We start from the raw sequence: 72,089 nt of genomic DNA on the forward strand, positions 1-72,089 counted from the left end.
GATGATGATGATGATGATGATGATGATGATGAGAGGTGCTGGAGGAGAAATGATGATGATGATGATGATTTTACCCGTGCGGCCCACATTTTTTTTCCTTGGAGCAGTTCGGCCCTTCTTGCTTTACGAGTTGTGCAGGCCTGGTGTATGTGTTCATAAAATAAAAATAGTGAGAAAAAAATTAAAAATGAGCTAATTTCTCTGAAAACATATTGCTTGACATTACACTTTTATACATTTCAAAATGAGTAATACGCCCCTTAAGGGGGCTGGATTAGAGATAAAAAAAAATGTTGACTTCTACAAAAACCTTATTCTTGAAAAAATATTCTTCGCATGCTAACCTTTATCCTATATATTAACCCTTGATTTGGGCCCCATAACCTGCAGACATGAGTAACCACTCAGCCCTCTGTGTGTAGCTGCAAGATAAGAGAAGCGGAGTTCAGCAAGAATAAGTTTGCGGAAAAAAGTGTGATAACTGCAATTAATTCAATTTCATTGCTAGTTAGGAATTATACAAGGGTTAGTCTTTGGCAGGAGCGATGCTCTGCAGCATAACTTTCATACACAAACAGATACACATACATACAAGCAGACACTCAAAATGGCTGCTGCGCCAAAATGGTGGCGATGATAGTCTGTCTTCATATAGCTTAAGCCGCACCCCTTATCTCAAATCTTCACACTTGCTATAGTCTGTATTGCTTGTGAGGTGCCTGTGGCGATTAGGTCGACAAAACCACCGGACTAACAAACTTAAACTTCTAAGGCCGAGTTCAGAGTGGGAAAGTCAAGAGGTGGAGAGCGTGCGTCCGCGTGAGCGCGTGTCTGTTTTGTTGGGCGATGTGTGCTTATCATCCCCAGCAGATGTTTGCTAGCGTTGAGGAGGCTGGTCTTTCCGACCTGAGTTTAAGGATGGGTCTTTCTCTGTTAACTTTCAAGAATGATTTGATTGGCTGCCGAAAAACGTGATGTAGCTGCAGCTTGAAAAAACAACAAGACTTGTTTATCCAAACTGTAGCAAGCGTTAACTACGTACTTCGGCGATAGGGTATCTTCTACCCTGACAAAAGATATTTACTTTAAAAACACGTCGCAAAACAAGCACCCTGAACTCGGCCTTAGAGCAGTGTTTGTCTAAACGATCACAAATAAAGTTTATCAAAAACATTATTGTTAGATTGAGAATGCACACGTACATGTAAATATACTTAATATTAACTGCCTTCTAACAATTTACCTAGTGCAAACTGCATGTACCGGAACCGAGCAGCTGACAGCAGCAGGTGCAAGAGTTGCAACACCAGTAATTAAAGGTGCGGCCCTCTAATACAAAATGTTTCTAATTTTTGAAGGCACAACTACATATTCAGATGAACATACTGTAGGACAGTAGCAGATATGAGTTATATCTGCACAGTTAGAAAAGAAAAGTAAAAAAATGTTATGTTTCATTACCATACAAATCATCTTTTACTAGGTTAATATAATGTTTTTTGTGCGTTGCTATCACGGTATTCAGAAAGGATCGAATACCTGTGATAGCAGAATGCCCAAACCTGCTCTGAGAGAGCCGCCTCTCCCAGCGGAAATGTCGCCCGAAATGTATTAATTTAAATTTCCATTTCTTTAATAGTGTAGAGGTGCAGGGGGTTTCCGGAGCTGAACCATTTTGGTTTTGTGTCCGGGGACCCCCTGGTTCCCGAGATACAGGCCTCTTTATGGGGTGCCAGTATCTCCTATGCAAGGAAATTCCCGGTCACGTGACGCGGGACATTTCAATGCAGAGGGATACCGGCACCCCATAAAGAGGCCTGTATCTCGGGAAGCAGGGGGTCCCCAGACATAAAACCAACGTGGTTCAGCTCCGGAGACCCCCTGCACCTCTACACTATTAAAGAAATGGATATTTAAATTAATATGTAAAAACACATCAATACACGCCCCCCCCCCCCCCCCTGCCCAAATCCATACAGTACAGTAATGGGCAAATTAACTATTATCCAGATATGGATAATATATTATTTGCCCATTATTAAACACTGCAGTCGCATACATAAATAAAATAAATAAATACAGTTATACTTACCACAACAGTAGGTCCCTCTGTCCTCCGTTACCAGAAAGCATATATTGAAAAAAAATACATTCTAATGGTCCCTAACCCCTTAATCACCTACCCACCCTGACCCGTGAGGCCTAAGCACCCACCCCAGAATGACTATACCCATCCTATACCCATTGAGTAGTATAGTGGTACATCATACCCATATAATAATAATATGGGCATGATAGGCCTCTATAGCACTCAATGAGCACCCTAATAAAAATACAGTAATACACAAGACACACAGTAATAAAACCTAACTATACTCCCAAAAAACACACTTCACTAAATAAAATCAGTAGCCAGCTAATCCAATCAATAGAAGCAATTACAACATCAACAATGAATTAATTAAACCATTACCCAATCAAACCAATTAATCCCTAAAGCAACTCAAAACGAATAGTAACACTAACCAATGTAAACAATGAATTAATCCTACATTAATTAATGTAACCATTAAAAGACAAATAAATGCATTAAAACTATCTCTGAAGTATCCACAAAACACATTAGCTAACATAATATAACTTGAAGTACAAGCAAACACCAATCGCAAACCTTTTAATACATTAACCATAAACAAACAATCACTTCCTGCATGTCTTAGGCAGGTCTGCAACCCCGCCTTTCCCCATTATCACCCAGCATACAGCTTCCACTGCAGCAAGGGATTCTGGGAAATGACATGCAAATGAGCACACAGTGTCACTTTTTGCCTCAAAAACCATTTTTAACATGGTTCCCTATAGGCTTAAGCTTGCTGCATGGTCACAGCTTTGAGCACAGCCAGGGTTAAGGTGCATACCCAGAAAACCACCCACGGACAGCTGTTTCGACCTTAATGGGTCTCATCAGTGTGGGGTTGATTTTAACTGGGTATGCAAAGAGGCTATGGGATAGGCTATACCATAATACTGAGTTAAGTTATGGTGAGTAAAAAAAGTGACAAAAACCCTCCACAGGAAAGCAAATATGCAAATACAACTGTATGCTCATCTGCATGTCTTAGGCAGGTCTGCAACCCAGCCTTTCCATTATCACCCAGCATACAGCACTTCCACTGCAGCAAGGGATTCTGGGAAATGACATGCAAATGAGCACACAGTGTCACTTTTTGCCTCAAAAACCATTTTTAACATAGTTCCCTATAGGCTTAAGCTTGCTGCATGGTCACAGCTTTGAGCACAGCCAGGGTTAAGGTGCATACCCAGAAAACCACCCACAGACAGCTTTTTGTTTTGAAAATTCTTTTATTATGCAGCGAATCTTTACAACAAGATTATAACAGTACATAAATCATTTTCCAAACGAAAAAAAAACCACGATGTTAAAAACGGCGCAGTGCATATCCCACACAACTCACATACATTTTTATTGATGGTTTCCCCAAAAGTAAAAAAACTGTGACGAACACGGCGGTGCAGTGCATTTATACGTATGCACCGCACCACAGACATGACATATCATACACACATTATCTCTAACTTTATTGCACAGAAAAACTTTTGGGGCGGGGGAGTAAGGGGGGGTGGGGAGGGGGGTGTTTAGTCCTCCTCCTCAGGGCCGTAAAAGATGGAATAGTCCTTGAGCAGGCTGTGGAGCAGCCTGCGACATTCCTGTACCGACATCCTCTTCTTCCCCTTGATCAAACGTTCCCTGGCGAATAGTAAAACGTCCTTGAAACAGCACATTAGACGCCAACCGGCTTCGATTGCGTCCTCTGTGTGTGTTCCTGTGAAAAGTCCGTGGAACACCGAGTAGTACGTGACGCACTTCCTCGGTATACAGTCCTTTAAGTCAGTGTCCAGCACGCGCAGCAAGGCCTGCGCAAAGGGTCAGTACCAGAAGAGGTGTATGATGCTTTCCTCCACTGGGTTGCACCTGGGGCAGTTCCTCACGAGGCTGAATTTACTCTGGTACTTGTCCGCATTCACAGGGAGTCCCCCGTGTATGGCCTGCCAAGCAATGTCTTTGTGTTTGTTCATTAGTCTTTTCGATGCCACATTCCTCCACACCGTTCCAAAGGTGTTGGGGTGGAGACCTGGGACCGATTCCATGATGTCTTTAGCCCTGATCATTTTGTAGATGACCTTGGGCTTCCACAGGTCTGGTTTTACTCAATCCAGATTGTTCTGCCTCACAAACTTCTTCACGTCCTTGTAGAACCAGGGCGTGCGCCAGCTGTAAGGGATGGAGCTGTCCCACTTGTCCCACCCCAGTGCTCTCCAGAGCGGCAGGAGTAGGAGGCGGGACATGGAGTAGCCAGAGGAGTCTTTGTCGCAGTCTCTCAGGGTGATCCGCACGCAGTTGCTTACAAAGAAGGCGCGCAGCATAGTGGGGATGTCGGGGATTCCTCTACCCCCCTTGTGCGGCTCTTTGTACATCAGCTCGTGCTTTCCCCTCTCAAACTTGGCCCCCCATACAAAGCGGAACACTGCCATGGAGATCTCCTGGCAGGTTCTGGTCGAAGGCGGGTATGCCTGGGCCACGTACTGCAGGACAGGGAGGATCTCGTTCAGCAGTACCAGCTTTTTCACCTCAATGGTGAGGGGTCTGAGGCGCCACAATCCGATCTTCTGCTTCACCCTGTTCAGCCTCTCGTTCCAGCTCTTCAGGGCAGCGGCCTCGCTCCCCACACCAAACCAGACTCCAAGGATTTGAATGAGGCCTGCTCTGATGGGGAAGGGGAGGGGGTCGGCAGTCAGGTTCCAAAGCCCAAATAGCTTGGTCTCTGACTTCCCGCAGTTGACTTTTGCTCCTGAAGCTTTCCCGAAATCCTCGCACGTCTGGACAAGCATCTACACCGACCGGCTATCTGCGCAGAAGATGGTGACGTCATCCATGTAGAGCGAGCACTTCACTTCAAGTCTCTGGGGTCCTGGCACGACGATCCCTCTGATCTCTGCGTCTTGTCTGATGCACTGGGCGAAGAGCTCTATACAACAGACAAAAAGGAGAGGTGAAAGAGGGCAGCCCTGCCTAACCCCTGAGAGGACAGGGAAGGGGTTAGTCTTCCATCCGTTCACGATCGCCACACTGCAAATGTCAAGGTACATCAGGTTAACATAAGAACAGAACATCTCCCCCATCCCATACTCACGCAGCACCCTGCCCATGAAATCATGGGAGACACGGTCGAAGGCCTTCTCCTGATCAAGGGTGACCAGGGCCGCGTGTACACGGCGGTCTTTGATGTAGTGGACTGCGTCTCTGATTAGGGCGAGGCTATCTGCGATCCTGCGTCCGGGGATGCCGCACGTCTGGTCTGGGTGGATGATCTGGCTGATGACCTTCTTCAGTCTGTTCGCTAGGACTTTTGCTAGGATCTTGTAGTCCGCGTTCAGGAGCGAGATGGGACGCCAGTTCTTGAGGTCGCACCTCTCCCCCTTCCGTTTGTACAAGAGCGTCAGCATTCCTTCCCTCAGCGTTGGGGGCATCCTACCTTCTGCTTCCAGTTCCCTGTAAAGCTCGAGCAGGTCCGGGCCGATCAGGTCCCACAGCTTCGTGTATAACTCAGCTGGGATACCATCTCCGCCCGGCGTCCTACCCGTCTTAAAGGATTTGGTTGCAGCGTGGAGCTCCTCCAGCGTCAGGGGGCGTTCATGGCTGCTTTTCCTGCCGGGTCGATGGTGTTTGTAATCCCTGACAGGAATTTGTCAGCCTGGTCTCGGTCTGATGCTTTTGGGGAGTAGAGGTCTTCATAGAAATCTTTCACGACTCCCATGACTTCCTCCTTCCCCTGCTGCACGTTGCCATCTTTGTCTCGCAGCTCCCTCAGGGGCATGTGGGCAGAGTGGAGTTTCTTGAAGAAGAAGAAGACATCTTCGGCATTGATGCTTCCCCGTGTCTGTATTTTGATACTGATGTTCTGAGTTCTGAATTACCACCAAATGAACCTGCAATCGCACATCTGATCCTGCTTCCAGAGATAATTTGGCTGCAATCGAGCTAGCTGAATATCGGTTACTGCAAAGCCAAGTGACACGGCATCAAGAAATGATTGGTGTTCAGGAAAGGATTATATCTGAAATAAGCAGTATCAAAGATATATTATTGCAAAATACTGTGGAGTTGCAACATCTTAACCAAACTATGCAATCAATAGCTGCAAGTTTCATAGAACATAATCGGTTTCGGGCCTCTACAAGACTTTGTGATGCAGGAATGCGTACTTCACAAGTGGAAACCTTTATTCTCCTGTATTTTCAACACAGACATCTGTTGAGCCGTCACCCAGAACCCCTCTTCAGGTGTCATCTCCAAATATCACTGCACCATTGTTTGCCATTATTGAAGGCTCTACAGACACACCTGCCTAAAGTCTTCCAAAATGAAAATGTGTTCCAACATCTGCTGTTACATCTAGGCAAAGTAAGAAAGCTTGTGTTCCACAGTCTATTATACCCACACCACCCTTGTCACAACTAGGCCAAAATGCTGAATACACACAACCAAAGCCACAGGCAGAAAGACTTGAAGCCTTTCTACAGCATCCACACCTCAAAAATGTTGAAGCTTACCCACAGCAGCCACTGCTCCCCCCCCCAATGTCCAATCTTACCAACAGCAGCCACCACCCCCCCCCCCAATTTTTTCAAGCTTATCGACAGCAGCCGCCCATCCATTTTTTTAAACTTATCCACAGCAGCCACACCCTCAATTGTTTTTAACCTTATAGACAGCAGGCACCCCATCAATTTGTTGAAGTTTATAGACAGCAGCCACCACAGCAATTATGGAAGATTATCGACAGCAGCCATCCACCACAGCAATATTTTGCAGATTATCCACAGCAGCCACAGCCAACCCCCAATGTAGTTGTAGCTCAACAGCAGCCACAGGCAACCCCCAATGTAGTTGAAGCTCAAAAGAAGCCACAGGCAACCCCCAATGTAGTTGAAGTTCAACAGCAGCCACACAGGCAACCCCAAATGTAGTTGAAGCTCAACAGCTGCCACAGGCAACCCCCAATGTAGTTGAAGCTCAACAGCAGCCACAGGCAACCCCCAATGTAGTTGAAGCTCAACAGCAGCCACAGGCAACCCCCAATTTAGTTGAAGCTCAACATCAGCCACAGGCAACCCCCAGTTTAGTTGAAGCTCAAGACCAGCCACAGGCAACCCCCAATTTAGTTGAAGCTGAATAGCAGCCACACTGCCAAAATATTTTAAGCCAACAATCTCAAACATTGTCAGGCAGATCAGAGAGAAATGTACGTGGCCGAGGATCAATATCCAGAGAGCCAAATACATGTGGGCCATTAATCCGATCCCAAAAAGCAAAAAAAAATGAATACAATTATCGACTTGAACATCTTTGTTGTTGTTGTTCTTTATAACAGTCTTACACAATCTTCAAATGTTTATGAAATTCTTTTTACATTGAATTATACACTTAAAGCAGAATGAAATGTTTGGATGAAAAGAAAGAAGAAAGAAGAAAAGAGCTTACTGGAGTACCAGCGTCTTCGATCAAGAGGTTGCTGCTGGAGTCGGATTAGGAAGGTGAAGACAGCAAAGGTAAGAATAACATTGATTGTATTTTATTTAATTATATATATTTTTTAGGTTGCCTATTGACTGCTATACAGGCATACCCCGGTTTAAGGTGTAAGGAATCGGGGAGCATGTCCCCCGCAGCGTGCTTCCTCCTTACCTGATGCTTTGCATACTCCAGCACAGCTTACAGAGCACACGCGCCCACGGAAGTCTTTCAATGCTTCCATAGAGATTGACTTTGCCCCCCGCTTGTGATGCGCGGCCGTCCTTTGTGGCGCGCACACGTGACACACGTGCACCACTCCCCCATCTGCGTGTCAAAACTCCTAATCTGTCCCATCTGTCTCCTGCACCTCACAGCCTATCCCTGTCTCCGCAGAAGACGCTCCTCCGCTCCACCTCCCTGTCTCATTGGCTGCCTATTCTCATATATGCTCAGCTCTTACTCCTTCTTTGGCTAAGCATAGTTCATTGTAGCCTTGCTGTTCCCACATCCCTGTTCCTGCTGTATTGCCTTGCTTTGCCTGTCTCTGTGTTTGATCTCCTGTGTACCGACCCGGCTAGACTTTGGACCCTTTTCTAGATATCGACCCCGGCTAGCCTCTGACCTTCCGTATCTCTCCATCCCTGACCACGGCACATGAACAACAACTATCTTACTGGCTCCTACCACTTGACCATAGCATCCGGCTACGACAACTCTCCCGGCTCCAACCTCTGACCTCGACAAGTATCAAGACAATTCTACTCTCTCCAACCCTGACCCGGCAAACTTTGACTATCGACTCTCCAGACGTGCCTCCGCTGCTGTGGGTGGCGTGTTCTATACTCTCCCACCTCAGTACCGGGGTCCCGCCTTGTTCATGGCCTTGTTCATGGTGAGCGCAAGCATTACATAAGGACACTCACTTTATGTACATTCGTGTGAAAGGACATATTTTCAATAGCACCATAACCCAACCCTATGTCCGTAAGTTCGCTTCGCGAGCACGGACACTTTTTCAGCCCTACTAACCGCTGTAGTAGTTACGCGCTGATTCTCCTCATCCAATAGGCAAATGGCAGCTTGCGCATGCGCCTGTCAATACATCCTGAACAGCAATACTGGCTCCCTACCCGTACCGAAGCATCGATAAGTGGAAAAAAGGTAGTGCTTCACTTTAAGTACATTTTCGCTGTACATACATGCTCTGGACCAGTTGTGTACGTTAATGCGGGGTTTGCCTTTAGTGGAAAACCATGCTCATATTATGGGCATGTGTGCCACTGTGCCAATCAATTGGTTTATGGGCATTTAAAAAAAAAATTGAAACGTAATGTATTTTATTTGCTGCTTTTTTTATTTGCAGCTTGCCCTTTGACTGCCATAGTGGCAAACCATGCCCGTAGGGCATTGTGTACCACTGTTTATATCAATTGGTTTATTGAGAGTGGGGGTAGTTTACCCGGGGAGGATGGTTAGGCTTAATTACCATAGTGGTTAATTACAGCTAAGGTAATTAAGGGGGTAGTGGACAGTAGTTAGTTTTTTTTATTTTACTGTTGATGCCCACTGAAGAAGAGGAAGATGAGGGGGACGATGATGTCCTTCATCCTGTAAGGTCAACTTATGTTTGTATGTTTTATTTTTTAATGGGCAAATGAGCTATTACTGTATCCAGATATGGATAATAGGAATTTTTCCCCCATTACAGTACTGAATGTGGGAGGGGGGGGAGAGTTGGGGTTGTTCAAAGTATTGTATTGATGTTTGTATTGTAACGTTTATTCGGAGCAGAGGAGGTGGGTGAAGGGAAGTTGCCCCAGGGTGGGTGGTTAGGCCTCTCAGGTGGGTAGTGGGAGGAGTTAACCCTTTCATTACCATAGCAGTTACTACTGCTAAGGTAATTAAGGGTTTAACCCCTTCCACAACCTTCCCGGTAGGCCTAAACCCCCACCCTAGGGCAAATACCCCCTTCACTCACCCCCTCTACCACCTCTACCCCCTATAAAACAGGTAGTCTTGCTTAACCCCTTCAATACCTTAGCTGTTAGCTGCTAAGGTAATTAAACTGTGTTTATTTAATTTGATAGCACAGTATTGTAGCAGGGGTCTCCGGTGCTGAATCACATTTATTTAAGGTCCAGGAACCCCATGCTTACTTAGTTACAGGCCCCATTATGGGGTGCCGGTATCGCTCGACTTTGTTTATATCTCCCGATTACGTGGGCCGTGACACAGGAGAATTTAAACATGGGTGCTTTGATACTGACACCCCATAACAGGGCCTGTAACTCCGGAAGCAGGGGGTCCCCAGATATGAAATCAATGTGATTCAGCTCTGGAGACCCCCTGTTACAATAATATATTATTAAAATAAAAGCCCTGCGATTCCCTGTTAGAGGTGGAGTGATTCATTCTATCTTTTTCTGCGTGTTTCTTACAGACAGGTGCAGCCCGGTAGGATTCACACTGCACGGGTCCCATTTAAACGCCGGAACCCCTGCTTGGTTAATCCAATAGGCCATTACAGCCTGCTATGGACTTACTGGCGGAGTGTCCGTAAGATGCTCAGAGATGTTCCTCAAACATTGGGCCACAACCGGCAGTTTTAACTGTATCATACTGCTCCCTTGTTGCTACTGTATTAATTCAAGCTCCCCATTTTATCTGTCAGGCTTCTTGCATTAGCAAGCATGCATTTAAGATTTGTTTTCAGTCTGTAGTATTATCTTATCTTTTGCTGCATTTCTACACCAATTGGGTTTAGTCTTTAGAAGTTTTATAATATTATCTGTATTTACAATGGGTGTCTCGCTGCTTGCCATCTTCGCACTTGCCCCTATTCTACCTCCATGACCCCTTGCTATTTCCCCATCCCCATCTATTCTATTTTGTTTGTTACCTGTTTATTGTTCCTCCCCCCTCCATCCTAGTTTAAAATCTCCTCCAACCTTTTTAACATTCTCCCCCGTAGCACAGAAGATCCATCTTCATTGAGTTGCAATCCATCCCTACCATAAAGATTACCTCTCAGGAAAGGAGTCCCAGTGCTCTAAATACCCAAAACCCTCCTTCCTACACCACTTTCTAAACCATGCATTAACATACCTGGGGCCTCATCCAGTAAGGCTCGATAAAATCTTTTCACCAAGTGTGGCGGATAGGTGGGGGATTGGCCTTTTTTTTGGCGATTTGCCCTCGCAGTATTCAGTAAGGGCCGAATACTTCCGATCCCTGCTGAAACACTGCGAAAGCGAAGCTGCCGATGAGCCTGTGCCGATACAGGCTGGCTCCCGATAAGCCTTCCGATAGGCCTTGTCTGCCGATAGATGTTTGCAGCAGAGAGAGACAAGCTGCTCTCTCAGCGCAAACATCGGCAACAAATAAAGTATTTTTAAACAACTTTTATTCATAGTGTACATGTTCAGGGGGTCTCCGGAGTTGAACCGCATTGGTTTCAGGTCGGGGGACCCCTGCTCCCCGAGATACAGGCCCCTTTATGAGGTGCCGGTATCCCTCTGCATTTAAAGGTCCCGATCACGTGACCGCGGCATGTACACAAAGCAGAGGGATACCGGCACCCCCTAAAGGGGCCTGTATCTTGGGAAGCAGGGGGTCCCCGGACCTAAAACAAAAACGCTTCAGCTCCGGAGACCCTCTGCACATCTACACTATGAGTAAAACACACACATCAATAAAGACTCATTCCTTACCTTACAGGGTATCTGCTACGGTAGCGAAGCAGCATTAATATTTATTTAATAATACTGTACAGTGAGCAGGGGGTCTCCCGAGCTGAACCGCATCACTTTGTGGACCAGGGACCCCCTGCTTCCCGAGTTACAGGCCCCGGAATGTGTTATCGGGTGGCAGTGTCGCCGCCGTCTTTAAAGCGTCCCATTCGCGACGTGCCCGCTATAAATATGGCGGCGACACTGTAACCGATGCCCCAAACCGGGGCCTGTAATTCGGGAAGCAGGGGGTCTCTGAGACACAAATTAATGCGGTTCAGCTCAGGGGGCCCCCTGCTTCCGCACAATATTATTAAAAATACATAAATGCTGCTTCATTACCATAGCGGATAGCCGCTAAGGCAATGAAGGGGTTAAGGCAGAATAGCATGTTTATTGGGGACATTTGCCCCCAATAAACATTGCAATACAAAACATACACCACCTGTGTATGTAAAATACATAAACAACAATAAATAAATTAAATACATATAGTACTCACCACCCATGTCCGGCTGCCACGATGAAGGCCGTCCTCATCTTCATCCTGCCCATGCCCCATCCGCTTCTGCAAAACAGACACAATAATTAAAACATCCAATGTAATGTCCCCTAAACCCTTAATCACCATAGCGGTTATTAACCGCTACAGTCATTAAGGGGTTAACCCACCATCACCCACATACCCTCACCCACTAACCCCCCCAACCATCCTCACCCACTACCCACAGGGGAGTCCTACCAAATACCCTTGGGGCCAATACCCCCTCCCCCAGCACATACAGTACAATAATGTGCCAAATAACTATTATCCACATAGGGATAATACATTATTTGGCCATTATTAAACACATTAAATACCTTAATAAAATAAAGAAAATTCAACTAACCTCATCAATAAGAAGGCTCCGTCGCCAGCATCATCCTTGTGGTCCGTTGCCAAAATAATAAATAGGCAATACATCTCAATTACATTAACATACCAATGAACCCTTAATCACCTTATCGGGTACTAACCTCAAAGGTAATTAAGGGGTGAAGCCATCCTGCAATGGCAACACCACTTATGCATAACATCCTCAATGAATTAAAAAGCAATTTCCTAACCAAATCTCATTTAATCATTCAATCTGAAGGCTCAAATGCCACTTAAAACATTGCTTTTACAGTGTATACATGTAGCATAACATGTAAACTACATGTAGACGTTGCAAATCAATGTTAACAATACAGTAAGCCAACTCAAATAGCCTGACATCACAAGAACTATATTACGTAAGCAAATAAAGTCAACATCAATGAATAAACACACATGAATTACATCCCTAAACAATTAAAATACCATCCATACCAATTACACAATTAACTATAGCTATCATAACAGAGAACAAGTTCAAAACATACTAAAAAGGACACCAACATTTACAATATACTAAAGCAAGCCTCTCCATAACCTACAGTACAGCATACAGCCCAAAACTTACATCTCTCTAATAATAAAATACATTTACTGCTGCGGCCAAGTTTATTCGAGCATTTGCCCGTTCTTGGCCGCAGCAGTAGCCTGGCGCGCGCCCGAGGGTGACAGGCGCGCGCCGAAGCAGCGGAAGAGCGCCCTCCGATCGGGGCGCTCTCCCTACCGCTGCCGGGTCCGCCGGGTCCCCCGGAACCCCCTGCCGCCGTCCCCCACATCGCGGGACACCAGGGCTCCCTCGGGGAGCCCTGGACGCGCGTGCAGGGGGCGCAGGCTCCCGAAGACGCGTGACCGCGCGTCTATGACGCGCGGCACGCCGAGGGGCGGCCACTAGCAAGCCGGGAAATCTCCCGGCTTGCGGATCTGGCCGATGCGCAATAAAGCGTGTCGGTAGTGTATCACACATCTATGCATAGCAGCATAGCCACAATCATTTACAAAACAGGAAATCAAGCTTTAAAAACACTATCATTTCTTACCCTGTATGTATATAACTCTCTAGACATACATACATACATACATACAGTGGCAAGAAATGATATGCATAAAAAAAATCAAGACATGAAAAAGCAAAAAAAAACACAGTTACATTAAATACATTTCTTTATTTAACTTACCATTACTTGCCCCCACCGACTCCCGTTGATCAGCTTACTCACGAACCAATCCACGAACAGGAACCCATAAAATAAAAAACCATAAAATAATAAACATTAAAATAATAAAACACGACAATCCAGGGGTGTTCTAGTTGTAATCCATCTTCATCTGTATTCTTCTACCTTCTTCCGGGGTCTTCTTGCCGTCCGGTGCCACGCCCTGGTCTTCTTTCTTCAGAGGAGGTCCTTCCTCCTCGGCGTCTGGCTTCAAAATGAGACGACATAGGCATTTAAAGGCCTATGACGTCACATTTTCGTCATATGGTTCCCACGGCCCACAGCCAATCAGAATGGCTTTGCTGCAATTGCCTTTAAGATGACGTCATGAAAAGACACATGGCCGGACTCACATGGTACGGCAGCCAATCAGAGCGTGGGAAGTGTTGGGGTCATTCATATATATATATATATATTTAGTTATTTAATTAGTGTGGGGCTGGTGTGTGTATTTTTTATTATTGTGGGTAGTGGGGGTGGGTGAAGGGGGTATTAGCCCCATCGGTGGTTGTTTAGGGCTTGCGGGTGGGTAGCGGGAGGCCTTAACCCCTTCATGACCGTAGCGGTATTAACCGCTACGGTCGTGAAGGGGTTAAGTGCCCCCGCAACCCCCCCGCAAGTCCTAAACTCACACCCAGGGCCAAATACCCCCTTCACCCACCCCCGCTACCCACAATAAAGATGGCACGGTGGGTTAACCCCTTCATTGCCTTAGCGGTTTGCCGCTAAGGTAATGAAGTGGCCTTTAAATGCCTTTTTCCTGCCTCGGATGCATGCTGGGGGTCTCCGGTGCGGGTATCAGCTCCGGAGACCCCCGGCATCAATCACAGGCAGGAAAAAGGGCTGATTTTTTCTAAGTGTCGCCCCGGCCGATGCTTCTCCTCCAGCAAGTTGCCAACTTTATTTGGCGGGCTGGATTGGCCATAAACTCTCCAATCTGGGGTGCCGATCAGCATCGAAAAGCTGATCGGGGCTTCCTGAATTCAGCCGGGTTTAAAAAGTGCCGATAAGTGGCTTATCGGCAGCCGTCTCCCGATAAGTTCTTATCGAGAGGAAAAGTTGCCGATAATTCCCACTTATCGGCACTTACTGAATCAGGAAGGAAAAAAATGGCTATAAAATGCCGAAAAAGCCTTATCGGGGCTTACTGCATGAGGCCCCTAATCTCTGACTGTCTCCCTGGGGTAGCGCATGGCACTGTTAGTATTTCAGAAAATACTACCTTGGAGGTACTTGTCTTAAGCTTTTGGCCTAGAGCCCTGAAATCATTCTTTAGGACCCTCCATCTATTTCTAACTTTGTCATTCGTGCCAACATGTACCAACACCGCCAGGTCAGTCCCAGCCCCTACCAACAATCTGTCTACCTCTACAGCATCATGTGAACCCTGTTTGTCTTGTTCCTTAATAAAGAAGCTTATTTTTATTGCATCTGATCCAGCCACCGTCGCATCTTTTTTCTATATGCACCTCAAAGTAGTGCACTGCCTGCATGTTCCCTCCAGGGATACACCCTTCAGTATCTATCTTGCAGCTGCAGGCTAACACAGGATTTCTGGCAACATTGCCAAGTGTGAGTGTGCTTTATTATTTTTCTTCCATGGATGTTATCTAGTCTAGCTCCATTGGGAGTGTTATCATGCTTGGGATTACTAGTTGGGGTCCCACTGTTGATTTATTTTGAGCAGTGTGGCCAACCTATGTTGTATTTCCCTATACCTCCCCATTATAGAAGTATTATTTGACTACATCTGCTAGCAAGTCATTATTGGAATATTGCCTGTGTTGATGAGGAAAGCGATATGATTTATTGGATTTATTATTGGACTAAGTGATACATGCATTTTCTCTGAACACAGATACAGAGCTTGTCTCTAATATTGCCTGTCTACCCCATCAACAATGTGCCGAACCCGAGTACCCGGGAGAACACAAACTGTTCTGTGCATGCAGACACGACAACAGAATGCCCTATCTATCTAACTAATAATGGAGACCCCTATCATCACAATCTTTCTTGGTCTCTGAGTATATTGAGTTCCCTCTATGCTGGAGAAACTATTCCCCTGGCTACTAGAGGAATCAGTCTCTCACAGCCTTGCCATTCCTACCCTGACACTCCCAATATCTTCACTCAATATGGCAAATCTATTGGGATGGGTCAGCTCAGAACTGGCCTGCCTCTTCCTCTTCCCCTTCTAACTGTTACCCAGCTACCTACCTGCTCCTCACTCACAGTTCTACCATCTGCACCACTAGTCCCAGCCAGGGCCTGCTCAATGAGCACTACACTCCTTTAAAGATTATCAATGTCTCTCAATATTGCAAGTTTCCTCTGCAGATAAGCAATCTCTGACTCTAAAGAGACCACTTGTTCACACTTCTCACAGCGGTATGCTCCCTGGAACAGGTGCACGATGTGTACATACAAGGGGCAAGATGTGCATTGAGTGGCATTCTCAATCCTGCTCATTATTGCAACTATGGAGTTATACAAGTACTAACAATTAACTGTACTTCAATATACAATACCTTGTTTAACCCCTTCCTTGTTCCAACTCCTTCTGGTTGTAACGGCACACTATATACAACCAGTGCTTGAAATCAACCAGTCACACAAATCAGGACACGATTGGGTTAAATACCAATCGGTTTCCAAGACAATAAGAACTCTTTATAGGAGAATCCCTGATACTCTCCCTGTTGCCCCAGAAGAAACAATGTTTGCAACAAACGCTTCAGGTTTTAGTGACAGAAGTTGGTATGACATCACCAGTAGCGACTTCAGTTAAACTAAGAGGCATTAGAGCGCAAAATTATGCTGCAACAGTTGATATATCCAAATCCTGGTTTAACTCACTGCTAGAACTTCTGCCTTGCATAGCATACAGTAGGTTGTGGGTTCTAATCCTGATGTCGCTGACAATATACCCTTCCTCATAAGATATTCTCCTCTCCTCCAAAACCCATATTTCAGGTTCTGCGCAAATCAAATTTAGAAAAATGTGCATTCATATCTAATATAAAATCCAATTGTTGATTTCACAAATTCCATGAAGATGGAATCCTAGAGCAGGTTTGGATGTATGCTCCCAATCCACTTTTGTATTTCCATGTGTGGATCAGATTTGAGTAAAAAATCTGCTGATTTTGACTAATTCGTCCATCTTTATTCTGATGTTATCTCCAAGTTGGTACTTTTGTTGACATTTCATATACTTTATTTACATCTTTGTTATCAACCATGAATTTGTAAAATGTGCAGCAAATCTACTCATATATGAGTATATCTATTAAGAATTGTGATGTTTTTTTACTGAAAGGTATCAAAACTTGCAACCAACGTTTCTCCATGAGTAGTATAACTACAAAAATACAGAAATCGTTCACTGTCTCATGGTTTGGCATTTCAGCTGAACTGACCAGAACACTAGCAGGAGAAAAGAAGGATTTTCTGTGTGTAATTGAATACTACTCAAATACATCACTGTCAATAAGTATGTCAGTGTCATTGATGATCAGAGAAATGATAAGCCACAATGATTTTAGTAGAACATGCTCTTGGTGACATTTCTCATCTGATGTGAGCACCATGTTTTTTTCTAAATTGATTTAAATGTCTGAACTCCCTTATCTCCCTTTACTCAGTGGGTTAACGTAATCACTTGCATCATGCCATTCATTTATTATTATTTTTTTTGTACCAAATATCTGCTTATAATTTATCAATAACAATACATAAAAGTAACATTATTATTTGATCTCCCTTTGGCTGTAATGTGCTACCAGGATTTCATCTCGCAAACAGCTGTGTAGATATTTGAGGAATTGTTTAATCCTAATGCTGTTTGAAAGAAAACAGTAAATGACTACAGGTGCAGAATAAATATTAATACCAATTATTGGTATTTATTAGTTCAAGAATAATGTTAAAATAATAAGAAGGTAATTTATCAAAGTCTCTTAGCTTCAATATGTAGCAGGGCCACCCCTAACTACTATTCTACCCAATGGGCTGGCAGTAAACCCTGGTACTATCAGGTTGCCAGCAGTTGGTATGGGGTTTTCACCCTCACCTTTGGTACTGCACGTGAGTGGCAGGAGAGGGTGGTACGTCCTGTTGTACCTGGGACAATGGGGTGCCCGCCTTCTAGGTGTACTTAAGGGCAGGACTGCCCTAAAGTTAGGAGGTTGTTCCTTCCCTTCTGAGGAAGGCAGGTCACACCACTGGGAGTGTGAGATAGGGGCCTTCGCATCTGCTCTTCCCTCCGGGGAAGAGTGAGTGTGGACCATACCTCTGCCTCCGCTAGGGAGGTGGGGAAGAGCTAGGATGGCTGCGGATGCCCTTGGCCTGTAGTGACGGTCCAGGGACCATCTTTAATGATAGCTGACCTGACAGACTGTATCCTGCAGAAGACTGCTGTGTAACTGTTACTGCAGAGTGTAGTAATAAACCCGTTCTTGTTTTGCAATATACCTCCTGCCTGGTATGTGACATTACTGGGAGGAGAGGTAAAAAGGTCTACCGTGGGAGATCACCTTCAGTTCCTAGAGCCTATGGCAGATGGAGGCGCTGCACTGCTAAGGAGATATGTGGGGTATGAACCCCAGAAGCCTGTTCCTGTGTCCCCACTACCATCGGCGGATGACTCAGCCCTCCTGTTGCCAGCAGGTATATGCACCACACACCTGTAAGGATCCCTATCTGCGATTGGGTGGGGGAAACACCATTACAAATATATGGGATTATAAATGAAAATAAAAATTATTGTCTACAAAAAAAACCCAAAAGAAACACCAGTCAAATGAACAATGTTTTGGGCTTTTTTGGCCCTTGCACGCTAATGCAGTAACATTACTCAAGTACCTACATTTAAACTCCTGGTGAGTTCTGTCCATGCTGTTTTTATTGTCAAGCCTCACAAACAGGACATAACTGGTGCAAAATACTGCACCAGATTAAAAAAAAAATTGTATAAAATCTGTTTTCATTTGAAAAATCCCATTGCTTTCACTGTAGTTTTTCTTCTTTGTTAAAAATGGGCTAGATATTATACTAATTGTAGAGCTGTTCTAGACAAATAGAAACGTGCATAGATGTCTCAAAGTTTGGTCCACAAGTTTTTTACAACTTTTTAGGAAGCTTTCATGTTTTGTGAAAGTGTTCACTAAAGTTTACCTGTTTAGTTTGCATATTTCACACTTTCAGCAACACATTTTAAGATATCAAGTCAGAGACTAACAATTAACCTATTCAACTTGTGGTTAGACATATTGACTTAATAATTGTATACAGTATGCGTATGTGTGTATTTTTGCATATACCATTTAAATACTTCTCACCACACGATTAGTAGTATAATTGGTGTCAGTGGTATGTAAGGATTAAAACTCTATTCTTTGAAAAAAACATGTCAGATGAATATTTACAAATAATTATTCATTCAACATAGTCCTCGTTTTTTTTTTTTACATGTGTAACGGGTTTTCTGGACTGGCCTGACCTACCCAATCTCATATTGGCCCCTGTGGTCTAACCAGTCCCCATTACAGTGTGATCTGGTGGTGCACCTGTTGGCAACAGGACTCCTGAGTCTCCCGCATGATGGTGTTTGGGGATTGCCAACCCAGACAGGCAGCTGAGGTAGTGTTCTTGAGTCCTACCTATACCCAGTGCAGCGCCTCCACCTCATCAGGATCCCAGCTTGAGCTTGTGGATGGTCCTGGTGAGGAACTCCTCTGTGGTGCAGCCCCCTGCGTAATCACTCCACACTTACACAAGAGGGTCTCTTTTATCAGAATAATCTTTATTAGTATGGTGGGCCAGCTGCCCTCCACAATGGGTGAATTTAGCCCTCCATTGTTCACCGTACTTCCCTTTGAAAGGTATAGTCCTCCTAATGTAGGGATTCCCTATCCCCGTAGGGATATCTACTCTGCGCCAGGTCCCTGGTCACAGTCTCATTATTCATGCAGTGTATCTCAACTCTGAACTCCTCTAACTATTAACTACTACCTACTTCCTAACTTTTGATCAGTGCTGTGCCTTATGTATCCTCTGGGGGCTGACACAACTCTGACATCACCAACCAGGGAGTCAGAGCCTGTGACCACTCCCATCCATACATAGGCACCTCACCAGGGTGTGAGGGCAAACCTCCATGATTACTGCTGGAATGCCCATAACTTACCAGGCCTTACTGCCAGCAGGAGAGATGACTGCAGCCATTTTACAGCATGGCTATACATGTTTTAGTTTGATGTTGTCAATTTAAAATGTTGGCCCCCATCTCTGCAGAGAGTAGTAGAGTAGTAGCCGAGTTAAACTTAACATGTCAAAAACAGAGCTCCTCATATTTCATCCCAAACCTGGCCCCACTACCTCCTTGCACATTACTGTTGGAAGTTCAGTCATACACCCAGTAGTGCAAGCATGCTGCCTAAGGATCACACTCAACTCCTCTCTCACATTCTCCTCTCACATTCAAAACGTATCTAAAACCTGTCGCTTTTTCCTCCCAAATATTACAAAGATACGCCCTTTCCTCTGTTGCCCGACTGCTAAAACTCTGACCCAGGCCCTCATTTTCTCCTATCTTGATTACTGTAACCTCCTGCTGGCCGGCCTTCCTGCCTCTCACCCGTCTCCCCTACAATCTATCCTAAACACTGCTGCCAGAATCGCTCTACTCTTTTCTAAATCTATCTCCAAGTCACCCCTCCTGAAATCCCTCTCCTGGCTTCCGATCAAATCCCGCATCTCACACTCAATTCTCCTCCTCACTTTTAAAGCTTTACACTCTTACACTCTTCTGCCCCTACTTACATCTCAGCCCTAATTTCTCGCTATGCACCATCTCGACTCTTGCATTCTTCTCAAGGATGTCTTCCCACGATCTGATTGGCTGAAATACCATGTGACGCGGCCATCTTGTATTTATTGACGGCATCTTAAAGGCAAATGAAGCACAGCCCTTCTGATTGGCTTGCATAATTCCCTTTAAGTGATTTCATAAAAAAATAAAGTTGGCACATGGTTTTAACAGCCAATCATATGGCTGTTAAACCAGTTGTAGGCAACATGTTATGTCACAAGCCCTATTTAAGGCCGTGACGCCTCATTTGAGCCAAAGAAGACGACGAGACAACATCGGTTGGGATCTACCTTGGGGTTTTATGGATTGACAGATGAAGATAGAAGATAAAGAAGATCAAGAAATTGTGACAGATGAAGATAGAAGAAGGTGATTAAAGAAAGAAGAAAGAAGATTTGGGTACCTGATCCAGATCTTCATGGCGGATGGCATCGGATGCTGTTTGAGGCCTTCAAGGTACATGAGCTTCCTGTTTCCCTAGGAGTCAGAGGGCCAGCGCTTCTAATGGTAAGTAATATATTGCATGTTTGTAAATTAATTTTTTACAGGTTTTTACATTGGATGTGTTTTTTTAATTTTTTATTTTTGAACATTGACTGATAATATATTGATCTGTACTACTTTAGACTACAGATCAATATATTATTAGGACAATATTTGGGGGGCATTTCTGGCTTTGTATTGCTGCTGTTTTTTGCAATGTTAGTTTATTATGTGGATGTAATTGTTTGGTATTTTTCAGCTTGATTGAAATAAAATGTTTCCGATTGTTTTTCTTTTTTAATTAAGGATGTATTGTATTGGCTAATGCGTTTAATGATTGTTTCTGATATGTTTTTATTTGATTTCTTTGTAGTTTAATGTTTCAATTCATTCATTAATGTTGTATTAATTAATTGTTTTGATTGGTTACTGTTAGAATTATTTTTGAGTTGGTTTAGTAATTAATTGGTTTGATTGGTTACTGTTTGAAAGATTTCTGAGTTTGATTAATTCATTGCTTTGTTTAATGGTTTAATTAATTAATTGTTGATCTTGTTATTGCTTGTATTCATTGGATTAGCTGGCTACTGTTTTTATTTATTGAAGTGTGTTTTTTTTGTTGGTGGTTTTGAATGTTTTATTATTGTGTGTTTTGTGCATAAATATATTGTGATTGGGGTGCCCATTGAGTATATAGAGGCTTATCATGCCCATATTATTATTATATGGGTATGATGTACCACTATACTACTCAATGGGTACAGGGTTTGTATAGTCAGTCCGGGGTGGGTGGTTAGGCCTCCCGGGTGGGTAGTGGGGCAGGGATGGGTTAACTCCTTAATTACTACAGCGGTTATTAACCGCTAAGGTGATTAAGGGGTTAGGGGCCATTAGAATTTCTTTATTATGTATGCTTTCTGGCAATGTAGGACAGAGGGACCTGCTGCTGTGGTAAGTAGAAATGTATGTATTTACTTTATTTATGCTGGTTAATGTTGTGTTTAATAATGGGCAAATAATCTATTATCCATATCTGGATAATATTTATTTTGACCATTACTGTACTGTATGTGTTTGGGCGGAAGGGGGGGGGATTGATTGAAATGTACGCCATGTTTATTTGTTAACATACAGGGTTGGTATCTTTGGTCTGGGGACCTATGGAGACCACCTGAGGACCCCCGGACACCCATGGGCACCACCTGCGGACCCACGGGGGACACCTGCAGGGAAGAACCGGGGGCCTCAAAGCTATAGGGGCCCTGCCCCCCGTGGGAACCACCCAAGGGTCTCAGGCACCTGTGGGGTTGACCCGGGAACCCCCAGACACTCGTGGGCCCACCTGTGGACCCCATTGTGGCCCATGGTGACCCGTGGGGACAACCTGGAGGCCCATGTGCCTGGCGGGAACCACCTGTAGACCCCCAGACCCTGGGGTACTGGTGCACTGTGGAGCCTGCGTACACCCGTCGGGACTACAGGGGACTACCGTAGGTCTGGGGTATGAATATTGTATGTTACAAAATAAATAATGGTATTGAATTATGGGGGGAAACAGGGGGTGTATTGATGTATATTAAATATTGCAATTTTAATTTAGCCAAGGAGGTGGGTTTTGGGGCGGTTGTGTGTGTGTGTTTTTTTTATTGTGTATAGCGGGGGTTGGTGAAGGGGGTATTAGCCCCAAGGATGGGTGTTTAGACCTTGCGTGTGGGTAGTGGTAGGGTTAACCCCTTCATTACCTTAGCGGTATTAACCGCTAAGATAATGAAGGGGTTAAGTCCACCCACAACCTCCTGCCCCCCCGCAAGGCCTAAACACCCACTAAGGACCAAATACCCCCTTCACCCACCCCCACTACCCACAATAAGCCTGGCATGAGTGGTTAACCCCTTCATTGCCTTAGCGATTAGCCACTAAGGTAATGAAGTGACTGTAAATGCCTTTTTCCTGCATCGGATACATGCCGGGGGGCTCCATTGCTGGTATTAATGTGTATCAGCTCCGGAGACCACAGGCATCAATCTTATGCATATATGCAGTGTTCGACAAACCTATACATTTGCTCGCCCCGGGCGAGTGGATTTAACCCGCAGGCGAGTAAATATTGGCCCAAGCAGCACACGTTTGGTACTAGGTGGCGAGTAGATTTTTTTGTGTGGCGAGTAGATATTTTGGTGATTTGTCAACCACTGCATATATGTAACGGGTAAACAATGTGTTAACCCACCAGGCGCTCAGAAATGTTCAAAGCTGTTGCATAGTATTATGAAAATAATCATGGGACACCGGTTATGGCAAACCCCAAATAGGTGAGTATATAAACACAGTCCTTCATAACAGTTGGCTTATATCAAGCATCAATAGTGTAAAGACAGACAAAATCACTCACGAGAGGGGTTAATGGCACCGTAACATCCAGGTCCTCGTGTCTTCTGTGGAACCGCCGGTCCTCCTGCAGTGACTCCTCTGTGTAGTAGGAAATACTGGATCAATGTAGTGTAGCGCGGCGAGCGACCGACACCTCTTCCAGCCGCCAACCCTGCACTCGCTCCATCGTGGTGGGTGGTCATATGACCGGCGGCAGTGTCGGGACTTCCGGGTTCAGCAGGGGCACCAGTAGAATACCAGCAACAACCCGGCGTGGTGACGACGGTCAGCAATGCTATGGAGATCCTCCCCCAGGAGGTGTAGACGCAGCACAGCCGAGATGAAGAGATACGAGAAGGCTGATGTAGTGACTATAAAATCTTTATTGGCACAGAGGATCCTTTTGCACACTATGCCAATAAAGATTTTATAGTCTCTACATCAGCCTTCTCGTATCTCTTCATCTCGGCTGTGCTGCGTCTATACCTCCTGGGGGAGGATCTCCATATCAATCTTATGCAGGAAAAAGGCCAAAAATGTTCATAATCCCAATTTATCGCTGCTCATCAACGCATCTCCCCACCAATCTGCCAAAATTGTGTGGCATATTGCTTTGGGGATAAGATCACCATTTTAGGGCCGCGATAGGCGAATCGCGGCTACTAGAATCGCGCGTGTTTATGATCATTCCGAAAATTGTCGAAAAGTGCCTTATCGCCGCTTGGTCGGCGATTTGATTTTGGTCATAAGATTTTTCGGTGATACAGGCCGTTATCGCCAACTTATCGAGGGTTACTGAATATGAGTAGCCATTTTGGCCGCTAAGTGGTCGATAAGTGCCTTATCGACGCTTACTGAATGAGGCCCTAAGATTCAAATTATACAGTGATGTTAGAACTGTGCTATGTCATGGCTTTTATGTTTAGTCAGGCTGTTAGATACCAATAGGACACGTGTGTGTATCAACATTAGCAGCAGCTGATTTAATTTGTGTGTACTCAACAATTTACAATCTATGGTGAGCATATGGTATGCTGTGTCATTGACCATAAACTTAACCTCATTTAACTGTTACAATACCTGTCCCCTTGCTTATGGTGCTATTTAGCTGCCAGGGGCCCCCAGCTCTCAGGGGTAACCAGTTGGGCTTGACCTTTGTTGCATAGCCTTGTTGCCCCCTTACCGTCACAAGCAGAAAGAGCATTTCAAGGATAAATCTCAAAGTCTTTTCTAATTCAATCTGACTGTTGCCCTTTATGAGGACCCAAAAGTCACATGCATTTGAAAATCTGAACACTATGGGCAATATACATCAAAAGTGTAGTTAATATCACTCCCGGAAAAAACATTGCAGGCGTTACCACAATTTTAAGTGGGTATACATCACCATTGCAGTAATAATTTACCCGATGTGATATTCGACCTCACATCACCAAAAACGGAAAGATTTACATTTTTTGTTTACTTTTGTGCCATCAGACATGGATTCGTTATTGCTGATTGTTTATTATATTTTTGTGTCCAATCGGGCAAAGATTATTTTTTCCTGATTGTTTGTATTTTTGAAAAAATTTGTGCCTTTGTGTAGGAATTACTATAATTTTTTTTTTTTTAATAGTTTTTTTTATTGGGTTTCCAAACATTAAACAAAATTACAATATTACAACACAGAAAAAAAACCAATATGTAACACATTAACACAAATAATAATAAAAGGAAAAAACAGATAATAGCATTTTCAAAAAATGTAATTAAAGCTATCACCACCCAGCCTCCAAACAGAATCTGGCATAAGATTTCCCATTTACTATGTCCCCCATCAGCCCTGTACTATCATATTTCCTCAAGGGCAAAATTATCTGTGACCCATCGCAATTAGTCTGAGGAGACCCCAACAGGCATGCTCAAATGTCTACATGATTGAATCCCTATCTTGTTGTGACACCATATCAATAAACTTTTCCCATTTTTTTCAACATTTCTCGGTCCTTCATTCTTTATTTGTCTAAGCTTCTAATTTGCCCATCATCATCAATTTATTCAGATAATCGTTTAAAATATCTAAAGTGGGTGGTTCAGTCTTTATTCATTTCACTATCACTGTTTTCCTTGCTGCAAGCAAGACAATCTCTGCTAGCCTTGGGACATTTTTCCTTACATTGACCTCTTTACAAACTTTTCTTATTTCCTAACAGCAATGCTAAGGGCTCTTTTATTGTAGTTATCCCAAAACATTCTTGTATATACTGCAGAACCGTATCCCAAAAATCAGAGATAACAAGGCAATCCCATAAACAGTGGTTTAAATCTGCTCTTTCCTGCGAGCACTTGGGACAGGTATTTTTAGATTTCTCTATCCCTTTAGAATTGATATCAAAAGCATAATAGGCTCTATACAGTATGTTATATTGCATCTCTCTCCACTCCTCAGAAATTATAATTTTTCTAACTGAGTTAATACTTCGAGTAACAGGTCAACTCCTTAAATTCCTGGGAAATCTTTTTCCCATCTAGTAAACATTTTTCTTAGATCACTCCCATATTCCTTGTCCCTAATCCAATCATATATATCTGAGACAGAATATTTGGTACTATTAGGATCCTCAAAAAAGACATCAAAAACATCTATTCTCAATATATCTGATTCATATCTTTCCATACTCTTGCAATAATGCATTACTTGTATATAAGAAAAGTGATCTGTCAGAGATAGTTCCATTTGTTCTTTCAGTTACTGGAACCTACTATTATTCATATCTACCAACTGGCCCAGAGTTCTAATCCCCTTGTAAAGGGTAAATCAATCTTGCAAAACTGATAATTTTAACCATTTGACATCTGCCGGATATATTAAGTGGTACATTTTGCAACCCCTTTAATTCTGTGATTATTTTAGGGATAATTGCCCTGAAATTATTTTTGTAAAGATATTTACCCTCCAGATTAGTATTTCAGCTTTAGCTGTGTTCACCTTAAAACCCAAACATTTTCTGAACTCTTCAAATACCTGATGTATTCTTTCTATAGTCTCTTCTGGATTTGACAAAAGCAACAATAAATCACCCGCGAATAAGACTATCTTGATCCCTTTAAAACTCTGTCATATTTCTAAAGATATTCAGCAAGTGGTTCAATGGCAATATGAAATAACAGGGGGGATAAAGGGCAGCCCTGCCTTGTTCCTCTGAAAAGCCCTATCACCAGTGATAGTAAATCTGTTGACATTATTTTTGCTTTTGGTCTTTATACAATGCTCTGATTGCACCAAGAAAGGTTCCGGTAACACTCATTTTTCCCAGAACATTCATCTTGTATTCCCACCCTACATCATGAAAAGTTTTTTCAGCATCCACTGATATTATTATATTATCTTTATTGCTTTGCGTATTAGTTTTTGTCCAGTGTATACAGTATGTGTTATAACCTTTCTGATATTTTTAACCGAGGCTCTACCCTTTAGAAAGCCTGTCTTATCTGCATGTATTAATTTAGGTAGGACTGTAGCAAGTCTATTGGCCAATATTTTTGACAGTATCTTTTCTTCCTGATTCAAAAGAGAGATTGGTCTATAGGATTCTGGGTTCAAGGAGTCTCTCCCTTCTTTATGATTATTTCTTACAAAGGCAGTTTAACCCGTTTCCATATATTCTTCTTTAGCTAGAATTTTTTTGAACACTTCTCAAAAGGGGGACCCACTTTCATCAATGAGCATTTAATAAAACTCTCCAATGAATCCGTCTAACCCTGGAGCTTTCCCATTTCTAAGATTTTTTTTAAAAGTAATACAGTGACAAGGCTTACATCCATTGTATCTTTTACACAATAATGCTGGTCAAGTATAAACAACAAACACCAAATAGAGGTTGGGGTGGGGGTTGGTTGGTGCAGGTCCACTCCTAAACCAGGTATCACATCTCCAGCGAGCTCCCTCGCCACAGATCCCTATGTGTTTATCACCCATCCACTAAATATTAGGAACCTGTGATCCTGGTCCTTCCTCGCACCTGTAGTCCCTTGGAACGCATAATCTCTGCCATTATACACACCCATTAAGCGAGAACGCATATGTCACTATCAAAGCCAGATTGTGTTTGTCTCAACCCCGGGGATGTCTGCCTAGGCCAACCAATGCGTTCAGACTTTTAGAAAATTTACGCCAGTGTCATTAACTAAACTTGTTAATTTTTCCATCTGGCACACAAACCAAATTCTATTTCTGATCTTGGGAATTTATGGACTTTGTTTCCATAATGCTACGATCTCGCACCTCGTTGCTGTTGCAAAATGAGCAACCAGTTTGTAACCTGCTTTGGATATACCCGGTGTTGGTCTATTTAGGAGAAACAGCCAGGGGTCCAGTGGGTTTGTGAGGTTAAAAATCCTTTGAAGCAAACCTCTAATCGTCTCCCATATAGGGATAATCCACGGGCAGGACCACCGCATATGTAACAGGTCGGCGAATTCTCTACACTGTCTACGGAGTATCCCGGTATAAATCTGGATAATTTTAGTGGGATGAGTGTCATGGGAGACCAGGCAATTACACCTTTAAACCGGGATCATTCTGTGAGGACTCGGGGGTCAAGGCGGTCGCAGCGTGACCTCCCCTTACCTCTTTCAACTTCCGCTGCTGTGCGGCTTTGTCCTCCTCGCTCCCACCCGAACCGTGTGGTGAAGGGGCTTCCCCATCCTCTCCGTCGGGCTGCCGCTGCTCCACGTGCTGCTGATGCTCGGGCACCTGCCATTGCCCCTGCGCGCGCATCCCCTCCTGTTACGGAGCGCGTGGCGGCACCAGCTAATTTATTCACTGCTCTTGCAGTGAAGCCACGCCCCCTGCCCACATGCTGGTTACTAGTTAACTCTAAACCTTACCTCCTGGTGGCCTATTATGGGGACCAATCCTGGACAGCTCCTAGGGCTCCTCCAGGCCTGCCTCCTCTTCCCATTGGTCAGCCACAGTACTTAATCTCTGTCCTACCTCTCTCACATCGCTCGACATAGTCTCTGCTACAGACGTCTATTCTGGCTCTCCCTTTGTTTTCGTGTATTCAGGTTGCGACCCGGCATGGCGGACGTTCCTATCTGGCTCTGGATCCCGGCTCCCTCTTGACCTTGCAGCTTCTTTCATCCCTCGACCACAGCTTGGACCTTGACCTTCCGGATCTCTCTCCGTCCCCGACCTTGGCTAAATGGCAACGACTTCGCCTCTTCAGTACCGGTACCGGCAAGTATTGCTACTCGTATACACACCTGACCTGGCAACGCCAAAACACCACACTCCGGACACGCTCCTTCTGCTGCGGGTGCATGCACATATACGTCCCCACCTCAGTATAAGGGACGAGTCTGGTCTGCGGGCAGCACCAGCGTAACACATTCATTGAGCAAAACTAAGGAGTAAAACAAATTGTAATTTATTCCATTGAAACAGACGTACACACAGATTACAATTATACAGAGGGAAACACACTTGTTGGGGGATCTGGGCTAAAAAAACTAACCTTTCCTAACTCAGATAGTCCTTAAAACAAAGTCTTTGGTTGACCGGGATGAACCCGCAGAAGTCCTGGAACTCAACTCGGCATGAGCTATCAGATGCCACCACTGTATCTGCTCCAGAGATGCCAAAATCCCTTGACTGGGAGACAGTACCAAACATCCTGGAACTCTTTTCGGCTTGTAGTTCCAGCTGCGACCGCTGTGTTCTATTCTGAGTGAATCTTAGAAAATGTTTCACCTTGAAATTTCTGAAGCCGGCTGGTGTTTATTTATCTCAGAGCATCTTTTGATCAATTCAAATCTGCTGCTGCTGTCTTGGCACTTAGAATCTGACGACCTGATTGGCTACTAGGTTTCTTATAGGATTTTGAGTCCCATTCATAAAATGCTATAGCCAATCAGTGTGTGGGAATTTCTCTACCAGCTTATCACAGAGTTGCCGGTACTCTGAAGCCGGGCAGGAACTAATTTCAATTCTGCTAAGGGGCATGCGCCAACCTGGCACCTCTGCCACTTAGCATATTGAACCCCCCGTTGTGCCAGACTCCTCAGAGTCTGGGGATGGGCAAATAGTTGCCCGATAGCCCTTATTCATGTCAGGATGTGGGTACTTGAGTGTAACTCCGGTACTCCGCCTGCCCTAACACCTTGGTATCTCTGAGACTTTCAAGTCTGGGACTCATCCAGACACAGTGGCACCAAGCCTGGTGGCCATCTGGTCTCTTGGAACCATGGACTTGGAAATTCCCCAGTTCATATACAGGGCATACACATATACACTGTTATACACCGTGTTCATAAAAATCATACAAAATAATTTTACTGTAAGTCCCTCATCCCCTATGATCTACTGAAAAGACGTGTACGTTCCTTTTCAGAGCTCCTAGACCTTCCTATAAGAAGTTTTAATAAAAGTTGCTTCAAATAATGCTTAAGTTCATTTTCAGGGTTCCATAAATTGTACCGAAGCTGGACTTAGAAATAATTTTACTCTCACAAGTAAAATTACAAATACATAGTTGGAGATACCACCAACCCCTTTAACGGGTGCAGGGGTTTGGACATATACCGTGGGGGACTCCCCCTAAACCAGGGACCCCTGACTATACCTGGGATACCCAAATCCCTATGCCCCTTTTTTACCTTTTTGGTCTGTGCTGAAGCAGGGACTCCTGCCGGTGAGCTGCAAGAACGTTTTCAGGGTAGGATTTTGACCGGATCATTGTGCTTCAAGGTATCTGAGAATCTGACTTGATTTCCGGCTATCTTTTTGGGGTACCGAGTAATGCTGGAACCCTGCTGCAAAGCCACAATCTGAAAATACTTTTTCTGCAAAATCTACCCTGAACCTCATAGCCTAGCAATCTCTGCTTGCTGGCACTCCTGGAAAGGCAAAAACACAACAATTCTTTATTGTCGCATATTTTCATACCATGCATAGCAGTACATACATGACGGCCAGATACAAGAGCTGACACTCTAGGACCCCAACATGTGACCCAGGGGCAACCAAGTTGGCTTGACCCTTATTAGTGAGCCTGGTTACCCCCTCACCGCCACAGTGAGATACCACCGCATTAAAAATTTATATGCGTTCTCCCTTAATGTCGTGCATATCGAACTCTTTGCTACCACTGTGACTATTTTTGTCCATTCTTCCTCGTCTAAAGCCTCACCCATATCTGTTTCCCACTGAACCATATAGCTTAATTTATGGTTCACTACTGAGCCCGAACCGATCACTTCTCTGTACATCTGCGATATGAGTCCACTAGTGTCAGTCTCCTTGAGACACAGTTTTTTTAATGTAGTTAACTGAGGTCGGGGGGGAAATTTATTATAAAATGCTCTGATCTGGAGGTATCTTAAGAATTCAGGGTGGGTGATATCTTTTTCTGATCTAATTTGGTCGAATGGTTTAATTCCTCTCTTTCCTTCCAGATCTCGAAGTCTATAAAATCCTTTTTGTTTCCAAATTATAAAGTCATTACTATTCACCCCTGGAGCAAAGTCTTGGTTAGTCCACAAGGGGGTCATCAATGAGCCTTTCGTGGTCAGAGCACATTTAAATTAAGCGGCCTCTCAGATTGACAATGAGTTAGTCATTGAGGATAGCGGGGTTTTAGCAATTTTGTGTGCTGATTTGGATAGCAAGATTAGGTTGTTTAATTCAATGGGGAACAAAATTATCTCTCCAATGCCACCCATCTTTTCAATTCTGGGTTTGTCTGCCATTGGGAAATTTGACATAATTGAGCCGCTTTACAATAGGACAACAGACAAGGTACCACTAAACCCCCTGATAATGGCGCCTTTTAAAAATCTTTCCCTTTATTCTCGTTTTTTTACATCCCAATATAAATTTGGAAATTGCAGACTGAAGCAAGAGTATATCCTTCAGTATCAGTGGGACCGATAACGTCTGAAACAGGTATAAGATATTTGGGAGGAGGTTCATTTTAATACTATATATCCTGCCTAACCATGAAATCTTATGGGCTGTAAATTTCCGAATGTCTTCTCTTAAGGTTCGGGTAAGCTTGGGGTAATTTGGTTGATATACACACTTATAATCTTGATATATACAGGTGCGCCGACGAGTATTCTAAAACTTGCCTTGGAAAATCTGGGGCTATCACCAACAAGTCCCAGGTACATGCTGGGTACATGCTGGGTAAATGCTGCAACATTTCAGTGACATTTCTGCAGAGACTAATGGCCCATCAGATTAAAACAGCAGGGGTCCCTGGCAGTCCCATTCAGTTTTAATGGGACTGCCAGGGACCCCCGCTGTTAATCCGACGGGCCATTAGTCTGTCTACAGAAATGTCACTGAAATGTTGCAGCATGTACCTGGGTCTTGTTGGTGATAGCCCCAGATTTGTTTTAGAATACTCGTCGGCACTACAGTATATATATATATATATATATATATATATATATATATATATATATATATATATATATATATATATATATATATGAGAGAAATAAGTAGCGCCACTAGTGAACTAGTGATAGTGTTGAAATGCAAGTAATCTGTGCAATATGCAAATAATAGATATAAATAGATCATTGACAAAAAGCCTACATAAGAGCTGTAATAAAGGAAAAATAGAATAAAAGTGTACTGTAGTGTATAAATACCAAACAAACTAAAAATGGCGCTCTAAATTACATGAAAAAAAGAGTGAACATGCATAAATGAAAGATCAATATAAAAACATATGCAAAAGTCCAAACCCTAGAATGAGTCCTGATGGGTAAATCAGAGCAAAAATATACAAAATCCAGGGGTCCACGGCTGCTCTCAAATGGAAGAACCAGTTCCAGTGTAGATTCTATAGAAAAAAGAAAACAGATAGCGCACGCCCCATAGCGTAACATTGTACATTTAATAAAAATAGGGATGGGGAAAGGGATTAAAAACACTCACAAAGATAGTAAAAGAACAAGCAATTTGTGATCATATCACCACCAACGAAGTGAGCACCGTCCCGGATCTCATCGACAGTCCAAAGGGAGATATCCTGCCGATTCACCAGTAGAAGTTCATCCTCTGTTAGGTCCCGCAGATTATATTCCACGGGTCTGCTTCCAGTGTAGCAAGCGAGTATCAGCCTCAATGAAGCTCCCTGCATGCTCCGGCCGTAAAGCTTGCACGTGCGTGATGACGTAATGTCGTAATTTACATACCCTGACGTGTTTCATCACACTATGCAACTTTATTAAATTTCCCTAACAAATCAAACAGATTCGGTAGAGAGGTAAGAGGTTTTGAAGTAGTCAAAAACACATCATACACATATAACGCCACTTTATGCATTTGTGTGTTTACTGTATTTCTACTCTCGATATATCCGGGCTGTTCCGAATTTGAGCTGCTAATGGATCCATACATAGGGCGAACAAAACAGGGCGACAGGCATCCCTGTCTTTTGCCGATTTTAAGTTTAAAGAGCTCCGATGGGAAGCACTGGTGAACTACTTTACCTGACGGAACCAGATATAAAGACAGGATAGCGTTACTCACACGTTCTTTGAAACCGTTAGCTCCAAGCGTGGCCTTAAAGTATGGCCATTCAATCCTGTCGAAGGCTTTTTCTGCATCTAGACTTAACATCATTACCAGTATCTTTTTTATATTGGCTATTTCTAACAGATCAATGATTCGTCATGTGTTGTCTGCAACTTGGTGATCCTTAATAAATCCGACTTGATCTGTGTAAGGAATCAGGGCCCATGCCGCTCTCGGCGCTGACCCTCCTTACCTCAGCGTACGGCCGCGGGTCCCTCTGCTCATTCTCCTCGCAGCGGAGAACGCATCACGTCACCCCCCGTTCCCCCGCGGCTCTCCCACACACCGCCGTCGCTCTCAATAGGCACGCGACGCCCCCACTTACAGGGCACGCGTCATATAAGTTAATTTATGCACTGCACCCGGTGGCTATCTCCGCCCACCGGATGACTCTGGGTCCTGGCTCGCCCTCTAGCCCATCAGCCACAACAAGACAGCTCATCACCTCCTGTCCTATCACAGGAGGCTCCTCAGCCCACCTCTGCCCTGCCTCCTCCTCTGATTGGGCCACTGTGCTTTATTTCCCCTGTAGCTCTAATGCAACCTCGCTCTGCATAGTTTCGTTTGCCTTGTGCTGTTTGGATCCTATGCCCAGCTCCCTCTTACCTTTCAGATCTCGTTACCGAACCGGCTTGTCTACCTACCATCTCTGGCTCTTCGACCTTGGCTATCCCTTGACCTCGCTTACCTCTCGGAACCCTCGAACACGGCTCATGGACCATTACGACCCAGATCTCTCCTGCCCATGAACCTTGGCTATGGATATCACTACGCTCCACTCTCTGCGCCCGGATCTGGCAAGTACTTCTGCTGAACCCTTGTACCCTGGCCTTGGCCACGCTACCAAATCCACACTCCGGGCTCGTCCTCACTACTGTGGGTGCGTGGTCTACTCATTCTCCACCTCAGTACCGGGGGTTAGTCTGGTCTGCGGGCAGCACAGTGTGACAATCTAGATGTATTAGTCTAGGCAGGATGTCTATCTTAGTCTACTAAAGACTAAAATTAATCTATTGGCCAACAGTTAAGCATACATTTGGATGTCTGTATTTATCAGGGAAATTGGTCTATAGCTTTTACAATCTAATGGATCTTTTCCTGGTTTATGTATTATGGAGATGGACGCTTGGAGCATCTGTTCCGGGAGCGCGGCCACTTCAAGTACCACATTAAACATCCGAAGTAGGCAAGGAGCTAGAAGTTTAATATATATTTTTTATAATAGAGATTTGAAAATCCATCCTGTCCTGGGGCCTTTGATGGTTTTAGTTCTTTAACAACCTGAACTAGTTCTTCCATTGTAAAATTTTCTCCCAATACCTTCCACTCCAAACTGTTCAACCTTGGTAGGTTAGAGCTTGTCAGGAAATTCTTTAGAGCTCTTTTTGTTCTATATTTATGTGCCACTTATCTCCATTATAAATATCCTCATAGAATGTCTTAAATTCCTCCACTATTGACTTTGGGTTGGCCGTAGTGGCTCCCAATTTTAAACGAATCACTTGTATATTGTAACCTGGTTGGATGTTCTTTAATGTATTAGCTAGCATGGTATCTGTCTGTTCACTTACTCATAAAACAACCTCTTTGACCAGCTCAAAGCATTGTCAGCCTGGGAGGCTAAGAGAAGATTTAGTTCAATTTTAATATCTTTCACTTCTTTAAGAAGTTTTGTGTTGGAACTCTGTTTATGAGTACCTGTTAGAGCTTTTAGTTTGGACTGTAACAAAATTATCTTCGCATTTCTATCTCATTTCCGTTTTGCTCATACAGAATACTAATTAGGGTGCCTCTCAGAGTTGCATTATGTGCTTCCCACAACATAGACTGGGAGTCAACGCTACCGTTGTTTAATTTGAAAAATTGGTAAATGTCCTTACCTATTAATTGCTCGAATTCTGGGATTTTCAATTTAGACTCATTACGTTTCCAATTTGCTCCAGGTCTGTCTAGAAAACTTTGTGTGCACCTTAGCTCTATTGGTGCGTGATCTGACCATAAAATATCATGGATCCCTGCATGGGAGATCTTTGGAGGAACCAGTCTACTCAAGACAAAGAAGTAATCGATTCTACTATATGTTGCATTAAAGTGCGAGAAGAAGGTGTATTCTCTCTCTAGTGGGTGCAGCTCTCTCCAAATATCTACAAGTTGATTATACCTCAAACCCCTGATTAGGGCATCCATCGTGCTTCTGCTATTAGATTTGTGTAGGTCAGATCTGTCTAATTTTGGGTTAAGCGCTACTGGTATATAAAAATTCCTGGCTAATATTATGTTACCTTTTGCTACCATATTCAAAGTCTGAAAGAATTTCCTGAAAAAAGAGGGGTCTTGCTCACACGAAACATAGATTGTGGCTATCGTTAATGGATGGGCTTGCCCTGAGCCCACTATCACCAAGAATCGCCCGTCTCTATCTTTTTTGATCACCTCCTCTACAAATGAAACTTATTATGAACTTATTATGAAGGAGTTATTCAACTCCCCTTTTTTTTCTTTTGCGGAGGATTAGTAAAACCACCTAAAATTTATATTTAAATATCTGGGTGCGCTTCTTGTGCTGAAATGTGTTTCATGGAATAGCACCACATCTATTATTAAAATGATCCAGAAGTGATCAAAAAAGACACCCCAATGTTGCAATCTGCCTAGTAATAAAATTGTTAAACACAATAATTTGTGTCAACCACTATACGTCAAACGCTCACACCAGGGGGGAAGGGAAATCAAATGTAACAAAAAGATAACAATAACATTTTATTTAAACTCTTCTATAATAAAATGTTCTAAAAAAGTAGAGCAGTTGTCTGCGTGTTATGGATATATCACGTTACCAGACCCATGTGTGGTAATCAGTGTTTATGATAAGTGTCACCTGTTAGTTAAACCTTTTGTATATAGGTATCAGGGCACAGAAAACACCTTAGTATGAGAGGGTCTAAGGAACAATTTCCTATAGTTAGAATATATATCTAGAAAACTCTTGATCACAATTGCAATCAAACAGATCTCATCAACGGTTGTATATATATGATCTTTGTTTTACAATATATATATATACACATACTCAATCCCTGCGTATGAAGCTGTAGTTATGTGTTTTAACAATACTATATCCATGGTAGGTAAAACAGAAAGCTGTATAGTATCAACACCCCAGAGTAGATAGAATAGTTTCCACACTTCAAACCCAATATGTCTGAGTATTATAACCGTAAATCCGGCTGCTCAAGCACAAATGTTGCTATCTTGTATTCAACATAATCTGCAGTATCCTTTCTGCAATATTATGGACAAAGTGACTTTGAATTCAGTCAAATTGTATCCGTCTGAGTATTCAAATCATGACCAGAGCCGGTCATGCATCTAAACTGAGGTGAGTATGGAGAAATACAACCGTGTATCCATTGATATTCGTTTATGCAGTGTTCAGCATGCTCTGCTTTGCATCGCACTCCGATCTGGCTGATGTCATTAGTTGGAGCGTCGCCAGCTTGCCCGACACCTGTTTCGCGCCGTAAACCGGCTCTTCGTCAAAGGGGAAGGAGTGTCTGTACACTCTCAAAGTCGGAGCTTAAATATCTCCTCTGGGGGGCGGGGCTATGTTCCGATTAGTGAATATTCCTATCTCCATTAAGTCTGTCCCGCATAGTGTTTATTTAAAGGGAAATCCTTATATTTCTCAAATATTTAGTGAATAGTACATGTTCTCATATTGGGTGTCAGCTCATAGTTAGTGGTTAGTGCAGTATTCCCCTAGTAGCATAAAACCCACATAATCCTTTATGGCTTTGAAGTTTAATAGACAATTGACAATAGTAAATGTACATGGGTAAGAATAGCCTGATTGTATTGGATGTAGGAATGGCATCTAGATGTTTGGATCGCCCAAAATGGTCAATGCGATCCTGCTAGTGATTAACATATTTTAATCTGATTATCAACATCAATAATCCAAAATCAATAATCAATAATCAGAAGATGGTATGTTCCAGGCTGATGTTAAATAAATGGAGAGAATATAAAGCCCTCGTTGAGACCTAAGGGACTTAGGGCCTCATGCAGTAAGCGACGATTATGTGAAATCGGCAAGCTTATCGATTAGTCATGTTATTGGCGTTTTTCCCTCTCCGTATGCAGTAAGTGCCGAATACATTCAAAATCAACCAGAAAACAAATCCGCCCACTCTCACGATGATGAGCCGATCACACACAGGTGTATCGGCGTGCGTGGCGGGGTGCTGTTAGGTTGCACAATCACAAATCTTGCTGAATCAGGCGAAACAAGCATGTTTTTGATTGCGCGCCATATTTAAAGGCAACGTGTACTGCTAATCATTCTCTGTGTTGTTGGGAGTGAGAGAGAGAGAGAGACGCACAGAGCTGGACGATTGAAGATTTGCATATTGACTGAGAGACTTGTTGTGTATTGGGTGAGCTTTGTCCTTTGTTGTTTTGTTTACATCTTTGTCTTGTTTTATATGTGGAAGTGGGTCGTGTGATTGCCTGTACATTTATTGTCTGTTTTTTGTGAGTGCTGGAAGTATGCCCGCAAAGCGTGGGAAGAGTGATGCTGGTGGGAGTGGGAGTGCTACTCGTGGGAGTACGCGTCGGAGTGAACGTACTGTTCAGGGGAGTGATGTTGCTGGTGCACCGAGTGGTGTTGCTGGGAGTGGGAGTGCTGTTGCTGGGAGTGGGAGTGCTGTTGCTGGGAGTGGGAGTGCTGTTGCTGGGAGTGGGAGTGCTGTTGCTGGGAGTGGGAGTGCTGTTGCTGGGAGTGGGAGTGCTGTTGCTGGGAGTGGGAGTGCTGTTGCTGGGAGTGGGAGTGCTGTTGCTGGGAGTGCTGTTGCTGGGAGTGGGAGTGCTGGTGCTAGGAGTGTGAGTGCTGGTGCTAGGAGTGTGAGTGCTGGTGCTAGGAGTGGGAGTGCTGGTGCTAGGAGTGTGAGTGCTGGTGCTAGGAGTGGGAGTGCTGGTGCTGGGAGTGCTGCTGGTGGCGCAGTTGCTGATGGGGTGTCTGGTGGTGGCGTGCTTGCTGGTGGCCAGCTTTTGGAGGCTCTTCCATTGGAAGAAGGAGAGTCCAGTCAGCACCAGCCAAGCTCTGACCCTAAACCTGCTCGGAAAAAACGTGTGGAGAAGCCACGTAATCCTCGCTTCAATGACCAGGAAAATAGGGCTCTTGTCACTGGCATTCTGGAGCACTATGACAGTCTCTATGGACATTTAGTAGGTAAGTGTAACTTTACATTTATTATTCAAATACATGTGATCCTAGGTCATCTGAGTTTTGTTCATATGCAAATATGGGTACACAATATCTTTCTATGTTCATTAGTGTGGAAACACAGCTTTTTATCATGCCTTACAAGGACAAATAAACACAGGCGGTCAATTTGCCAGAACTGCATACAATATGAATGCAACCTTGCTTACATGTATAGGTTTAGTAGTGAATGCTCATGTGCTGCACATATTACACATAAAACAGCATGTTTGCTATCTCTTGGAACAGCTAGCAGTGTAGGAAACTGGTGCTTATATTATTATTCATTTACCTCATATCTTTTATATGTTTTTCAAGGGCGGACAAGTGCAGCAAGCAAAAAAGAAATGTGGGACACAATAGTCATTGGTGTCAATGCCTGTGGGAATAGTGTCAGGGACAAGTATCATTGTCGGAAAAGATTTGATGATATTAGGTCCAAATTGAAAAAGAAAATACAAGACCAACGCGTGCATGCTACTGGCACTGGAGGTGGGCCCACACCACAACGTCTCATATTGACTCCATTGGAGGAGCTGCTTCGGCCAAAATTACTTACCGTCGTCGTGGAAGGCTTGGCTGGTGACCGTGACATTGGAATTTATCCGTCACAATTTCCAGCAGGTGATAAATATTACTGTACTAGGCGTGTCGTTGCTTACAGTTATTTTGCATATTTACACTGCTTTTTATACTGTCTTCACAATATAAGCATACCTGCATCTATATATGTATATGTCTGATTCTGTATATATATATCTCAAAATAGACATATATGTAGTAGTCCTACTAAAAGCAGTAACTAATATAGCACGTGCCATTGCGTGCTCATTTACATGTGAATTCCCAAAATGCATAGCTGCAGTGGAAGCAATTGATGGTGGGCGAAGATGGGGAACAACAGGGTAGTACACATGTGTAACACATGTTCATGAGAAATTATTAGTAGCTACAGGTACAGAACAGAAATATGTATCATATTATTGTGTATTTTATTGATTTTACTCCGACAAACATGACATTACTGCCTATTTTAAGCATGCATCAAAGAAATTGCATGTAACGGCCTACAAACATCACTGGCACTAACACATCTATAGTTGCTTATGAAAAGGTCCATTTTTGCTTTATGTCATATACAGACAGCATAATGAGGCACACGTATCATATGTTATGTCATTGTTTTCATAACTTAAACACTGCAGATGACTACTTAGCTCATCTACCATTGTGTTAAAGCAGCTGCAATTAATATCTCATCACAGCATACACTTCAACAGAGGGGGTGGGGTTCAGCACACACACTAATTACAGCCTCATTTCACGGTCAACTTAGTTCACACCATTTGCACCTGTTTCAAGTCATTGAAAGGTGTGGCTGATTAGGCTTTTTGGGGAAGGGAATACCTTTCTTACAACCTGACTAGCACAACTGAAGTTAATCACACTCATTTGAAAGCTTAACTCTAGCTACTAAATGCCCCAACAACTCATTACTTATCAAAGCGTACGTCACACATTAGTTCACTCATATCTATAGTTGAACTACTATGAAAGACACATTATCACACACTGCATGTGTTGTCTTGTTGAGTCACAGCCACATTCAGGTGTGCCACATCTTCGATTAATGTACCACACATATCCTCTACCAAAAACAACACTTTTTGCAATATGACCACCTTCATGATAACCATTGTGAATGGTCATCTCATGATAGTTATGTACATTATGATACTGATATCACTACACAACATATGATTTTTATGTACTCATTTAATCTATTTATCCTCACGCTTTACTGCAGAAACATAGTATGTTGTATGTTAGGGAACTCAAAAATTCTAAGTACACAGGCATGTACAGTGTTATTACAACTATTTATGTTCACTTTCACACACATTTTCGGTTAAGGAACTGATGTTGTTAGTTAATCATAAATACAGAACATACAATAAGTGTTTGTTCAATATTTACACATGTAAATGTAAAACTTATGTTATTGTTATATATAGTTGCCCCTGGAGGACATGTGTCACCTGAGATGGAACAAGTGTCTTCACCTGGGTCAGCCAGCTCAACACTACTAGAAGGTGAGTGTATCATTTGCTGGCCATATAATATGTGCTCTTCTATATGTTATGTTGTCATGTGCATTATTTGTTTTGCACATCTTCTTTAAATAGGATTACTTAGTGTCAGTGAAAATTAAGTGTAAGGCAACATGTATTGTGTTAGTGATGTTAATTATCATGTAGGACTTCTGAGTTTAGAGCAACTTTTCATTCATTCATATTTCATACTGAGTCCAAACATTATTCGTAAGTCAAGGTAGTTTTTAATGAGGTTATAAAACGTATGCTAACATGTTAGGTGTTACTTAGGACACAGTACAATTACATAGTAACACAGCATACATTAACATGCCATTTAATAATGTGTACATTTCTTTTTAGAACATCATGGTGATGAGGATGATGAGTATGATGAGGATGACGCCACAGAAGAGACTGAAATACAATCATGTGACCATGAAGAGGTGCCAATAGAAACTGTTGTACCGCCAAATCGTCCATCAACTTCCACATACGATGCAATTGTAGCTTCAGAGGGAAAAATAGTGGACGCAGAAAATCGTCGCCATTCAGACATGATGACAGTGCTGGAAAGGATGATTGGACTGCAGGAAGAAACAGTATCACAATTGGCACATCTCCACAGAGTCTTCATTGAAGTGCCTAAACAGTTGCAAAAAATCAACACCTCATTCGAAGCATTAGTTGTTCAGCAAACACAAGCTAATTACTGGAGAATGACTAATGTACCACAATTCAACACCTCCCAGCCAGGATCTGTTCATGCAGGTCAGTTTTCACCACATTCATCTGATATTCATTCACCAGGCCCAAATGTTACCGGTCAAGTAGCAGACATTGCTGTGCAGGTTCCTGATGACATCCTACCGCTGCCATCTGTACAAATTCAGCAGCAGACACCTACAAAGGAGGCGACAAAAACAAAACAAGACACACATGAAACAGACCAACCATCACTTGTGCAGTGTCTACCAACTTGCTCACATGTGTCACTGGGCACAAGCCCTGTCCGTGAACAGTCACTACCCAAAAGCCCTGTAGGTGAGTCGCTGCCCAAAAGCCCTGTAGGTGAATCGCTGCCCAAAAGCCCTGTAGGTGAGTCGCTGCCCAAAAGCCCTGTAGGTGAATCGCTGCCCAAAAGCCCTGTAGGTGAATCGCTGCCCAAAAGCCCTGTAGGTGAATCACTGCCCAAAAGCCCTGTAGGTGAGTCACTGGCCACAAGCCCTGTAGGTGAGTCACTGGCCACAAGCCCCGTAGGTGAACAGTCAGTGGCCACAAGCCCTGCCCGTGAAGTGCCAGAGGCCACTCAAAGTGGCTCTGTTGTGCCTAAAGTTGGTGGCAAAAGAAAAAGGAAAATTCAAGAGACAACAAGCAGGCCTGTTACTCGCTCGCAAAAGGAACAAAAAAAATAAATGTTATAATTCAGAAAATATGTCTTTGGCCTTGTTTTGTTGACTTCAGATTATCTAATTACTATTGTATGTATGCTGAAGACTGTGTTGTTTCCAAACTTTCAACTATGTTCTTGTACACGTGAAGTTTTGGAAATGTTAACACTCATAATTAATTGTGTTATAAATATTTATGTTGTAATCGTCTGTTCAGTAATGGTCCACCAGGAGCCAGTTGCTAAGTTTAGAGAAGCTGCCATTGACTTTGCAGCAAAACATTGCATTTGGGTGTGTTAATTGATGTAAGAATTGCATATGCATATTAGTCACATGCAATTATTAAAACACCTAAGTAAGTGCAAACATCTTTCTTGTACGTGTACAGCAGGATTATGTGTAAATTATTACTTACCTTTGCCTTGCTTGGCCATTGTAATTTTGTCCTTTAATCAGTTGTGTGTTCGTTTCTATAACATCTCAGAATGTATAATAATATATATACACACACACACACACACACACTGAGTGAGTGTGAGTGTGAGTGTGAGTGTGAGTGTGTGTATATATATATATGTATATATGTGTATATATATATGTATATATGTGTATATATATATGTAAATATGTGTATATATATATGTATATATGTGTATATATATATGTATATATGTGTATATATGTGTATATGTATATATGTGTGTATATATATATATATATATATATATATATATATATATATATATATAGTACTATATAAACTGGTATACACAAACTAATACACTTCATGCTTCCTTGTGAAAACACTATTTTAATAATACAGGCCTAATGTTTGAGAAATATCCTAAGTATGAGACTCTAACAGTATTGTGCTTAAACAAATGTTTATTACTTAATTCAATCATGTTTCTCACCATTTAAATAGGTTTCATACAAGGTATACTTAATGCCATCAATGTTGTGTGTACTCCTGCAATATAAAAAAAAATAAAATATTATATATAAATATATATATATTTTTATAAGAGATATATTTATATATATATATATATATATATATATATATATATATATATATATATATATATATATATATATATACACACGTATTTAAACTCATGCAGACAGGGAGTTAACCAGACTTTCACATACACACAGAAATGTAAGCGGGGAAAAAACATTTCTTTTTGCAGGTGTGTTTTTACTGATATGCCTGGCTAAGAAATATTTTCACACACTGGTCTTTGTTAGTTTTCAAAAAAACACTATGTGAACGCATTCACAGTCTAGGGATGTTTTTCACAAACGAGATAAAAGAAGGAGAAATGTTTCTCCCACAGTCCCATATCACGAACCACAACTGTTAACCCAATTAGACAAACAAATCCAATTGGCGTTTGAAATAAGGAGTCAAAGTAGTTACTTTTGTTGACCTTGACAAGGAAAAACAGGAGTTTGTTAGCCATTCAGCACATTCATTTTGATGAGCAAATAACACAGACCTGCACACAGCTTTTGTGCTACTCAGACATGGCTGATGAATTCGTTAACAATATTAATCCCCTTTTAGGGTATAAGTACATGATCTGTGAAGCCATCTTGAACAGTCGCGGACAGAAAGCAAGCACACGCCAAATCGATGATTTCATTCGAGCAAAATATCCTTATTACCAAGACCGTAAGCATGCACGGAATTTTAATTCCTCAATAAGATTCACTTTATCAAGTAATGACTTTTTTGAACGTGACCAGGATAAGCTACAACACACCTATGGTTTCTGGAAGATTGCCCCGGAAAAACAATTTCTCCTGAAAGACGGCACTTATATTGTCGTGAAAGGCATATTTATTCCTAATGGCAATAGCAATGTATCCGCTACTACTGATCCGTTTGAATCGATACGTGCTGCAATATCTGCAGCCTCCATTCCTGAAACCCACATTGTACAAGAACAAAAGTACTATGATTATGTACCAAGCCTTTCAGCTGAAATTGCATTGGAATGGGAACCGGAAGAAATGAACCTACCTCCCGACCAATTATTTGAAGAAAGCAGTGGCGATTCCTATGAGCGCATCCTGGAGGAGATATGTGCCATACTGGATTCAGCGGTTGGGTTAAGCGTGGATGAAAATGGCTTGCATTTCTGGAGCGACCAGTTGCAGCCAGGCGAAGAGTTAATTCTAGAAGAATGGTAAATATAACAATCGTTATGCGTTGACTCTGCGTTTAAATTTTTTTTTTTTTTGTAACCACCATTTTCACTTTCAATGCGTGGATACAGCGTAACATTGCAGACTGCATAACATGTAGCGATCACAAACAAATTGTTTCCTAATACAATATAGTAGGACCTGAAAGAGTAGTACACATTGCTGACGGAATAAATATACGTACTTTCCTATCCCTTTAAACATATTAGCAACATTTTACCATTACTCTAACACATACCTGTTTTGTTATCATGCAACATCTACAACATTGAAAACCGGGTCCACCACGTATGACGTGGGACCCTTGTCATGGGCCAAGGCGTCCTTAAAAAGGATTAGTGATGTAAGTCCCGCCCCCAAGCGACGTGCGCGCCTCAAAGCCTATTGGCTGTCATGTTTTGTTATAGTAACGGTAACTGCAGTGTGTGATGCGTGCGGCTCAGTGTTTGTAGGCGTACCCTGGGCGTTAGCCGAATGTTAATTGAGTGGGAGGAGTGTTAGCGTGCGTTTCACGCTGGCTTAACATGACGTCACACGTATTGCATTTGCGCATTGTGTTATCGGCCGTGCTTTCTGTTCAAACACGTCTGTTTAAAAAGAATACAGATGTACTCGTTTAGAACGAATGTAGTTTCGTCTTCATTGTATTTGAAATAAAGATGTTATGTTTACTGGTATTTTCAACATGTATTGAACGCACAACGTACGCTTTGTTTTGCGCATGCGCTAACAGTTAGTGGAGCCAAGCGTGAAGTGCGTGCGCACACAAAGATGTGCGCGCACATCTTTCAGTATACAGGCAACGTTCACTTCTTATACATAGTTATGCCTGCTACAAATTTAAAGAAACATTACATACTGATGAACAGTTTTACTTCTAACATATAAGTGACTGACGTGTGTATGTACACAATCATATAGAGCTGCGTAACGCGTTGTCACGGATGCATATCTAGTAAGGTGCCATCTTTGACCATCATGTGTTTGCTGTATTTCAGAGATGTCGGGGAAGATACAATCGGATCAATGTATGATTTCAGAAGAGTCTACCTTTATATGAGATGATTGTGAGGAGGAGCCACCGACTACTATACTACATATGGAACTAATTTTATATTGCTTGCAGCGCTTATTAACAAACAATTAAAAATGTGATACCCTTATGCCTATATTGCATAAGCACTTAATTAACATAATGATGTTGCAAAAGAGTGCCTCATGAATTTTTATTGAGTGTTCTTTAATGACTACTAACATTTTATGACATGGTGTGTTTTATATATAACAACCATTCCCACTCTGCTAACACATTTGTGTATTCTAATATGTAATGGAACGTATGACTGTCGAAACTATGTAACAATAATAATAATAATATGAGCATGTTCATGTATAGGGCTGCTAGTTGTACGCAGCGATTTACAGACACATGTTTCAGCCTGAGGTCCCTGGCCCGTGGAACGTACAAATGTTTTTTTGCCGCATGAGGCACAGGGAGATAAAGTGACTTGGCCAAGGTCACAAGGAGCCCACACCGGGAATTGAACCAGACTCCCCTGCTTCAAACTATCAGTGCCAGTGTGTGTCTTTACTCAGTGAGCCACTCCTTCTCCCAATGTAAAGGACACTTACAACCAAGTAGCCATTTATTTTTAAAATCTCTTGTTACATGGGTATGTAGATAAAATGGTTTGGGACTGTAGCAAATAATGTTACTGGCCAGATGTTATGGTCCCCTCCAATGCATGATGTTCTGAATATGACATCACCATCATGTTATGAAGTACGTTTCTGTGTATATTTCATTAACCTAACTAACTATAGTTTACTGTGTTTATTAATCGTTTAGAAATACATAGTATAGTCAATATGATGATATAAGCTACCATAATAAAGCTGGTGTTATCATTTGTCGGTGTTATACATGGATCCTACACCAATTGATAGAGACACAAACAGTTGTCTTAAAAAGTGTGTCTATGCTAGTGATGAATGTGCTCCCGTAAGTAAACAAATAAGTACAGTTATCCCCTTTTCTCCAACCACCTCTATATTACATTAATGGAAATTATAAGGAAACATACATAAAATGTGATGAAATGGGAGTAATCATTTTCTAATACAATGCACATGAAAGCTCAAGAGTAGCTAAATGCATATACATGATACAGAAAGTACATATATGTAACATTTGTGTTTAAACCAATATGTTGGGTTTTTAGTTCCAATAATTATAGGAAGATTGAGGTAGCCACATCTTATGAGAGATGTCAGCAAATATACATACCATGATCAGTCATACTGGAGATATACCTATAATGCAAAGGAACAATATATAAATTGCAAACATTGACATGCCATCTTCAGTACCGTAAACAACACAGCAAAGTGTGTATTTGGTGTTAAATGTACAACACCATGTATATTTCATGACATTCAAAATGTAAATCAGCCTGGTGTACACATCATCTGGATGTACATGTTACACTGCACCAATAACATTGTATGTAAGCATACTAGAAGCATGAATGATTATGGGCATAATATGTGTTTTGTCTTAGCATAAGGAATAACACAATGCTAAAATATTATTGCTTTGTTACCCAAGTTGTATTCACATACACACAACTAAAGTACAATTGAAGAGGGATTATATAACCTGTGCAACAATAACATACCGGTGCCACATCCCTTTGTGCACACAGCAGAGAAAAGAAAGGTGTGCAACCCATATTCATCTGTGTCCTAACAGAAGGTTATATAAAGAAACATTATTGTTAATATAACATAATTAAACTATAAAAGTAGTACTAGGAACATATGAGTTTGTACTTACAAGAAAAAAATGAATTGATGAGATTCTGTCGTGTCTGGCCACCACTGGCTGTTTGTTCATTTTCAGCAGCTACATGGGTGGGATGCTCGTCTACCAAAGCCTCAGCTAGGTCTGACTGTACATTGTGCCTGAGTGCAACATTGTGCAAAATGCAACAGGCAAGGATAATATCAGACACTTTTTGAGGCTTGTATAGAAGAGCCCCACCAGTTCTGTCCAGACACCTAAACCTGGTCTTGAGTAGGCCAAATGTCCTCTCTATAACAGATCTTGTAGATATATGGGCTGCATTGTACCTGTCCTCTGCTTCAGTTTGAGGGTTTAGCACCGGAGTCAAGAGCCACGGCCTAATTCCGTATCCTGAGTCACCTACACTGGCGACACACTTTATTCGAGCTCGGCTAGTCCCACGAATTCGGGTATACCCGGGTGTATTGAGGTTTGTGACTGTTTTCTGCCCGAGTGCATTGAGGTATTTTCAGGCAGGGATTGAAGCATTTTATTCCCGCTGGCTGCAATACTGCACAGTATATATATATATACTGCATTACAATTCATGAATTTATGCCATCTGGTAGACACGCGAAGCATTGCAGCCCATTAAATCCTAATCATTATCATTTAACAGATCAGCCGCTCGTCAGCCAGGCATGAACCCAGGCTGGGAAGGCAAACGCAACGGGGCTTGTCAGAGGTGAGGAGCGGCGCATTCCAGGTATCTGCCAGGTACATACTGGGTATTTGCTCGAATAAAGTGTGTCGGTGCAGTATAATGAATGGAGCACACATAAGCTGACATTAGTGATCAAATTCTACAATGCCAACATTCCTAAATCAACATGTGTTTTGTGTTAGAACATGTAAATATGTACTCACCCAGCAGCCAACCAGGTTCAAAATGTCCCTCTTCGAACGCATGGAAGACTGAAGAGTTCCTCAGGATAGAGGAATCGTGACTGGAACCAGGGAACTTGGGTACCACATGCATTATCCTCATCGTCGCATCACATACCACCTGTACATTGAGTGAATGGTAGTGCTTCCGATTGCGGTACACATGCTCACTCTGACTAGGTGCAATCAAAGCAACATGTGTGCAATCGATTGCACCCAGCACAGATGGTATCCCTGCTATATTATAAAAGCCAGTCCTGACTTCCAGCCACTCTGTCGCCTCTGTAGGAAAATGAATATAATTCCTAGCGCGTCTATTGAGTGCATAGAGAAACTGGGTCAAGGCCCGCGAGAATGTAGATTGCGAGACCCCGCCCACTATGCCCACAGTTGTCTGGTATGACGCGGAAGCAAGATAATGTAATGAGCACAGCATTTTAACAAGCCCAGGGACTGCACGACCTCTGGCTGTGAAAAAATCTAAATCCCCCCTTATCTCCTCATAAAGAGCTAAGATTGCTGCTGAACTCAAACGATAGCGACTTACAATCTCCTCCTCACTCATCCCATCTAACAGGGTTCTCTCCCTGTACACACGCGGACGAGGCACAAGTTGTCTCCTCTGTCTTCTCCTCTGATCTCCTGTCCCTCTACCTGTCCCTCGGCCTGTCCCTCTCCCTGTCCCTGTCGTATCCGCGTCACTGTCACTGTCCCTCGGTGTGTCCCTACCTTGCCCTATATGATTCTCTTGATCATCAAGCATGTCATAGAAAAGAATGTTCCTGCGTCTCCTAAACATTCGCAACATTTTGAAATGAGTAGCTGTGAATGAGCAGGTAATGTGCGTCCTTTAAATAGGTATGTGATGATGTCAGGTGACATAGTAAAATGCAAGGTGTTACATTAACATAATAAAGTACTTCTGTGGCAAGCTGTGTGCACTTGTTGTTCTAAGTATTTGTTGTGTGTATTCTGCAGGGAATGATGATATTTGGCAATGATGTGACGTGAAGCTTTGTACAAAGATTGCTTGCAAATAAATAGTTGCATGTGCAATGCATGTAACACTTGTGAACGCAAGAGTCAGTCATGTAATGAGACAAAAAGGCTGAGATTGACGTGGGAAAAGTTTTGTGTAACATGTGTAATTATCCATGTTATTGTGACATGTTGGCAACAATGAATAGTCGTGTGCATATGCATGCATTTGTGTAATGAGGATAGTTGGTATAGAATGAGTTTACAAGGTGTCCCAATGATGAATTACTGTACATGTGTGTATAAGTTAGGTTGAAGTGCTTGTAATGCAACGGTTACAATGTAAACATGCAATGTGATTGAGCGTCCAATAAGTGACGTCATGAAAATAGGGAGGACCCAAAAGTATATGTAAACATGAGAATACAGATGTACATGAACGTTTAAAGATGCGTGTCACATTACAAGCATTGTGTAATGTAAAGGAAGATGAATATACTGTGTATGTGTGACATGTGTGACATGTGTGACATCATGTAAATAATTGTCGCTGAGTTGAGTAAAATGTGTGATATGATGTGAGGTTCTCCTTTAAGAGTGTAGTATAGTATTTTCCCTTGCCACATCATCACATGATGAGTAATGTGACCCGCAAATGCTGAAAACATGTAAAAGTCGAATGTTATGCAAATAAGACACGTCAGCTGTGACACAATGCAGGGAATGCCCCCACACTGTAATGCAAATCCCCCTTGTATTGTGAGCAATGAAACATAAACAGTACTATACTGTTATACGTCCCCGCTCCATTGACTTCCATTGATGTACAGAAGATTTTTTTTTTCTAAGTGCCGTTCCGGCAGCCTTAGCGATCGTTCTCCCGTCCAAAATGCCAACTTTAGTTGGCGGGAGAAATCGGCCATAACATCTCAATTTCGTAGTGCCGATCAGCCCCGATAAGCTGTTTTTTTTTGTTGAATCCAGCCGATTTAAAAAAGTGGCGATCAGTGTCGAAAACAGGCTTATCGGCAGGCGACTGGCCATAACCAAATTATCGGCTCCGAAACCTGGCGATATGAAGCACTTATCGGCGCTTACTGAATCTCAAACCCAATTTTGGCTATAACATGGCCATATTTCCCTTATCAACGCTTACTGCATGAGGCCCTTAGTGTTTGAAGTTTGTAAATCCATTTACATTCTTTTTGCAGAAGTTGTTTGTTACAGTCTCCTTTGCGTGGTCCTTGGGGTATCTGTTCAATTCCTGCAAATTGCAGAACTTTACAGTTACCATTGTGAATGCCATTCACATGCTTGGAAATAGGAGTATCTTGGCTATTCTGGATTGATCCTAGATGCTCTAGGATACGGACTTTTAGTTCTCTATATGTCTTACCCACGTACATTTTGTCACAGGTGCATTTGATCAAATAGATGATACCTTTGCTATTACAATTAATAAAATCTTTGATCTTATATGTATTCTGTTTATGAATGTCTGTGAACATTTTGGTGGGAGGCATAAAAGCACAAGCTTTACAGCGACCACAAGGGAATGAGCCCCGTGGTTTCTGATTGAGCCAGGTTCTTGTTGGGACTGGTTGCTAGTGACTTCGTACGACTCTATCCTTAATGTTCCTGGATCTTCTGCTTGTGAAGGTAGGTGAATTGTTCAATACCTCAGTCAGATCCTCATCCTCTATCAGTAAATGCCATTGTCTATTAAACATTTGTCTAAGGTCATTCCACTGTGTATTGTAAGTTGTACCCCCTCTCTTATTTTGACTTAGTAGAGTGTCTCTTTGAGTGTGTAGTGCTCTCTGAAATGCTTTCTTCACGGTACCTTTGCCATAGCCTCTCTCATAGAATCGTTGGCTCATTTCCTCTGCTTTAGAAACAAAGTCGGATGAAGTCGAACAATTGCGTCGGAGACGGAGGAATTGGCCAGTAGGTATGTTTCTTATCAGGTGAGTAGGGTGGTGGCTGTCGGCTTTAAGTAAACCGTTTGTCGCTGTCGGTTTACGAAATATAGTTGTTTCAAGGTATCCGTCTTTACCCCTTGTGATGGTAATGTCTAAGAAGTCAATTCTATTGCGATCTATTTGCATAGTTAATTTTAGATTGCACTCGTTATCATTGAGTTTTTCTACAAACTCAGAAAGGAGCTCTGATGTACCTCTCCATAGTATGAGGATATCATCAATGTAGCGGACCCAGAGTTTTATATGGTCCGCATACATGTCCAGGGCATCGCTGAAGACCACGGTTTCCTCCCACCAGCCCAGATATAAATTGGCGTAGGTGGGAGCACATGTGGTCCCCATCGCGGTGCCCTGGATTTGATGATAATATTTGCCATTGAATAGGAAAAAGTTGCTACTTAGTGTGAAGTCAAATAATTTCATAACAAACACATTGTGTAACCTTGCTTCTGTATTCCTAGATCTTAAGAAAAATTCTACGGCTGCAAGGCCTATCTTACGTGGAATACAGGTGTATAAATTAACCACATCAAGGCCAACTATGCTACTATTGTGTTTAACAATTTTATTACTAGGCAGAGTGCAACATTGGGGTGTCTTTTTTGATCACTTCTGGATCATTTTGATAATATATATTCTTTACTCCCTATGCACCGCCACCCTTTCCAAACCATTATGAATATTAAGGTTGAGCTGGTATGACCCCCCTCCTATCTTGTAGCACCACATCTGCCTGTTTCCTTTTATAATCTGCGTGTTCCCCGATTACTCACAATCTGACTGCAGAAACCCAATCCTAATATGCATAACTGACCCCCTTTTGGGTGGAAAGGCAACCATAATTTTGTAGGCAAGGAAGGAACCTGACGCCAAGGGAGGTGGGAGGGGTGGGGGGTGGGAAAGGGGTAGGGAGGAGGGGAAAACAACTCTGAAGAGCCAATATTGACCTTGGTCGAAACTGGCTCTTTTGCCCTTGGACTAGGCCTGAATCCTGGGGCTATCCAAAACCCAGGATCCCAAGGGACTTGAGTGTGTACCTGGATAACATCCATCGCACACGTCTTGAGGCGCAGGTGACCGACCGAAGTGGTCCCCTAACCGGCGCTTTAGCGCACACTGCTTTTAATGAAACACTTGCATATATCTATATTAATACATGTATATATTTTATTGTGCATTACACAAAACTAACACCGAAACACTTAAACAAAAGAACACATGCGAACACTTAAATGGCTAAATACCTAAACCCTATAACTTCTATAGGAGCCCCTGAAATAACAACCTCCTGGGAACCCCAGCTCTATTCCCTCTGTGGACTATATTATGCGTGGTCTCTCTCAGCTTTCTCACCTCCCAACTAACAGAGCCCTCTGGGGGGCTGTGCTTTGCAGGGGTTTGTATGGAGTATCAAAATGTCTCCTATCATTGCAACTACTCCCCTTTACTACCCTCTGAGACTTAAGGCCCCTTGGGACACTCATTCATAGTGCGAATGTCGCTCTCCTGGGATCACGAATCCCCATCTGACTATTCCTGCAGGATCTCTCCTCATCCGCACAAACTTAATGATTATATGCAGGAGTTGGAATAAGATACATTACCAAGAATATCTACTGTACATGGCTCATGAGCCCCCAAGATCAGCTCCCCTCCCCCCACCACCCCCTTGCGACTTTCTGTAGCAGTCTTCTGTGAGAAAGCATATATGGGGGGAAAATAACCGCTAAGAGAAGGGTACGAAGTTTATCAAACCCGAGTTCTGTGCTGTGGGACCGTCTCCATGCTGCTTCCGAGTGTTCGACCCGCTGCTGTCTCATGCGATTCCTTCCGCCCTTCACCTCCCGCTTTCCAGTTGCTGTTGAATGGACCTGCTAGAGGCATTGTATTAGCACTTTCTTTTCCGCTCGAGGCACCCTTACTCCATCCACACAGATTGGCTACCAATCCTTCCCCTCTCCTGCCTGATCAACATAATGGGGAGGGGGGGGAACGGACCCAATTCTGCTCCAACCCAAGGACACAATTTCCCGTAACACCTGGCCCCGTCACCCACCACATCACTCTACATTCCGATGAGCCCCGCAACCGGGGGCATATCGTCTCTCCCCATCCAATGCTAATTCTATCCCCAGGGTACCTGTGATCTTGGAGCTGACTTCATTCTCCCTGCCTGCTACATTAAACCCCCACACTCATGCCCTTCTGGTTCCCGGTTACTCTAGGCACCAAAAACATAGATTGTAAGCTCCATGGGGCAGGGACCTGTGCCTGCATAATGTCTCTGTAAAGCGCTACATAAAAATAGCAGTGCTGTAGAAGAACATGCTATTATTATTATTACTGTATTATTATTATCTTAGTTTCCTTTTCTCATATTTTAATCCCTTTAAACTCAGTCATATTTCTAAAATATTCAGCAAACGGTTCAATCACAATATTAAAAGCAAGGGGTAGAAATTTTGAAAAACCTTTATATCTCTCTAGGATTAGTGGTGATATTTCCGATTTTTTTTCCTTATTCCAGAATATGGTTTGAGTTCATAGGTTTTCTAGTCATATTGCCCAACAGTTTCCCTGCTTTATTTCCAAACTTGTAAAAGTTTAGATCTCTAAACTGAAAATGTCCTTTGTTTTTTCCTATGCAGCCAAATCTCCATATATCCTTAGCTCTCATATAACTTTCTCTGTGGTAGGATTTAGCTTAAAAGCATTGAATCTATTAATTAACTCTTTGTCGCCTTAGAGAACTCCAAACCAATCTCATTCCTTCTCTTATTTATATATGCAATTATTTTCCCTCTTAAAACTGCCAGCCCAGTCTCCCAGAATAACCTTCCCTCGTTGCAATGAGCCGTATTAGTTTCCCTAAAATAAAGCCAATTATTTAGAAGAAATGCTTTCAATTCTTCATTATTGTACAAGTAAACAGGAAATCTCCATATTGTATCTCCATGCTCTTTGTCCCATATAAACCTCCACCCATACTGAGTCATGATCCGAGATGATTATATCTTCTATTTTAGTATCTGTGACCTTCCCCATTACCTGACTATTGGCAAAGATATAATATAGTCTGGAAAATGAATTATGTGGTGTGAGAAAAAAGTGTATTCTCTTTCCAAAGGGTTAAACATTCGCCAGCAGTCTTCCAATCCTAAAATATCCTTAAATCCTTGTGCGCACGTTTTAACCTTGATTTCCATTGAATCTGGAGCGATGTATCCATTCATGGATCCATTACCCAATTGAAATTGAAATCCCCTCCTACTATCAAATTACTCTCTTTTCCAGTGAGTATAGTATCAGTCATAGTTTGGTCAAAATGTTGATCATATTCATTTGGGCCATAGACATTATATATGTTTAATTCCTCATTACCAGCCCTCCGCATCCACTCCAGTGGAAATAACTTTGCATGGTAAAGATTTGCTTATTAAGATGGCTACTCCTTTTTTCCCTACTGCTGGGGAATATATACATTTACCCATCCAGTCTCTCCTAAGTTTTTCACTTTGTGTCTCTTCTAGATGTGTTTCCTGAATTCATGCAACTTCGGCTTTAAAGACGCTTAAGGTGCTTCAAAATTTTATTTATTTTGATAGGGGAATTGATTCCTTTAACATTCCATGAAATAATTCTCATCGGCAACTTACTCTCTCAAAGGATATGCCCAGTGGAGCTATTCAGAATTCTTAGCACAGTGTAGAGACCATGTGGATAAACAGCCTAGTGTGGCATGTAAAGTATATAATAAACAGAAAAACACAAAATTCTCCTTCACATTCTCCATACTCTTGGTATTCGGAACAAAGCTCTGTCCTGGATCTCCTCTTACCTCTCTCATTGTACTTTCAGTGTCTCTTTTGCTAACACCTCCTCCTCTATCGATCTGTCTGTGGGCTCTGTCCTGGGACCCCCTTTCTTTTCTCTTTACACACTCTCTCTAGGTGACCTAATCACATCTTTTGGGTTTAAATATCACCTCTATGCTGACGACACACAAATTTACCTTTCAACCCCTGACCTTACACTTGCTATACAGACCAAAGTTTCTGAATGTCTCTCTGGAATATCATCCTGGATGGCCATTCGCCGACTGAAACTTAACATGGCAAAAACAGAGCTCCATTTCCTTCCTCCCACACCTCGCCCTACTACCTCCTTCCACATTACTGTTGGAAGTACCATCATTCACCCAGTAGCCCAAGCACGCTGCCTAGGGGTCACACTCGACTCCTCTCTCACATTAGCCCCTCACATTCAAAACATATCTAAAACCTGTTGCTTTTTCCTCCGCTATATAACAAAGATATGCCCTTTCCTCTGTTGCTCAACTGCTAAAACTTTGTCTCAAGCCCTCATTCTCCCCCTCCTCGATTACTGTAACCTCCTGATGTCTGGCCTTCCTGCCTCTCACCTGTCTCCCCTACAATCAATCCTAAACGCTGCTGCCAGAATCACTCTACTATTTCCAAAATCTGTCTCAGTGTCTCCCCTGCTAAAATCACTCTCCTGGCTTCCTATCAAATCCCACATCTCGCACTCAATTCTCCTACTCACTTTTAAAGCTTTACACTCTTCTGCTCCTACCTACATCTCAGCCCTAATTTCTCACTATGCGCCATCCCGACTCTTACGTTCTGCTCAAGGATGTCTTCTCTCTTCCCCCTTTGTATCTAAAGTCCTCTCCCGCCTTAAACCTTTCTCACTTTCTGCCCCGCACCTCTGGAATGCCCTTCCCCTCAATACCCGACTAGCACCCTCTCTATCCACCTTTAGGACCCACCTTAAGACACACTTGCATAAAGAAGCATATGAGTAACACCGTGGCAAATATTATACATGATACATAAAGCTTGGCCCCCTGCAGACGCACTTACCTTAACGCCCTCCTACTGTTTCTACGTTCTTCCCACCAATTAGATTGTAAGCTCCCCAGAGCAGGGACTCTTCTTCCGAAATGTTACTTTTATGTCTGAAGCATGAAACAGATTATTCCCATGATCTGTTATTTGTATTAATTGTTATTTATATTATTGTCACGTATATTACTAATGTGAAGCGCTATGTACACTAATGGCACTATATAAATAAAGACATATACATACATACAAAATTAACCCCAAAAACACAACAAATAGAAATCTTAACATACTGTATGTTGACTTTCCTTTTTTTCCATAAGTACAAATTCTATCCAGTTTTACTTTCTCTAAGCTCCCTCAAGCCCCACCCTTCTACTTACTGAAAAATACAGTGCACTGGTCTGATCTAACTTCAACAACTGAGCTTCTAAGACATTATAGTTTCATTATATTATAGTGACTTGCTATATTTGCAATCCTTTCTTGCAAATTAACCCTACAAATATTGAAAATACTGAACATACATATCTGCACTGTTAACATCTGCATAGAACCTTACACTATAGAGGAACAGTTAGAAAAATCAGTCCCCCATCACTCCTTATTACAAAAAGAACCATAATTTGGTCTTGATACTTAAGCAAGGTATCTTCTCTGATCACCTCTCATCATGCTCTGCTCGAATGTCCTCAATGTCTTTGTGGTGATCACAAATGTTTACTCCAATCGAAGTGAAAAGTCGTAGAGTGACTGGAAACCCCAAAGTAAATCTCTTGTTTTGTTGAATCAAAGATCTACAAAGTTTTCCAAACTCTCTCCTTTTGTTAGAGACTGCCACTGAATTGTCCTGGATAATTTATATCTTGGATTCCTCGTATGCAATTCCTCCTGAGTCCTGGTAAGCTCGCAAAAGTCTGTTTTTTTTTCTAAAGTCCAGTAATTTAGCCATCACTGCTTTTGGTCTCTTTCTCCTTGATATTTTGCTGAACCTAGTCTATGGGCTCTATCTACTTTGATGGTAGCCAAATCTGAATGTAATCCCAAAGTCTCCGGGAGCTATTTTGAGCAGAAATCCATAAATTGATATGATTTGAAAGAGTCCGGTATTCCAATAATTCTTATATTGTTCCTCCTGGATACATTTTCAAGACTGTCTACCTTTTCCTCCACGGTTTGATTTTTCTTTTTTAGTTGCTGGACTTCTGACTGTTTTTCCCAGATCATCTTGCACATCTCCCATTCTAGTCTCCACCTCTCTCAATCTTATATTTTGCAAGGAGAATTCCGCTTTAAAATCTTCAACTGAGTTTTGCAGGGAGTCAAACCGCTTACTTAATGCAGGCATTCATTTTTTTTGTAAGTGCTTTGGCCATAGCAGCATTTTCAGAGCCCGTCTCTTTAAGGGCTGCATCCTATTTTTCCTCTATCTCTCCTTGTAACCTTGTAGCCTTGTAACTCTTCTCTCTGGGGCCATCTTGGGAGATTATTTTTTTCTTTTCACTTCTCTGTACTCTAGGCTTCTTAGCAGTCCCAGACAACTGGCTTCCCAAATAGTTGGCCATGGTGCTCCAGGGACTACGCTGGGGATCACAGTGTTTTTTTTCTTCTTTTTTCTTGATTGTAACTATGTAAAATCGCACCGAAACAAATTAGATGAGGTAAAAAAAGACATGTGTCCATCAAGTTCAACCTATGATAAATTTAGACAGATACTTTATCCTACAGTATATCCGTACTTACAGTATATTGAGCCTGAGGAAGGCAAACAAAAAACACCAGTGAAATATCATCCAATGGTATCTCATAAGGGGAAAAATAAATGTTTATTTATTTATTTATAAAAATATGTTTTACCAGGAAGTAATACATTGAGAGTTACCTCTCGTTTTCAAGTATGTCCTAGGCACAGAGTTATATAGGATGCAGATACGGAGGAATGATCTGGTGACCCTCCAAGCACTGCGCTTGGTCCCTTTTCTACCTTCCTGACTCAAGATTCTCCCTGGATCATCTTTCCCATGCTTACTTGTTTGGTATATCTCTGTATACCTTCCCTTTCTGCCTTCAGAGTCTCCATGGGCAACATTTATTTTGCTGTGCAGAGCGGGGCTGCTCTTGAGCTCAGCCACCTGCGACTGTGCTCACTGGTGTCATACAGGAAGTCGTCTTGGCAGGGATTATTTTTAATTGTTTTTGTCTTTATGTTTGTGTTCCAATTGGTCATCAAACTGGGATAATTTCCAGGTGGTTTTTTTTGTTTGTTTTTAATGGTTGGGCATAAGCTCTTTATTGGATGAATATATGGATGCAAGTGAGTATGGCCTTCATCTCGACAGGGGTAAGTAATACATTTATTTATTTATTTAGGGTATTCATTGATTGCCAATGTGGCTATCTAGGTTCCCATTGAGGGCTTAGGTAGCCACAGTGACAAGCAATGGATTTCATGGCTTAGTTTTTATTATGTTATTATTATGTATTTTTTATTTAATGTATTTTATATTGCTTTTCAATGGGAAAAAGTCCTATTAGCCACATTTGGCTAACAAGAATAATGCCCATTACTGTGTGTGTGGGGAGGGGTTATGGGGGTTTTTGCCCCCGGGAGGGTGATTGGGCCTTCCAGGAGGGGTCACAGGAGGGGTTAACCCCTTCCTTACCATAGCAGTTAGTAAAACTTTTCTACCCATTTGGTACTGAAACGGGTAAGTCTTGTAGTTTAATATTGAACATTAACTTTATTCCAGCTTACTACTGATAGTGGCTATCTATTCCCCATTGAGAGGTCTTAGGTAGACACAGAGAAAATAAATTATTTTATGTAGAAAATGTATTTTAATTTACTGTATATGTATATATATATTATTTTATGTAGAAAATTTATTTTAATTTACTGTATATGTATATATATATATACCCCGTTATAACACAGTGCTCGTGGTCCATCCGATACCATCGCATTATAACAAGATCGTGGGAAAAAAATTACAGCGATCAGGAGTTACCGCACTTACCCGGCATTAGGGGTATGTGTGTGTGTGTGTGTATGGACACATTCATGCAGAGGGCATGATATTGCATGGAAACAGAAGGGAGGGTGGTGTATGGTGCCCATTATCTTAAATGCCAAGATTAACGGGAATGTGGGGGAGGAGAGTGAATTGGTACTGCAAATTGGAAGCTTTTCAAATATATCAAGTGATTATTTGGATGTTTTCCTCCAATGGATGGAATTGTCATCTTGTAAATGCTTTAGTATTCCTTGAGGGTACAGGTTTCATTCTGAATACAATGCAAAGGCAGATTGGAGAAGGGACCTCGAGTTGTCACTCGTTGTTTTATGACACACCCCTTTTACATTCATCCTCAAATGTTAATGTTTTTAATAGGGAACGCACAGAGACATCATCCCTCTCACATGGATCTCTTTACTATTAAAACTGCTCCAATCACCTGTCTCATTCATGTTCTCCACCAGAGAAACTTAATGCAGTTCACCCCAGGGCAAGCAATCACATGAGCACATTATCGGTTCATCTGGAACTGCAGAGGTTAACACACAGAGAAACTTCACCATGCAGCGTGATACCCAATCGGCAACAGTAAAAGTAGGTAAGATTATTTTATTTGCATGATTTGCAGGTGGGGGAGGGGGCGCTTTGCTCTCATTCATTGCTAGCAGAGATGTGAACATCTGACTAATATTCTCACCAATAAAAACCTTGCTATGGTGTTCACACAATATCTTTGCTTACCCCCCTTTCCCAATTGCTATAACCCCCTAGAACAGGAATGTGGCTCCCGATTTAATCAGAAGATCTTCTACCTTTCTGGTTCTGTGCTCTTGCTGCCGGCACCCTACTCCTCTGTGTCAAATGACCCAGCTGGGTCAAATGACCCAGCGGGTCATTTGCCGCCGTAGCGGAGGATAGGGGGAGCGCCGGCAGCAAGAGCACAGAATCAGAAAGGTAGGAGATCTTCTGAATAAACCGTGAGCCACGCTCAAAATCCGTTATAAGGGGAGCGCGCTATAACGGGGTTGAGCTGTATTATTGTGGCTCATTATTCATCAATGAAAATATAGGTTTCACCCATTATTTGCAGAGATTTCAACCTACAAGAAGTCAAATCAGTGAAATTTGGGAGTAGTGGTTGTGGTGAAGGAAGCACACAGGAATCAGAATTGTAAAAAATGTACTCTTTTTATACAGACCTATGATGTTTCAGGGCATAAGCACCCTTTCCACAGACCCTACACCTCCCAGGTGTAGGGTCTGAGGAAGTGGCACTTATGCCCTGAAACATCACACGTCTGTACCTGCTCTGCTTATAGATTAAAAACAGAGTAAGTTTCTTACAATCCTGATTCCTGTTTGCTTCCTTCACACAACCAGTACTTACAAAATTTGGATCCAGCTTTGAGTTGCCGGGATTAAAGGAGGGTCAGCACCAGTGAGAGAACACTTTGTTTTGCTATTTATGAGTAGCGGAGTGCAACGTTTTTTTATATTTTCTACTTTTTCTACTGTTGGCTATCAGTGTTCTCAATGTTGTAAGTGGTTATGCAGTGACATTACATTGCAGGGAAACATTAATAAGATGTACTATTCAGGCATAGAAGTATACCTGTTTTGCAAAACAGTTCATCTGCTAGATATTTAAACTTTAGAAAAAAGTAGACTTGGCTGGTGACAGTTTGCTTTAAATTAAATAAATGATATCTCAATGCAAAACAGAATATCATATTCTAATAGGCAGGTGTCAGCTTAATCCATCAAAATGTGTGTTTTATGATAGTATACTTCCAAAATGCATCTGATTGGCAGAATAACATTGATGAACTGATTTATTTTCTTTTGTCAGACAAATGCCACACAAATTAGTGTTTAGAGGCAGAGACATTCGTCTAGGTAGTTTTATTGTATCCTCCTGCTGATCTTTATTTAAATTAAAGGAAAACTTCTCCTTGTGGCTGACAAGTCTAAACCACTTACAGTACCAATGTGCATCTTATAACACACATAGCTTGGTACTTTGCAAAAACATAGAACCGCAAATCCAATAAAATTGCAAATTTTACTGTATTTCACAATATCCTAAATAAACATGAACAGCATGCATTTTTCTTTCTGGCATCAAATATTAATCTGTCCGTGGTCGGAAATGCGCTTTCCATCTTGTGTGCGCTCACATTGAGTAAACACTTGGGAGATTGCTATTCCAGACCTTTCATTCTCTCCCAGAGTCAAGAGCATGACAAATTCTCCTTCTAATTACACCTGCCACTGTTTGCCTTCTAATACTGTAAATCCTCCATCACATAGCTTTTCAGATTCGGGATTAGCTTCTTTTGCTGTCATACAAATGATTGGAGGTGCAGGATATAGTTAGCAATGTAGATTATAAATGTTTAGCTTTGGAGCTCTACTTTGAAATGAATCTAAAACCAGTATTTTCTATGAAAGTTTAATTAGAGTAAAGCAAGGTACTATTTCCCGGTTTCATTATACACCTTCTTTCATTCTCTTTTCTGAAATGTTAACTGTTTTGAGCTGAAAAGACACTCATAATAAAATAATTATATTGTACTGTCAGAATTGCAGGCAAGGCGTCTATGAATCAAGGTTAAGTGGAGCAATTCGGAGGCAAAATATCTGCATCATATGTATCACAGAAAAAAAGATCTATTGAAATCAATAGGAATGATTTATTTCATACATAGTGTGCAGTTTCTTTGCCCCAGAATTGCTTTGATACATAGACCCCAAAGAACATATCAAAGTATGCAACATTAAGTATACGTAGAGAATGTGTTAAGAAGTAACATAGTGATCTCAGCTAATAGTGGTGCAATTAGTTGCTGTAGAGTATATTGAATTACGCTTAAACTTGGAGTTTGCAATTTTTTTTACTTGTTTGCAAGACCGAAATGTTAGCTGTCCTCATTAACCTATTTCTGCAATAAGTCTGACTACTTCATATGCTCCATGTGCCTGGCGTTCTCTGCTTCATAATCTAGGAATCCTAATTGGCCATATGGAGTGCATGATTCCATGCTCTATTTGAAAAATTTAAAGAAAAATAAAGTATACATTTTTGATTATGTCAAAAAAATGTGCACAAATTTCATGCTGTTAGACAAATGTCTCAATAACTTTGCATATATGCCCATTAACTAAACTCAGGTATTATCCCCACACAGTACTTGACTATACACATGAAGGAGAAACGTAATACTGAAGAATAGTTCTTTTCAAGGATGTCTTCTTTCTACCCCCTTTGTATCTAAAGCTCTCTCCCGCCTTAAACCTTTCACACTTTCTGCCCCACACCTCTGGAATGCCCTTCCACTCAATACCCGACTAGCCCCCTCGCTTTCCACCTTTAAGACTCAACTTAAGCCACATCTGCTTATGAATAGCACTGGATAATCATGGACACATGATACATAAAGCTTGGCCCCCTGCAGATGCACTTACTAGAATTCCCTCCTACTGTCTCTGTACGTTCTCCCTACCTACCAATTAGATTGTAAGCTCCTCGGAGCAGGGACTCTTTCCTTAATGTTACTTTTACAGTATAGATAGAAAAGTGTATCAAAGGAAATACACCAAAAGAATCCCTTTTGCAGGCGCACCGCAGACCTTTATAATATATACGGTCAGGGGTGAATGTAGTAGGTGAAGTTAACTTTATTTCATACTAATATGTCAAACGTGTAGTTAAAACAGTATATACTGTAGTGTGAATCTATATACTCAAATAAAAAATAGACAACTAACGTCTATTCGGTCTCTACCATGCGTCTCTTTTAGCTCCTATTTACTACTCTATAGAATATAAGTATTGATGTCTCCTTTACTTTTTCAGTTTTCCTTAATATGCTTCTAATCCCCGTGCCCTTGTATGAGTTTCTTGTATCCTTGTTATATACAGATGGATAGATGTAGATCCTTTTGTGTATTTTTAATCTATTTTCTGATTTAGATAGTTTCACCTGATCCCTCGTTTGGGAGGGTTATATTATTTTCATATACGACCAATGCTCCACTGTAGGAGTCCGTTCCCTGTATCCCTGTTTAGTGTATATAGCTGTATATTTAGCATAGGACGAAGTGCCGTGGTTGGCTGTTGGTGAAAGATTTGCAGGGGGTTGTTTGTAAAAACACCTCCTGAGTTGAACAGGTTATGGGGATATTGGTCTATGTTTAACACGTACGTTCATAGAAGACTGTATGCTATCACGCTTTTTACGGATCTAGGTGGTGGTTGCTGAAATAGCAAGTACACTGTACACTTGATACGGTAAGTTTGCTGATAATGTTGAATTTAACACAGTGTCGCTCAGTGGCACTTACTGTCACTCATTTCTAAGTCATGCTGCATCTGTGTTGCTGACACAGCAGCAGAGGAATTAGGGCATAGAGATGCCTCATGTATAGTATACCCCTCGTGTAACAGGGACCGCGCATGCGTCACAGGCAGTACAGTTTGTGGCCATAAGATTTTTGTATTAGCTCAGACCGCGCATGCGTCAGAACGTGGTTATGCTAATACAGTTCGGTGTACTCTGCGTGTAGTGTAAGGTGAGTAGACAGACAGGCGCTCTGATACTGAAGATCTCAAACACCTAAGATTGAGTTATATTTGCCTAATTTGCAAAATTCCAGTGCACATTATAAAAAGAAATATGTCCCATACCAGTATTGTCTTGTGGGTAGCCGAGTACACGTTTGCTGATAATGTTAAGTTTAAACAGTATCGTTAAGTGTCACTATAGTATACCCTTCGTGTAATACGAACCGAGCATGCGTCATGAGTAGGGCAATTTGTAGCCATCAGATCATTGTATGAGCTCAGACAGCGCATGCGTCAGAACGGGCTTACGCTGATACTGTTCTGTGTACTCTGCGTGTAGTGTAAGGTAAGTAAATAGACAGGCGCTGTGTTATACTACGATCTCAAACATCTAAGAGTGAATTCTAATTGTCTGATGTGAGATTTCCCTGTGCACAGATAGAGATGTACCCCACATTGGTATTGTTTTGATGGGAGCTGCGCACGCGATGCGTGGTAAGCTGATGTGTAGTTTAATCACGTAGTAGTATAAGTGTTCTCGCTAAAACGGAGTTTTACACTGTATTGTGCAAGGTTTCAAAGGGCAGTGTGGAGATAGTGTTGGCACTATTAGAGCGCTTTCCGCGGCATGTCGGTCAAACTTAATTCTGGATGACCGCATACGTTTCTCTTGGATGCTGATACACTCGTGTATAGTTCAAAGAGAGTACTGCCCTGTGGCAGTACTGACACCTCTTTAAATGGGTGTATCATATAGGTAGTAATGTTTAAGAAGAGCTGTGCTTTTCTAGCTATTTCAACACATCCCTAGGCAGCACGCTCTTTCCAACAAGGGGTCTTAAGAGCGAGGTTTCCTCCACTACAGTACTTTTACAGTATGTCTGAAGCACTTATTCCCATGATCTGTTATTTATATTATTTGTTATTTATATGATATGTATTACTACTGTGAAGCGCTATGTACATTTATGGCGCTATATAAATAAAGACATACAATACAATACAATAGTGAATGCCAGGTTATTAATAAGAAAATTGTGGCCGAAATGAACAATCAAGTATCTGCCAGATACTTGGTGATTTGGCTAAGGCGGTTTAATTACATAAATTATGTGGTGTTAATATCAAAATAACAATATAATTAGTGTCAGTGCCTGTGTGTGAAATAATAAAAATGTATTCAAATGAATAACTTAGGATTAGCGCAATACAATAATGTGCAAAAAGAAAATAAAGTGAAAACCCAGTCCTTTGAAAAATAGTTCATCAATGAAGTAAATGACGTGGGATTCTCTGATAGAGCTTTCAGTACAGACATTATACAGTTCAGCAGTAGTATCATTTTTTGGAAGCCATTATAGAGAGATACGCACATACATTCAAATTATATATATATACTTCAATCATAGTCAAATTTTATATATTTATTTATATTTTATATATTTGTTCTTAAATATACAGTGGTATCCAATCCATTGCATTTAATCTTTTTGTTTTCATTAGTAAATGGTAATTCCCTCCTTAAGGCACACATTTTCTGTTATAAGCCCACCGAGCATATATATTTTGGCTAATTATCCCCTCTATCTGCATATGTATAGCCACAATCCTGGTTTTCAACAGTTGATTAAGCTTTCTTTAATGCAACATCCAGTTCAGCTGTTTTAGGGGTTGCTACGTTACCAATAGTGTATATATACTTCATGAGTCCAGCCCCTTCCCATCACCCTTTGAGAAAATTGCCCGAGTGTGACGAAACGCGTCAGGGAGCGTCATCACGCATTACGTTACGTACGGACATTACGTCATCACGTGTGCGCATGAACAGGCCGGTTCGTGCATCCAACAGCTTGAGGCCATCCAGCAAGGATATTCTCTGAGGACTCCAGCACGATTCCGGTACACTTCTCTCACGCCCTGAACATCCTGATGATCACGGATTCTCCATCATCCAGACACTGACGGACGTTTGAGTCAAGCAAAGATACCGGATGGTGGTGATATAATCACGACATGCTTTTAACTCTTTTACCCTTGTGAGTGCTATTTCCCCCCCCCTCCCCCTTCCTATCATTAAATATACAGTTTTATACTATGGGGCTTGTGCTCTCTCCTCTTTCTCATATATATATATATATATATATATATATATATATATACAAAAGAAGAGAAGCGCCAGCTCCATAGACTAATACTGTAAAATAGGAGATATTTATTTAAACATGGAGTAGTCAGCAGGACCTCTACTCACATGGTGGGTAAAAAACACAATCGGTTGAGATAATCTGTGACTGCAGATGAATGCCGGTATTTGGACAGACAGACAGGTAGCCAGGAACATGGGGTGAAATCAACCAGATGATGGAGGTAGTGAATAATCAATGGTAAGTCTCTCACAGTCACCAGAGTAACCTATCAATGGAACCAGTCCCAGCTGCACCACAACACTAATCTCACCGGCTGTATACCACACTATATGCTGTGCCCCTAATGCCAGTGGTTACCTCCTCAATGCCACAGGTGTCCAAATGGTAAAGGCTGTACTCAGCTAGCCACGAGTGATGGCGGCGCCACGAGGAGTGGAGAGGGGTAGCCGGGATGTGTGGTGCTTCCTGGAGATGTGTTCCAAGCCTCAGTCCTGAACGAAAGCCCCGCCGATCGTCCGTGCGTCACTGCATGATGACGTCACACGTCCAGTGACGCATGGACTACGGGCGGGGCTTTCGTTCGGGACTGAGGGGACTGAGTACAGCACAAGACAACGACCTGTGGGAAGAAATTCCTTGACCTGGGATGTGGTAAATGTGCTCAACTTCTGCAATAGTGGAGGAAAAAGTTGCGTTCTCCGTGTTGAGAGTGGCCGATTCACTGGCGCTCCCCACAGCCTACTGCCATCCACACGGCATGTCCATCACCCAGGACACCATCCTAGAATGGACGGACTTTGTACCGGCCCAGATGCGTGATCCAGTGGCTAACGCCATACGCCAGGACAATCCCATCCAAACCGGACAAGCCCTCTTTGGTGAGACGTGCCCCTGCCGATACAGTCGCCGTCATCATGAGAGAACAGGACAAGTTCCACATAGAGTGTTGCCTCCTCTACCGGATCGTCCCCTATCGGATCGTCCCAGTACCCTGACCAGAGACAGTTGGTTCTGCCCTGAAGCCTGCAATAGCATGTATTACAGTCCCTGCATGACAACTATGGACATCTGTGGGTTAATAAGAACTTTGGATTATTGAGGGACCGATTACTTCTGGCCCAAGATGCGAGAGTCCGTAAAATGCCTGAGGTGTATCCAGAGGAAGACACTGCCCACCCGTGCAGCCCCAATGGGCCATCTGAAAAGCTCTGATCCCATGGAACTAGTCTGCATGGATTTTTATGTGCATCGAGCCCGATTCAAGAGGTACCGGGAATGTCCTGGTAGTGAAAGATCACTACACTCGCTACTCTCAAGCGTTCCTGACAAAAGATCAGAAAGCTCTCACAGTGACCAAAGTACTGTGGGAGAAATATTTCATACACTACGGTTTGCCGAATCGGATGCATTCTGACCAGGGAAGGGACTTCAAGAGCAAAATTATCAAGGAGCTTCTCAACCTGCTAAATATTCAGAAGTCTAGGAACACTCCGTATCATCCAGAGGGAGATGCTCTGCCAGAGAGGTTCAATCAAACACTGCTAGGCATGCTAGTCACCCTAAATAGCTCTCTGAAAGCCGAATCTTGAAGCGCTGGTGCATGCGTACAACTGCACCAGGCATGAATCTATGGCATACACACCGTACTTCATGATGTTCGGGCGAGAGGCATAACTGCCTGTGGACATCCGTCTCAGGGTGTCTACCGATGGGGTACCCAATATGGCTCACTACCTATACGTGAAGCGACTTCAGGATCACCTGCATCGCGCTAATCAGCTGCGGTTATCAGCTAGCGGAAAAGGCGTCAGCTCATTTGAACACATGCAACAAGCGAAGATATGACCACAAGGTCTGCTTTCGGGAACTTCGGCCTTAACACGCGTTTCTCCTACGCAATCTAAGAAGCCTCGGCAAACACAAGTTGGCCGAACGCTGGTGCGACGGGGTATTCGAATTAGAATCCCAGATGCCAAGCCTCCCTGTCTACCGCATTCGAGACGCAGATGGCAGGGTAAAGGTCTGGCACCGAAACCACTTGTTGCCCATTCCATAAGTGGGGGAAAGTAACCTTGAACCAGAGACAACAATAACTGCCAGTGAGCTGAGACTTCCGAGTCAGTAACAGAATCCACCCAAGATCCTTTCGAAGGAACATCCACCAACTTCAATAGAGACTGGTGGGCAACCCCCGAAGGAGCACCAGGTAATGGGCCCGTGCCTCACGTACCTTCACCAGCGGCTTCAGCAAGCAATCTTCTGAATCTAGAAGCCCAAATTTTGTGCCAAGTAGAGACTTTACAGAGACTGAGTTCCCACTTATAGTTGGGCCAAGGCCCCAGGACTATGATAGACTCTCCCCAATTGGAAATACTGAAGAGCCTCGCAGGAGCCAGCGAGTGAGACGCCCTCCCAATAGTATGGCGTAGGATTCGTTAGGGGCACCACATTATGAGTCTCAGCAGCTAGCTAGGAGCAAGCCAGCCTCCGTTATAAACATGTTTGTTGAAATGGACAATATTAAGTAAAGTATTGAATGTGAATTAGTAACCTACCCTGCATTTTTTTTAAATATAATTGATGTGTTACGCTGTTCCGAAGCAGGGGTGTTGGAGTCTCCACCAGGGGGAGAATGTAGCCGGTTTCCCTGTCCCCCCTTACCTCCGATGCAGGCATGAGGAAGGTGTAGGCTCCTACGGTTGTCGGTAATGCTATGGGAGGGCTGCGGCTATCGGCAGGGCTCCGGTGCTCGGAGGCAGATCGCCAGTGCAGGGTGCCGCCATGTTGTGTTTGGCGCATGTGCAGAAGACACCTCGCACATGCGCAGAGCGTCCTGAGGTCGCGGTGGCCATCTTAGAAATTGCTCCTCATGGGAACTACACTACTCAGAGTGCTCTAGGGTGGCCTGATAACAAGGGCATTGTTAGCCAATAGGGCAGCTAGTTTCCCGGTGAGGAGAGAGGCAGTTTGGCGTGAAGGACCGCAAGGTGGCAGTTAGATCGAGGAGGCAGAAGGAGAAGGTCTGGGTGTCATTGGCTCCCAGACTAGGCCTAGATTACCCCTCAGGCCCCAGCCATCCTCAGATTGTGACTGCTTCAGGAAAAGGCCCCTAGATAGGGACATTTCCCCAGAAGCTTGACAGTGATAGGCATAAGTGACAGGATGCCCTCACACTATTATAGACTCTTAAAGGTGAGACACTCCAGCGGGAGATCACCCCACACAGAGGCGTACACTTTTGCAGACCAACGACGTCACTGGACCAGTGGATTCCTGTTTTTTTGTTTGGCAGCACCCAAGTGCGCCAACGGTTCACGGGATAGCGCTATTCCCTACACTTATGGGTGGACCCTGACATTGGGGGAAAAAGACATCAGGGATATTGGTGCCAAGCAGCCTATGTACTTTGGGGACACTCACCTGGTGTATTGGCGTTGTGTGTGTTATATACTGTGGGCTACAGGTTGCATATAATATGTTCAGTAAAACCCGTTATTATATACCAGTGTGAGGGATTACTACTGGTTCCTGTGAGTGGCTTATCCCGCTACACTGCGATTCCTTGCAGGTGGAGGCTTTGCACCGAGGTGAACAAGAGACCACCCCAGGTTCCAAGTGGCGGAGGCTCAGGCCTTCTGGTAGCCAACAGGTAACGGCAGTACCAGTAGTTCCATTAGTTACAGGGAAAAGGGGCTACACATACTTACATGCATACATACATACATACAGTACATACATACATACATACATACATACATGAGGCAAGCTGCAAAACTGAATTCATGTAGATACTTTTCTGCATGAATTCATTAATTGTAACTGAACAAATTGTAAATCAAATTTAAAATATAAATAGTTTAAAAAAAAGTTATTTGGAACAGTTATAGCATATATCCTACAGATCTTTGTCTGAGCTACAGATGTGGCCGACATTATTGAACACTTTGGCGCACTCTTGTGAGTTAAATATTTTATTAGCCCCACCCCTTTCTCACTCCGCTTCCCCCGCTGGTGCATTGTGTATGTCTCATTGCAATACTACATTCTATTACTAGTTTCTACACAATTGTTTTTCTGAGAAGTAATTATTATCTTTTTATAGATGCTTTTTCTAAATAAACAACTTTCTAGTTTAACTGTTTTTGATGTACAACTTTGCTTTCTAACTGAAGAAAACAGAATGCATTTTTTATGGTAATTATTGAGTTGTTTCATTTTAGCTTTGGGGAACTTAACTTGGAAGTCTCTCACACATTTAATTATAAAACAAAAAGTGAACATGGTATACAAAGTATTACAAGGTTGAGTGCTTTCACTGTATTTCAACTTCAGTGTATGATGAAAAGTGGGGCTGAATCTTTAAGTTATGCAAGAACAATTAACAGCACAGAAGCTGCATGTTGGTTTTCACTTTAATGCATCTTCAATACAGCTTTGTAAGGGGGGCTTAGAAGAGATCATTTTGTTTGTAAGCAATTCTTGTAAAATCATTAATGACTTTTGCATCCCATCTGGTGCATTCTTAGAAAGAGGGGGGTGACAGTTGGAGATCTTTACATGCGCTCCCCTTGACAAAGCAAAATGTTCATGATTTTATAAAGCTATGTTTTACTAATAAAATGATTGATGTGAGATGAGAAAATTGTTGTTCAGGCATCTGATGTGAAACAGTGCTGTGGTGTGTTTATTTACAGGTGAATCCAACATACACTGCTGTTTTAAAATAAAGATAAATAATTTATGTGTTAATTAACCATCATAAACCTAACGCATCCCAGGTGGAAACTATTGCTCCCTTTGTTTCACAGTATCATTCAATTTCGCATTGGCCTTAAGTCATCCCCACAGCTTGCATGAGTGTTTTTGTATTGTTTCTTTATCTGTGTAAAATTATTTTAATGCATTATAAATGCTAGAAAAGGCAGATCGAATATTATTTAATTCTTGGTATTACTAATGCAATGTGCTTGGTAAATACTCCTTATATCAATTATTATTCAACCTGTATTTAACTGAACAAGATTTGAGAAATGATAATACATTTGCACAATGCACATAATACATGTGTACACCCCTTTTAGTAAAGCCTAAAGTAGTAAAGTGTAAGGGTCCCAGGGACCAGTATATTAAAGGTTAAGCCTATTCCCTGCCCCCTGCAGATGTGGCCACCAGGCCCTGGAGCTACCCTGTTTTAATATGTCCGGTAGCCCTTTGCATACCTTGGAACTGTAGTTCTTTATTCCTGTATGTATAAACTGTACTGAAGTATAAAAATATGTTTGTGCCCACAATAAAGCATTGTCAAGGTCTCCAGACATGCGAGGCTGAGAAGCCCATTATGCAGCCTGCATGTTCAACAAACTGGCTATTGCTGGGACTGGAGAGGGAAGAGAGATGCAGGAGTCAATAGGAGAGTGTGGCAGGGAGCGGAGATAGGTCGAGGGGCCACCCACCTCAAAAAAGCTGAGCATTTGGCTGTTTACCCATACATGACGACTCCAAGCCCAGCGAGGTTATCCTGCCAGCCAGGGAAGCCGTTGACAAGCTCCCGCTGGTAGACGCTGCTTTCATCGGTCCATTCGTATTTCCCTCCAAGCCCTTTAACTTTCTCTGCCCCGCCTTCACCCTGATTGGGTAATGCAGGCAAGCCCGCTCGTCCTGATTGGTTGTCAGGGTTTCCTAGACATCCTGCTCCCAGCCATAGTTCTTTTCTCTGTCCACCGGATGTGCTGCTATTTTCTGTCTGCTCTGGGTTTCTTCTGTCTGCCTGTCTCCTCTTGTTGCTCCTGTTCTCTGTCCTTATAGTTTCCTGTTCCTTTCTTGCCTTTGTTTTGTGTCCAGACTCCCATGCCCATGTTTCTGCTTCTGTTCCTGTTCTGTATTGAGTCCGGTACTTATTAAAGGCCCTGCCTATGATCTGGCTTGACCCAGTTTGATTCCTGATACCTGGTCTCAATCCCTGCTCCCTAGTCTCAGTTCCTGCTGCCCTTCTCCTGCCTTCCTGTTGCTGACCCCTGCCTGGATCCCGACTCTCCTGCTTGCTGCCTGCCACCGAACCCTGCTTATGACTCCAACAATCCTTCCCTGCTCCCCGCTGTTCTGGCCACTGAGATCCTACCAGCTCCAGGAGCTTCCCCTTTGCAGAAAACAAAGGCCACTTCTGAACCAGATTCATCGCCTGCCTGCTTCAGCAGACCACTCCCGCTTGCATTGTGTTCACTATAAGTACTCTCTTGGTGTTTGGAAATTGTGGATTCATAAAGTGCATGCTTCAAGTTTTTCTGCAGGGTTGTTATATCCTGATTTTTTTTGTCCCTGAGAAGAGTTTCTTTTTTTTTTTTTGTGAGAAATTCAGCTGAAAAGGTTTTTTTTTTTTTTTTTTATGTTTTTCTATAGCAAACCCACCACTGCACCCCCCTTATAGATAGGGAAGATTTATTGTGTTCAAAAACGTTTCTGCTGAGGCTAGAACTGTTGCTGCAAAGATAAGTGCAACTTTCGTTGAGGTATTTTTTTGCAGTGCCTGGTTTAACCCCTGCTGATTCTCATTACCCCTTTTCCAAAGATCAGCTTGTATTACACTGCAGTACCTGGTGTCACCATTTTAGACTCTCAGGGGGTCATGCACTAAGCTCCGTTAAGTCACTTTTAGAGAGCAAAGTGCTCTTAGAACGTGATGTTGCGCTGAACACGATGCACTAAGCAACGCAATCAGGCACTTTGCGCTCTAAAACTGACTTTTTTCAGGAATTTTTTCTAAGTCCAACTTTGCTCATTCGTTACCCTGTTTGCACTAAATTCTGCCCTTAACCGGGATGCACTAAGCAATGCAACCTTAGCGTACGCGAAAGTTGCGTTGATCAGAACACGTCAGCTCAAGGTAGCCGCAAAAAAAGCTGGACTTAGAAAAAATTATTGCTTTACATTTTTGCATGTGCAAAACCCATACAACAGGCCGGCGGGTGTCACTTGCTGACCCCGCGGGAGCCCAGGGGTCGCGCGGGTGTCCCCGGCTCATCAAGCGGGGGTCCCCACGGGAGTGCGGGGGTCCCCGCGGCTGTCCCGGGGTCCCCACATGCCTGCGGT

General features: G+C 42.6%; 1 protein-coding gene and 1 long non-coding RNA gene across 2 annotated transcripts; one reads left to right on the forward strand and one right to left on the reverse strand.

The window, feature by feature from the left end:
- Nucleotides 1-7,530: 7,530 nt before the first annotated feature.
- LOC142490668 (uncharacterized) lies at nt 7,531-41,240 on the forward strand. Its single transcript, XM_075593085.1, has 7 exons — nt 7,531-7,632; nt 30,623-30,697; nt 31,058-31,112; nt 31,210-31,215; nt 40,038-40,115; nt 40,479-41,186; nt 41,233-41,240. The coding sequence occupies exons 1-7, from the start codon at nt 7,531-7,533 to the stop codon at nt 41,238-41,240; spliced, it is 1,032 nt and encodes a 343-aa protein (XP_075449200.1).
- Nucleotides 41,241-42,340: 1,100 nt separating this feature from the next.
- LOC142490965 (uncharacterized) lies at nt 42,341-46,109 on the reverse strand. The gene is made up of 3 exons (XR_012800184.1): nt 46,008-46,109; nt 43,536-43,690; nt 42,341-42,476 (listed from the first exon to the last, which is right to left on the reverse strand). It is a non-coding gene; the product is annotated as an uncharacterized LOC142490965 (long non-coding RNA).
- Between the last annotated feature and the right edge of the window lie 25,980 nt (nt 46,110-72,089).

The sequence above is a fragment of the Ascaphus truei genome, chromosome 3 (assembly GCF_040206685.1).
Source record: "Ascaphus truei isolate aAscTru1 chromosome 3, aAscTru1.hap1, whole genome shotgun sequence".
NCBI lineage: Eukaryota > Metazoa > Chordata > Amphibia > Anura > Ascaphidae > Ascaphus > Ascaphus truei.

Excerpts from the sequence above, each read along its gene's own strand:
- LOC142490668 (XM_075593085.1), top strand. The coding sequence starts at position 7,531 with ATGAAAAGAAAGAAGAAAGAAGAAAAGAGCTTACTGGAGTACCAGCGT. Across the intron at positions 7,633-30,622 it reads GGAAGGTGAAGACAGCAAAG|ATCTCGAAGTCTATAAAATC; the intron begins GTAAGAATAACA and ends CTTTCCTTCCAG. Across the intron at positions 30,698-31,057 it reads ACCCCTGGAGCAAAGTCTTG|ACTGAAGCAAGAGTATATCC; the intron begins GTTAGTCCACAA and ends TGGAAATTGCAG.